We start from the raw sequence: 55,577 nt of genomic DNA on the forward strand, positions 1-55,577 counted from the left end.
ATTTATCCTATTCTACAGGGGAAAAAAGAGAAGATGAGACTGATGAAAAGGAAGGGACAAGTAAAAGTTAAGGTACAGTTCAAATTAATATTAACGTGAAGAAAAGTAAAGGATAAGGGGAAAGGGAGAAGAAAAGAAAATGACCTGGTAGAAGGGAAAGCAGACTGAGAAAGCAGTTAAAAGTGAAACACTGGTTGTGGAGGGATAAGGGTAAAGGAGAGAGAAAAACACAAAGAGAGAGAGGACAGGGCAGAGGGAAATAGAGTTAGTATATTTTAACTGTGCATGTGAATGGGATAAACCCTCCTATACAACATAAGGGAATAGCATAGTGGATTAAAAACCAGAATCCTACAATGTTGTTTACAAAACTTACTTGAAGCAGGTAAAAGATTGGAGCAGAAAATATTACACTTCAGTTGAAGTAAAAAAAAAAAAGGATGACTAGTAATCCTGATCTCAGACAAAGGAAATGCAAAAATAGATTTACTCAAAATGGATAAAAAAGGAAAAAGAAATATAAAGCTAAGACTTGCATGAACTGATGCTGAGTGAAGTTAGCAGACCCAGGAGAGCATTATACACATTATTAACAACATTGTGAGATGATCAACTGCAATGCAAACATCTCTCAACAGTACAGTGATCAAGGACAATCCTGAGAGACTTTTTAGGGAAAATGCCATGCATATACAGAAGAAACTATGGATTCTGAATGCAGAGTAAAACATAGTTTGTTCACATTTTAAAATTTCTTTCATGTTTTTTTTTTCTTTTCTTCTCAGGCTTTTCCCTTCTTAGTTTTAATTCTTTTTTGCAGCATAACTAATAGGGAAATATGTTCAAAGCAACTGTACATGTACAACTTATATCAACATATTTACTTCAATAGGGAAGGGAAGAGAGGTTGGTAGAACTCAAAAGCTTGCAAAAAGATGAATGTTAGAAATGATCATATAATTGGAAAACAAATACAAAAACAAATAATTTTTTTGGTTTAAAGACTTTATTTATTTTGAGTGTTTACAATTTCCCCCCAATTTTACTCCCCTCCCCCATTCCCCACCCCTCCACAGAAGGAATTTGCCAGTCTTTACATTGTTTCCATGTCATACATTGATCCAAATTGAATGTGATGAGAGAGAAATCATATCCTTAAGAAAGAAACATAAAGTATAAGCAATAGCAAGGTCAGACAATAAGATATCAGTTTTTTTCTGAATTAAAGGCAATAGTCCTTGGTCTTTGTTTAAACTCCACAGTTCTTTCTCTGCATAAGTATGGCATTCTCCATTATATACAGCCCCAAATTGTCCCTGATTTTTGCACTGATGGAATGAGTGAGTCCGTCAAGGTTGATAATCACCCCCATTTTGCTGTTAAGATGTATGGTGTTTTTCTGGTGCTGTTCATTTCACTCAGCATCAGTTCATGGAAATTCCTCCAGGCTTCCCTGAATTCCCATCTCTCCTAGTTTCTAACAGAACAATAGTGTTCCATGACATACATATACCAAAGTTTGCTAAGCCATGTCCCAACTGAAGGATATTTAATTGATTTCCAATTCTTTGTCACCACAAACAGGGCTGTTATGAACATTTTTGTACAAGTGATGTTTTTACCCTTTTAATCCTCTCTTCAGGGTATAGACCCAGTAGTGGTATTATTAGATCAAAGGGTATGCTCATTTTTGATGCCCTTTGGGCATTGTTCCAAATTGCTCTCCAGAAAGGTTGGATGAGTTCACAGCTCCATCAACAATGCAATAGTGTCCCAAATTTCCAACAGTCCTTCCAACAATGATCATTATCCTTTCTGGTCATATTGGGCTGTCTGGGAGATGTGAGGTGGTACCTCAGAGAAGTTTTAATTTGCATTTCTCTAATAAGTCATGATTTAGAGCAATTTTCATGTGACTATGGATTGTTTTGATCCCATCATCTGTAAATTGCCTTTGCATATCCTTTGACCATTTGTCAATTGGGAAATGGCAAAATAGGAATAATATTTATAAAATACCTAGCAGAGTATGTGACACATAGTAGATATGATATGTATGGTTTTGTTCCTTTTGCACCTAAGGAGAAATATACATATAAATAAATTGTTCCAGTTGTTTTTGTGTGATTGTTAGAGTTGTATCTGACCCTTCATGACCCATTTAGGGTTTTTCTTTTCAAAGATAGTTTGCAAAGATAGAATGGTTTGTCATTTCCTTCTCCAGCTTATTTCACTATTGAGGAAACCAGGAGGAACGAACAAGGTTAAGTGACTTTCCCTAAGTCACATAGCTATTAAGTCTCTGTTGCCATAGTTGAACTCAGGAAGATGAATTGGCACTGTATTCATTGTGTCATTCAACTGCTGGGCTACTATAGTATTATAAAATACTGAACAAGATTAAACAAAAACATGAAAATTGTGAAGAAATAGTTTCATTTTGTTTTTTTTAAAGTCAATGAACTCTAATGCATTATTAAATGAAAATTGTACATGTACTAAAAAAGAATATTATAAAATTATAATTTTAAAATATTCATATATTGCTGTAAATAAAGAAGAAAATAAAAAGCAGTAGAAAGTGCATGATGAATGTCAAATTAGAAAAAGTGAAGTGCAAACTATTGTAGAAAAATTAGTTTTTCCCTATGCCCATGCAATTGTTAAGTATATTTTGGTAATGCTATCATTATGAAATTTAAGATGACACCTCTTTTGAAAATTGTGTCTTAGTGGAAACTTTAGATGCCCTTCAATATTGAATCAATTATTATAGAAAGATAAAAATTTCACTTTGCAATAAATGAGAAGCCTCATGTTTATAATTTTGTATTACTGGTATTTGTAATATGAGAGTGAACTGAATAATGTGTTGTATGTTCATCAGTTAATAGGTTGTACCAATTAATAAGACATTTTTAATCCAATTAATTCACTCTTGAAGGGAAAATAACTCAAATTTATCTTGTGTAATTTGCAAGGATGTAGCAAAATGACTGTTTGAAGAATGCATGCTCATTTTTCAAAATTGAAAATTTCTAATAATAGAATCTGGTCATTCTCAACTATAAATAAATTTTGGCAACACGGAGAATTCCACAAAAGAACTTTAAAATATCTTTGATGATGTAATCAGAATAATTAAGAAAAAAACAAAGCCCACTTAGTTGTTTACCATTTTATGTCAAGAGTAATGGAGTATCAAGCATGTTATATTTCTAAAACAGAAATTTTATGTGTCTTTCCCATGCCAGAGTTTTTAACTATCAATTAGAATTGTTTGTGCTATTTCACTGAACATTCTTTTCATTTGATTAAGTGTATGAGCAATATGACTTGGTTGCAAAGATTAGCTTACATTGCTTAAATAATTGAGGAACTCAACACATTATTACAATGTACAAAGACATATTCAGTGCTAAGAGATAGTAAAAATATGATCAAGGCAATAAAATTTTGGATCTATGCAACTGAGTAATTTTGTATGTTGTGAATTTTTTTTTTTAGTTTTTGCAAGGCAATGGGGTTAAGTGGCTTGCCCAAGGCCACACAGCTAGGTAATTATTAAGTGTCTGAGTTCGGATTTGAACTCAGGTACTCCTGACTCCAAGGCCAGTGCTCTATCCACTGTGCCACCTAGCAGCCCCTGTGTGAAATTTCTTATAAGAAAACTAACAATTTATAGAGCAGGCCAGTAAGAAATACATCAGTGATCACCTGGAACTTTTTAAATTGACTTTCAATGAAACTTTTCCTGAAATTTCCAGTAAATTAAAATAGGTTTTCACCAGTTGATATACCTTTTATGTCTGACTATTCAATTATTCATTGATGCAAAAGAAAATTTAATTGAAATATCAAATAATTTTGTCTATGAACATCATTCAAAAGTGACATCAATTTTTGGCAAAAAATAAAAAAATTAATATCTCTTAGCAAGAGAAATTGGAAAAAATTCTCCTATTAAATATTTTTATAAGTAAGTATTACACTTTGTTTTGGTTTTAAGTATTCATTTCAGGACCAAAATTTAGACTGTTGCATCCAGTATTGAATCAAATATTAACTTTCTTTCAATAAAAAATCTAATATATAAATTAAGTCTAAATATGATTATTGTTATGTCAAACATCTCCAAGGTGAGACTTATTTTAAAAATATTTATATTCTTTTTTAATTATAAAGATTTAATTTATTTTGAGCTTTACAATTTTTCCTCTAACCTTCCTTCCTTCCCCGCACTCCCCACAGAAAGCAATTTACCAGTCTTTACATTGTTTCCATGGTATGTTTTGATCCAAAATGAATGTGACGAGAGAGGAATCATATCCTTAAGGAGGAAACATAAAGTATAAGAGATAGCAAGATTAGACAATAAGATATCAGTATTTTTTCTAAATTAGAGATAATAGACCTTGGTCTTTGTTCAAACTCCACAGTTCTGTCTCTGGATACAGATGGTATTCCCCATTACAGACAACCCCAAATTGTCCCTGGTTGTTGTGATGATGGAATGAGGGAGTCCATCAAGGTTGATCATCACCTCCATGTTGCTCTTAGGGTGTTGAATATTCATTTTTCGTTCTGCTCATCTCACTCAGCATCAGTTCATGAAAATCCTTTCAGCTTTCCCTAAATTCTCATCCCTCCTGGTTTCTAATAGAACAATAGTGTTCCATGAAATATATATACCAGAGTTTGCTAAGCCATTCCCCTTTTGAAGGACATTTATTTGATTTCCAATTCTTTGTTACCAGAAACAGGGGTGCTATGAATATTTTTTGAACAAGTGATCTTTTTACCCTTTTTCATCATTTCTTCAGGGTATAGACCCAGTAAGGCATGCCCTTTGGGCAGAGTTCCAAATTGCTCTCCAGAAAGGTTTGATGAGGTCACAACTCCACTAACAATGTATTAGTATTCCAGCTTTCCCACAACCCTTCCAAAAATGATCATTGTCCTTTATGGTCATATTGGCTAGTCTGAGAGGTGTGAGGTGATACCTCAAAGAAGCTTTAAATTGCATTTCTCTAATAAGTAATGATTTAGAGCAATTTTTCATATGACTATGGGTCATTTTGATCTCCTTATCTATAAAATGCTTTTGCATATCCTTCCATAGTCTGAGATAATGTCCTGTTTTTCTTGGAGACTTTGGATATAGAAGCTTCAACTTTGTCATCTTCTGAGTGTGTAATTTGATCCTTCATGAGATGAAAGTAATTTTTATGGTCAAGTTTTTCATTTTCTGTGGTTTGCTTATTTCCTCAGGCTATGATTGATTTATTGCACTTTCAAAGCTTTGAGGGGTTTTTGGAACATCTCACAGGAACCTTAATTACTCTGAGGTCTTATGAGAAATTATGACTCCTCTCTTGGCTTGTGCTCTGGTCTGTGGATAACCACAAGCTCTCCTTTGCCCTAGTGCTGTGAGAAGGGTCCCTGTTTCTCTATGGTGATATGGAGGCCCAGACTGAGACCTGGATCTAATTGTGGGCAAACCAGCAGAGTCTTGCCCTGAGGGTAGTTGAGAGGCCTCTACAGTCTCCCCTACCACCTTACTGTTTGTGGGCTCACCTCTCTGGAACTGCTGTGTGGTTCTAGATGATCCTGGCAAAAGGCTGCTCAAAGGCCTGTGCTGACTCAGGTACTAAGCTCACTGTGGTGTGGCAGAGTTCTCTCACCACCCATTGAAGCTGTCTCCAGAGATCCCTGCACCAGGAGTTCTAGAAACCACCCTGGTTGCCACAGACCCAAGCGCCCCCAATGGCCCAGGTATCCCACAATTTTGGCACTGGTTTGCTGTGGTTGGCTTGGCTGTAGCCTGGTTGCACTGCAGGTCTTTCTCCACCCCCCCCCCCAATCTCAGTGTAATGAACCTTTCTGGTGGATCATCTATGCTTTCTTGGGCTGGTAAATTGTGTCACTCAATCTTTCTGTGGGTTCCCTCCCACTAAATTGTGACTGGAGTCATAACTTTATGACTTTTGGAGCTTTGGGGGGGATGTTTCTGGGAATTTCTATCCTTATTCATCCATCTTGACTCTGCCCCTCTGGTATGATGCTTTCTAAATTAGTGAAAATAAATTGTGGAGTAGTGATACTAATTGTTTTTTGAAAGTTTAATAGACTTCTGTGAATTGGGACCAAATATTTTTCAACTTGTTAGTTCCTTTACAGCTATAGTTGTTTTTTTTCCTTTTTCTGAGATTTAAATATTTAAGATCTCTATTTGGTTTTCTGTTAGTTTAGGTATTCTATTTGTGAACATATTTATTCATTTATTCGTGTTATTGAGTGTAGGTTCTGCTAATTCTTCATATATATCTTCTGATTTTTTTGTGATTTCACTTCATTCCTTTGTAAGTTTGCTGATTTGATTTTCTGACACCTTTGTAATCATATTTACTTAAAACTTTTAATTTTTAAACCTGACATAATCTTTTCCCATAATGAGTGTTTCATGCGTCAAATGCTTTGTTCTCTGCCCTCAAATGACACTGAGAGGAACAAAATGGCTTCAGATTGGTGTTGGATCCCTCCCAGCAAATACTGCGCTCTTCCTTTACAGGAAGAGGAGAAAGCCCAATTCATCAAGCTTAGTTTTCTGCCTGAGGGCAACAGAAACAATATCATTTCTCCAGCTCCCAGAATTTTCTCCCTTGCCTGAACTGCCTAAGTCCCTGAAAGAATTCTACCCTTAGACTGATTCTCTATGAATTAGGAAAATCTATCTGATATCATCTTTCAATGTTTAATAAACTTCCTTCCCCTACACTCAAATTCTTCCTTTCACAGTGATTCTGAGTCACAGACTATTCTCATTCAAACCTAATTCTTTGGCCTCCACTCCTTATTTGCTTTTCCTATATATCCATCAATGCTCCCACACAATTCTCTTAAGATACTCATACCTTCCACTTGTGCACATTGGTTTACATGCCATCTAGATGACAAGTTTGCCTTTTTCTTCAAAGTTTTCCTTCAGTACTTCTTATATCTTCTGGCTGTTTAGTTCCCTTCTAATGACAGTTTCGCTTTCCATCACAGCTTGCACTTTCACTCATTCACTCACATTACTGATTGAAAAAAGGAAGTTGGGATGCTTTTGTTCCTTATTATTGTTTCTGGGTTTGTTCCTATTTGGTCCCCTTCAATATAATCCTGTCTAATAAACCAAAGTACAATATTGAGAAGGATAATGTGCCACTACTAAAACTGGGTAGAAAACAGCATATTGTCTTTGTTGGGCATCAATTGCATTCATTCAAATCTGTAAAACAACATCTCAATATTAAGAATATGAAGATATATATTATAGATTTCTAGTATCAAGTTTAGTTATTGGATTGATTTGAATGCTAATATGTTTAGTGTTACTTTCACTTACAACAAATTACAGGGTAGCTAGGTGGCACAATGGATAGAGCACCGGCCCTGGAGTCAGGAGTACCTGAGTTCAAATCTGGCCTCAGAGGCGTAATAATTACCTAGCTGTGTGGCTTTGGGCAAGTCACTCAACCCTTTGCCTTGCAAAAAAACTAAAAAACAACAACAACAACAAAAAAACAAATTACCATTGTCATAGTGCATGTAGTTATGTTCTTTTTGTATTTGTGCATTCATAGAAATCTTCCCCCATTTCTCTGAATTCTTATTATTTCTTACTTTAATCATTGTAATGGTATTATGTACACTAAATTCATTTCCCACAATTTATTCAGGTCAAAAATCAATGGTCAACAACTTTTTGCTCTGAAAAATCAATTTTTTGTTGAGAACTTTTGCTTTTATATCTTTTAATTCCTTCCTGTCTTCTTTACAGCCCCAGAGAACTTCACTTTACATTTCATATAGATCTTTCCATGCTCAAATGTATTCATCACATATTTTATATTTTTATACTGTAGTTATATTGCATTGCATTGATTGAAACATGGTTTGTCTAGCCATTCTCTATTTGATAAGCATCAATTTACAATCCTTGCTGTTATGAATATTTTGCCATAATTAGAATATATATAATATATATATATATATATATATATATATTTGTCAATAACTGCTTAGAGATATATGCTTAGCAGTGGAATCATTTTTTTATTTGTTTGTTTTTTTCAAGGCAGTGAGGTTAGGTGACTTGCCCAAGGTCACACAGATAGGTAATTATTAAGTGTCTGAGGCCGGATTTGAGCTCAGATCTTCCTTACTCCAGGGCCGGTGCTCTATCTACTGTGCCACCTAGATGCCGCCTCGTGGAATCTTTTTTGAAAATTTATGGATGTTTTAGTCATTTTATATATATATTCTTCAAATGATTTCCAAAGTAGTTGTACTAATCCACAGCTCCACCAATAATGACCCAGTGTTCCTATTTTCTCACAAACCCTTCAACATTATCCTTGTTAATTGTTGTCATTTACCTGAATGTGAGAGCTGTATCTTTTCTCTTATTTTCTTTTATTTCTCTTATTATTAGTGATTTGGATTAACCTTTTAGATTGCTGTTTATAGTTGGGAATCATTTTTTCTGAACTGTTTGTTCATATATTTTGACTACTTATATTTTTAAGAATGTCTTTTTGTTGTGCATTTCAATTGGTAGTTTATGTAGCTTAGAAATGAAGCCATCATGAGAAAATTGGTAGAAAGTTTTTTTTTTTCCCATTTGGCTGCTTCCCTTCTCACCTTAGATGTACTAAATTTACTTGCATAGAAGTTTCTCCATTTCATATAATCTAAATTATATATTTCATTTTTTAAATTACTTCTGTCCTCCACTTCATTAAGAATATATCCCCATTTATTAACTCTGAAAGGAATATGAAACTTTTCTCCCAATATTTTTATTGTATGCTTTTTAACACTCAAGTCACATATTCCTTTTAATTTTATTGTGCATTACTGAACATTTTAAAATGATGGTCAAAGCTTAATTTCTACCAGATTACTTTTCAGATTCTACAGCAATTTTTATCAAATAGAAAGTTCTTTTCTAGTTAATATGTATTTAGAGAGTTATTGAGTTCAGTAATTTCTGATTCTCCATTATCTCATACTTTCCATTTCTTAGGTTTTCTATCTTTTAACTAAAACTGAATGATTTTGAGGACTGATAATTTGTAATACAATCTGAGTTCTGAAAGTGTTAATTTCCTTTCATAATTACATTTCAGTATTTCCCTTGATATGTTTTGTTACTGTAAATAAATTTTGTTTTCTTTTCGAATTGTTTTATTATTTGTATTTTACTGTGCTATGACAAATGTTTCTTTTGTGATTCGATTGATTTGGCATTATATCAGTAAGTTAACTTGATAGGATCGTCATTTTTATTATTTTTGGCATGACCCAGTCAAGAACACTGAATATTCTTCCAGCAAATCAAATTGACTTTTTTGGTAAATTTAAAAAAATTTTGTTATTAAAATGCAAAAGTATTACTTTGAATTCAAAGACTAGTTCCAAAATATGTTGACATATTTTGTGGTCATCTAAAAGATGTTTCTTTTTCTATTTTTTTTTTAGCATTTTGCAAGGCAAACAGGGTTAAGTGGCTTGCCCAAGGCCACACAGCTAGGTAATTATTAAGTGTCTGAGACCAGATTTGAACCCAAGTACTCCTGACTCCAGGGCTAGTGCTTTATCTATTATGCCACCTAGCCACCCCTTCTTTTTCTAATATTGTACCTTTCCCTTTTACTAATATAGATATATTCATATTTCATTTTTATTCTGAACCTTTTCTGAAACTATTATTTCTTATTTTTTATGTTTATCTCTGCTTTTTAATCCTCCTTATTCATCTTTATGCCTTCAATTTCTTTCTGTCTTACTGCATTTCAGAACTATATGAAATTATAGAAGGTAAAAGGGAAATTATTTATTTGCTCTTTTGTTCATTAGTAAAGACTAGTGTTTCCTCACTGTATATAGTGCTTGATTTTTATTTTTAAATAGACTTTTTAAAATCATATCTTCGTCAAATATTTATTGAGAATTAAGAAATGTTTAATAAATGAAATCAGTTAAATAAATGCTAGTTGATTAGAAATTCCTGCCTTCCTTCAAGACTCATCTCATACTATAATTTCTTTGAGAACTTTTTCCAAATCCCTCCAAATTCTAGTACCTCTCTCTCTAGTACTCTGTTATTTAACTAGTTCTTATTATTTTGTATTTATTCTTAGTCATTGTAGGATACTATAGTAGGGATATAGCCAGTTTTATCCCATTGGGTAGCATTCTTATGGATAAGTCATGAGTGTCCATTATTTCCGGCTAAGAATATTCTCTTTTATAGAATTACAATTCTTAAGAATTATCAGGATCTTTTTCCCATGCTGGGATATAGCCAGTTTCATCTTATTTGATAGCATTTTTCTTTTACATTATCCCCCCCTTTTTTTACCCTTTCATGTGTTTCTTGAACCTCCTGTTTGATGCCTGAATTTTCTATTTAGCTCTGGTCTTTTCATCAGGAATTGTCAGAAGTCTTCCATTTTGTTAACTGCCCATCTTTTCGCCTGAAAGAGAAGGCTCAGCTTTGCCGCATAGTGGATTCTTGGCTGCATTCTATCTCATTCCAGACCCTTTTATCCTTAATGTTGGTGCAGACAGTTCCTGTGTAATCCCTACTATGGCTCCTTGGTATCTAATTTATTTTTCTTTCTGGCTGCTTGCAGGACTTTCTCTTTTTTGTGATAATTGTGGATTTTGGTCATAACATTCCTTGGTGTTTTCATTTTAGGCTCACTTTCCAGAGGGAAGTGATGCATTCCTTCAAAAACTATTTCTCCTCTTTGTTCCATGATATCAGGGAAGTTTTCCATCAGTAATATTAAGTCCAGGTTTTTTTCTCTTCAATGTTTTCAGGACGTACTATAATTCTCAGTTTTTCCTTCCACAATCTATTCTTGAGGTCAGTGGTTTTACTGATAAGTGTTTTACATTTTCTAGTATTTATTCGATTTTTTGGATTTGTTTAACAGGCTCTTGCTATTTCATGAAGTCATTAATTTCCACAGACTCCATTCTTTTCTTTAGAGAAGAATTTTCTTCATTTACCTTTTGCAACTCCTTTTCCAATTGGTCAATTCTATTTTTGAAAAAGCTTTCATTTGCCCAATTGAGGATCTGCGAGAATTATTCTCATTTTGTATTTATCCAATTATATTTTTCCAATGATTTGTTTTCTTGTTGGAAGGTATTAATCTCTTGGGTTTCTTTTCCCAAATTTTTCAATTGATTTTTAAACTCCTTCCTGATTACTTCAAGGAAGTCTTTCTGTGCTGGAGACCAGTTCATATTCTCCTCAGAGGTTCTAGGTCTCCTTCCAAAATTAATTCCAAGAATTTTTTTGTGGACCCTCCTTTCCACTGGACTTTCTTAATTTTGCTTGAGTTGGGGAGGGGCTGGTTCACAGAGGTTTGGTATTGGTATCTCTAGAGGCATTACTCACTGAATGTAATATCTCCAGCTGGCCAGTAGGGCATGCTAGAAGATTTGCAAAATGAATATAATATCACCAGATGGCCAGTAGGGGATGCTAGAAGTTTTGGTAACTGAGTGTAATATTTCCAGCCAGCCAGTAGAGGGTACCATTTGCTTTCTTTGGAGTGTCTGTGCCTTGATTGAGGCCCTCTCCCTTAACTTGGAGGGAATGACTGAAGCTGTTAAATACTTTTGTCTTTCTTCAGTAATGGGCTATACCCTAGGATGAAGTAATCACTCTCCCTATTGTCATTTGAGTTGGTTCTTCTGCTCACACACCTGTGCCTGGGGCAGAAGTGTCTGTAATTGTGTTTGTTCTAGACAGAGGCTTCAGCTGAAATGGAGGCCTGGATTCTGAGTTCATCCTGACTAGAGGAGCCCAGGGATGATGTATGCAGCTCTTCAGCACTGGAACTCTCCCTCTCACCCTGTGGGAAAGCTCCCAAAGGTCAGTGCCAATATCAATGCCTCTGCTTTCTAGCGGACCAGGCTCTAGCCCTGCTGCTGATCAAAGCAATCTGATTCTCGGGTCCTCAGGCTCCAGTGCTCCAGCCCTGCTTCTAATCAAGGTAATGGATGGCTAATCCAGGATCCCAGGTTCTCCCTGGTCCTGTGCTCCCGACAGTGTCCACCTGGACTCACCCACAATTGCAGAAGACAAATCCTGAGGTAGATGTTCTTTCTCCTGGCCTTTCTTTCTGGGTTTTGTTGATCAGATTTCTGTTAAGAGGTTTTTTTCCCATATCACATATAGGAGAAGATCAGGAGATTTTAGACCTTTGCCTCATTTCTCTCCACCATTTTGGTTGGAACAGCCTTCATTACCTTTTTTAAGAGTTCAAATGAGCTTTGGACTTTATCAGAAACTTTTTGTTCGGGCAGCTAGGTAGCACAGTGGATAGAACACTGACCCTTAGAATCAGGAGTACCTGAGTTCAAATCTGACCTCATAAATTTAATAATTACTTAGCTGTGTGGCATTGTGCAAGCCACTTCACCCCATTGCCTTGCAACACCCTCCCAAAAAAAACCAAACCCTTTTTTGTCTTTTTCAATTAATCATGTAGAATAGGACATTTTTGTCTTTAATACAATTATGCTGATAATCCTTCTTTCCCTAGCCTACACTAAGTTGGTGCTAAAGAATGAATTTTTGGACATATTTCTGTATTCTATTTAACAAGATTTTAGTTAAAATATTTGAATTCATAGTAACAATATTGGTCAACTCTTCCCCATGATATACATTATTACTTTATGAGATTTAAAGTATGTATTTAGTATTAACCTATATTCAAATTTTTGAATAAATACCACAAGTGTTAAATATATATATATATATATATATATATATAAGTGTATATATATATATATATATATATATATATATATATATATATTTACATATTTATGGCTCTATTCAGGAGCTTCCTTAAGTCTTTTAGCTCTAAATTCTTCAAAATTTTGTTCAATTCTATTTTTCTACTTTTCTTTATCTTTCTATTAGGTTTTACAACACTAAGAGAGGAATATTAACATTTCCATCATTATGATTGTGTTGTTATCTATGTATTTTGAAAATTTAGTTAATTTTTCTCTTTATGACATTACCTATGGAATTTGGAGCACATAAATATAATATTGAGATTTGTTGACTGTGATTCCTTTATCTAATATAACTTCTTTGTATCTATATAATTATCTTTTGACTTTTCTGATATAAAGTTTGCAAACTCTTATTTTTATTCTTTGTATAATTTTTTAATATCAGATTTCTTTCTTGTTGGTCATCAATTGTAGAGTTTTGTTTTCTTGTCCATTTTGTCCCTTTCTTTTGATTGATACTTTCCTTAATTTGCATATTTAGAAAGTTAGTATTTTTGTTCCTTTTCCTCTTTTAATTAATAATGTGTTTCCATATTTTGTTTTCCTTAATTTCTTTGCTATAACCCTATTTCCATAGACTATACTTCATATGTCATTTCTCTTACCTCCCTGAGCCTTGGATCTCCTTAGTATACGTATCTAGTACAGGTGTACTTGGGGACAAAATTATGAATAATTTATTTGTTCTATGATAGTTTTGAATTGGAAAAATTGGACAATTTGACATTTCTATTGATTTTGCACAGCTTTACTCTTTTATCATCTTTGCCAGCTTGCTAGATATGAGATGAAACATTAGTCAGAAGCAATAATATTTATTTTTTGCAAATTGGAAAATCTTTATGTGCTTTTAGATCAACTATATTCCTACTCCCCTTTCTAGTGTTTTCCTGGTAGCCCCAGACTTGAACTCTTGTATTGGGCACTGTAAAAAAATAAAAGATCATGATGTTTTAAATAGTGCTCTTTATTTAACTGCACAAAATATAAAAACAACAAACACTTTTATGTCAAAAAGGCTGCATGAATCCCACTATTTGCCTCAGAAAGCTGTATTTGAGGTATATATAGAGATAGATAGTCCTACCTTGTTGCAGAAATAGTCATAAATTAAAAAATCAGAATATGAGAGTATCATAGATTAAGAACTGACAGGAACATCATAGACCATTTAATCCACCTACCTCTATTCCCTTTTGTAGATGGTTAAAGCTCATTTAGAAAGAGACAAAGATTGCTAGAAAGTGAACTCCCTTTTCATAAACCTTATACAGTCTATGTTCACTTCCAATAAATGAAAAAAAGACTTATTAAAAACCTACCATGCAACAAACACTGTGTTGAGAAAATGGAACTTAAAAATTTATAAAATATACAAACAACATAAAATAGGATATTCTCTGATTTGAAGGTCCTTACATTCTAACAAAGGCAACATATATAGGGTAGGGTTGATCAGGGAGGGAGTGTTGTTTTGGTGAGAAAGGCCAAACAAAGGCATGGTAATAGGAACCATAGGGGAATAAGTTGAAACAGCTGTTCAGTGATAATGGCAGTATTCACTTATGTTTCTGGTGCTGTAAAGTGAGAGGTGATATAACCTATAGGATGAACAGAGGCCCTGACTTGAAAACCATTATTTACTGCTTTGTATAAAATTGGACAAGTAATTTAAAAATTCTGGACTTTAGTTTCCTTATCTATAAATAAGAATATTGGACCACATGACCCTTAAGATACTTCTGGTGACTTTCCAGGATGGAGAAATAGTAAATGATTGAAGACATTATTGAACCTTGTTTTTCTTGACTGCAATAACAACTCTTTTTCTATCACTTTCATTTGTCTAAGAGTCTGAGTGAACAGTTAATGGTTTGGGAATGTAGCTGAACTGAGCAGTGGGAACTGGAAGAGAGGTGAGATGCCCGCAAGAAGTATTCTACCAAAAACAGCATATTCTGAAAAAATTGGAAGGAAGACCTATATGTTTGTTTGTATGTGTTTGTATGTGTGTGTATATATGTGCATGTCTTTGCCTGCTTTTTCACATATTTGGATATATTTATGTGTGTTCATATGTGTGTGTATTTGTGAATGTTTCTTCTTATATGAGAAAATGAACTGTGTTAAGATTAAACTCCATAACCCATAGAAAAGATGATAAACATGAATAATTACCCAAAGTTCAGAATCCTGTTGACCTTTTCCCTTTAACATTTGGCATTCTGAGCTTTAGTTTTACCATTTGGCATCTTTTACTGCTTTGTGAGAAGTGCAATCTTTTTTAATGAGTCCTTAAAGGCTTGTATGACTTGTTTGTTCCTTAGTGCATAAATAAAGGGATTCATCACTGGAGCAACAGAAGTCATGAGGACTGACACTGCCTTATTCAAATCCACTTTTTCATTTCCAGAAGATTTGACATACATGAAAATACAGCTGCCATACGAGATGGAGACAACAATCATATGGGAAGAACAAGTGGAAAAGGCCTTCTTCCTTTGTTGGGCAGAGGGGAATCTCATAATCGTTCTGACAATGGAGGCATAAGACAAAACTACTAAAAGTAATGTAATGATGAGTGTTAATATAGCATCAATCAATGCTATCTTCTCTATGAATTGTGTGTCTGTACATGAAATCTCTAGTACAGGAAATGCATCACAGCCAAAATGATCAACAACATTGGAATCACAGAAGTCCAACTTGAGACCAAGACTAAGAGGTGGGAGTATGATCATCAGCCCAGCCAGCCAAGAACTCACTAGAAGCTGGTTACAGACTTTGCTGTTCATAATAGTTGTGTAATGTAGGGGTTTGCAGATGGCTACATAGCGATCATAGGACATGGTGGCCAGAAGAAAGAACTCAGCTGCTCCAAGAAAAATGACAAAAAATATTTGGGCAAAGCAAGCATCATGGGAAATAGTGTTGTCCCCAGTTGATATGCTATAGAGATACCTGGGAACACAGGCAGTAGTTAATGAGATTTCTAAGACTGAGAAATTTCTGAGAAAAAAATACATGGGAGTTTTCAGGTGGACATCTACCAAGGTGAGAGTGATTATAGTCAGGTTCCCAATCAAACTCAACATATAGTTGAGAAAAAAAAAGAGAAAAAGCAACACCTGCAGCTGTGGGTCATCTGTCAATCCCCGTAGGATGAATAATGTAATCCCTGTATGATTTCTCATCCCTCACTTCTGAATTCTGATGAATCTGCACAGAAAATAAAAAAATAGATCTGGGAAAGAAGATGGAGAAAAATAGAGAGAGCATTGGGAGCTAGTAGGAAAAGGGAGGCAGATGAGTTAACTTTTCCTAGGATATGTTACCTATATCAATTACTTCAATTTGTCTTGGGAATTAATATATTTTGATCTCTCAAATATGGTCTCTTGTCAAAATTTTTTTTCATATTTTTAGTTTCCTTAGTCATAGTGTACAAAACTGGTCATGGAATCAGGAGATCTAGTTTCATTTACTGACTCTAACTGGTATGTGATCAGGTGGAAGTCTCAGCTTCTCAGAAAATAGCCTTCCTTTTATGTTGAATGGTGGTTCTAATATTTGTAGCATTTACTGCCTGGGCTGCTGGAAGAAAGCACTTTCTAAATTTTTAATGTGAATTATACCAAATCTAATGATTTCTCTCTGATAATTGGTATTTCTTCCTCTGTTCCCCTAACATGACTCTGCTTTTCTATGTTTCCTCATATGTGGTGACATATGCCCTCAGAAAGTAAACAGGGCTGGCCATAAGCAACATGGTGGAGATGGTGGAAATTATCTGTGAGAACATTCTGCTTCCTTTTCCATGTACTTTCCCCAATTGGTTATACTTCTAACTACTTTAGTTACCCAGGGCATCTGAGATTTTTCCCTTTCTTTCCATGTCCTTAAGAAGATCCTGACTATGGATCCTCTGCATGATTTTTTTTAGGTTTTTGCAAGGCAAATGGGGTTAAGTGGCTTGCCCAAGGCCACAGAGCTATGTAATTATTATGTGTCTGAGGCTGCATTTGAACTCAGGTACTCCTGACTCCAGGGCAGGTGCTCTAGCCACAGCGCCACCTTGCTGCTCCCTCTGCAAACTTTTTGAAGCCTGAGTCTCATTCTGCAGATATCTTCTATCTTAATACTCCCCTTTTCTGAAAAGATATTCATGAGAAACCAGAAGATGTATTTTCCAATCTAGTCTCTGCACCTTAAAAATTTTATTATTCTATTGGTGTCACTTCATTTCTAAGGGTCTCAGTTCCTTTGTCTCATAAATGGATTGCTTATTCTCTAGAAGATCCCTAAGGTTCTTCCTAATTCTAAAATCTTCAAGTTTTTTGTAAATCAATTACTTATAAGGTCTCAATTAATGAAAAATGTTTTCTTCCAATGAAAAATTTTTTGACTGGTGAATGACTTGTTATTTTCATGGGAAGTACGCTTCTTCTAACTCTTTATAGATGTATAATTAACATTTTTATGAAATACTAAAATGCTTCTCAGAGCTTGTGACTCAAGGCTTCCTAAGTCATGTATCTGCTTCTCTCTTTGTGTTTTTTTCTCTATCTCTGACTGTGTTTCTGTCACTTGAGTTTTTTCAAGAAGAAAATTTATAATTTGTCCATCGTTCTATGGAATAGTTTAATTACCTCTCTTTTTGGTTATTTCAAGGCAATGGGATTAAATAACTTGTCTAAGGTCACACAGCTAAGTAAGTATGAAATGTCTGAGGCCAGACTCAGGTCCTCCTGACTCAGGGCATGCTCTCCATCTACTGTGCCACATAACTTCCCCCCCAATTACCTCTTAAAAAAGGATCCTTAACTTTTTTCTTGGCAGCAAATCATAGAACTGCCAGCATTGTGAAGCAAATCTATGAATCTCTTCCTAGAATAATAGTATAATTGCACAGAATAAAATACACAGGGTAACCAAAGAAACAAATTAAATAGAAATATGCCTATCAAACTATTTTTTAAAAATTCATAGCAAAAGCTTAAGAACCACTAGGTTAAATTTTCTTTTAAAATAATGAATTCCTGTCATGGAATCAACTGCAATTATAGAATTTCTGTAAGTGGGCATCATGGTGCTGCTTGTGAGTAATATTTATCCTTGAAGGGACTTTTCCATACCCTGCAGATCACAAAAGGGCACACATAATCCTATCTCATCAAAGTTAGCCCCATAATTATTAAAATGAAAGCATAAAGTAAAAGTGCCTTACTTTTCTAAAAGAAATGACATCTCAGAAATTATTGTTGAATCTCTCCCTGAATAGCCCATGTAATTTCATACATTTTTTCATGTCTGTTCTGCCTACTGTGATTTTGTAAGGGGAAACAGTCAAACAATGCAATCTTTATGGAGACAAGAATGGGAAGATGTGTATTGTAAAAATCTTTTCATACTTACGTTTCTGACAGTGCTTCATAGGTAACATTAATGACCAGAATAACCCCAAAGATCCTTAATATAGTTCAAAGATGGATAGTAGGACAGGCAGGTGGTAGGAGCATAGTGAAGCTATTTCCTACATAATGTTATCTCATGGACTGTTTAGCCTATGAATTGAGTCTTTCAACGCATTTGCTTTGAGCTTTTAGGAAAATTATCTAGACTTGAATTTCAGTTCTTACTTGTGATTTCTGGGATCTTTACCTCCCTAAGTCTGAATTCATTCACCTACAACTAAGACAGTTGGATTAGATGATATATAATACTCATTATTTGCATGTTTAAAGATCCTGATTCTAGAGGTATTTTTCATCACACTCTGTGCCTTAGAACATTATATATTACATTCACAGGCAGCTCTATGACTGATTCTTATATACCAGAACATTTAGTGTTTCTGAGCTATCTTTCTGATTCTTAAATATTCATAAAATAGTTTTATATCAGAGATGTGAGCTCATGTTAAATGTCAGAAATTTTGCCCTCAGCTAAAAGAAATCTTGGACCTTGAAAAGGGAAAGCAATGTTCAGACCTAATTCTGGCTATGTCAGGGTAAAAGGACTGATAAATCTGGGCAAGGATATGTGTTTTCCTCCTAAATTTTATTTGCTAAATCTGCTGAAGGTGCTTGGGGAAATCAAGAGAGAAAAAGAAACAAAAGGCTCCTTGGGGATCATGGCTCAAAATAATTAATGAATCTATCATAGAATGAGCATTAAATTAAAAAAATACATGAAAAAACAGCTATGTTGTCTATATCCACAGAGACAGAAAGGTGTCCTCAGATAAAGGAAGGTGTCATCACAGCAAAAGATATAGTACTCAATCCTCATTGCATACAGATGTCCTTCAGTGGAGTAGCTCCTGGCATATGGCGTAGCTCTTGCCCATATCATCTAAGGCAGGCATGTGAAACATAGTTAGCAGTCCAAACTAGATTATAATGTTATCGAGAAATATTTAACAAAATTAATAAAATACAATAGAATATAAATATATAATAAAACTAATTCAATATCCTGACCCACTTGTATCCTTACTTACAGATTTGAGTCACCCTTTTCTTCTTGACTTTGATACCATTGATGCACAAAATCATTTTTTTATTTCATTTGGGTGATATCTGCAGGGGATTCTCTTGGATGGATCAGTTGTTAGGGTAATACTAATCATTTTGTATTTCAGTGGACACTGATGTGTTCTATTTCTTCCTCCAGTCTTTCTCTTTTAAGTTTAATTTGGTGGTGCTTGAATTTAGATCATATACCTTGGTCATTCCAACTCTCAGTGCAGCCTGGACTTCTCTATGTCTTCTTATCCAAGGAATTCTTTCCTATTAATTCCCTTAGTAAGTCCATGGATGAATGTGTTTACATAAACATATTCAACTTTAACGTGCCTTGCCAAACACCAACCTCTTCTCTTTCTTGTTGAACTGGTTTTCTATCAGGTCAGACTCTTCATGATTCCATTGGGACTTTCTCAGCAAAGATACTATAGTAGCTTGTCATTTTCTACTTCAGCTCATTTTACAGATGAGGAAATTGAATCAAATAAAGTAAAGTAACTTATTAGCATAGCTAATAAGTATCTAAGAGCAGATTTGAACTCAGAAGATGAGTCTTCCTGACTCTAGACCTCGTTATTGATTAATCCACCTAGTTTGCTTTTAGCAAACTTTTTAACTAGTCTTGAGGACTATGGTTCTATTTCTGGAAAGCTCTGTTTATTAAAGTGATGAAAAGTTAATTTTCTCACTATGGATTTATGATATGTCATTTTGTGTATAAAGGTCTATGTAATAGAATTGACCTAGAAAGTCTAAGACAGTTTGAGAAAAGGATATTATCATGAGATGTTAAACCAGGTTCTTAAACATTTTTATTCATATCATTTTTCCCTTTGACAATTTGGTGATACCTTTGAACCCCTTCCCAAAGTTCTGTTTTCAAATACATAAAATAGAGTATGTAGGTATACAAGGGAACCAATTATATTAAACAAAGTTATTCATTTATCTATTATCTATCTATCTATCTATCTATCTATCTATCTATCTATCTATCTATCTAGTTGGCTAGTTAGCTACCATTTGCAAACAAGTTCCCAGATACCTGATTGTGCATCTAACTATGAAAATGAAGTCACACTAAGTAGTTTCCTTTTGAGATGCTATTTGAGGTTTCCTTGAGAATAGATAAGTGCTTTGGGAAGAACAATGATTGACTAAGTCTCTTCAGTCCCCTTAAAAAATTGTCTAGGTAGCATTAGATGAAATAGAGGAAGTATCTTCTGATAAGTAAAAATTGAACAAAGTTGGATAAGAGGAGGCTGAAGAGAGATGAGAAATTGAAGTTAGACAAAGGTGACTATCGCAAAAAAAAAAGGAATATTGGATGTTAGCAGAGTTGGGCCAGACTGGTTCTGTATCTTCCTTCTAGAGATCCCATCAAAGAATCATATCTCTTTCCTTCAGCTTGGCTCTTTTATGGAAACATGAACCCTTTCAGTCTGTCCTTATAACTCATTAATTTCTGGCCTTTGACAATAGGGATGTTCTGTTGGAAATGCTGTGGCTAAATAGAAGGCTATTGAGGAAAGACAATTCTTGGTAAAGGAAAGACAGTTCCTACTGTAGGCCATTGCGGTTGGGAGTTGTTAACCCAAATTGAGGTTTGGGTCCAGAGAAAGTGGCACTTTCATAATCCCTAATTCTGTTCCTCTCCTGGACCCTTAAATGATTATTTCTTACTAAGTTGACTGATATTATTGCCTCTTTTATTTTTTTATTCATTATAAATAAATGCTTTATCAAATGCAAAATTCCTTGTTTGGCATTCGAAACCTTTCATAACCTTGACCCCTCCTACCTTTGCAGCCTTTTTACAGTTCATTCTTCAGGTTTTGATTCAGTGATATTAGTGTCCTCACTATTTCTTGAACAACTCACTCCATTTCTCACTTCCAGGCATTTTCTCTTCTTTTCTTTCTGCAATGCTATCTTTCTAGCTACTGATCACCCTAGTTTTCTTTCAGTCTCAAATAAAATCTCTTCATTTAATGGAAGACTTCCTCAAGCCCTATTAATTTTAGTACCTTTTTCCTGATGATTATTTCTAAATTATTTGATGGCATGTTGTCTTTCCACTAATGTATAAGGATCTCAAGGACAGGGGCAGTCATTTTTCTCTTTCTGTATTTCCAGGCTTGGAATACTTGTTATTTCTCTCCTGTCTATTGCTGGCATACATAAAACTATATCAAAAAGTAGTGGGGCTAATGAGTATCCTTATTTCATTGCTATGTTTCATGATTAACTTTGTAGTATATACCAGTTTCAAATGATGTTTATTTTTGTTTTTACATATTATGTTTTCTGATGTTAAAAAGGTCCATTTATGCCTATGCTTTGTAGGGTTTTTTTTTTAGCTTTTGCAAGTCAATGGGGATAAGTGGCTTGCCCAAGGCCACACAACTAGCTAATTATTAAGTGTCTAAGGTCAGATTTGAACTCAAGTCCTCCAGTCTCCAGGGCTGGTGCTCTATCCACTGTGTGACCTAGCTGTCCATTTTATTTTTAATATTATTAATTTTTTAACATTGCACAATTCTCGAATCTCAGTCAGATATTTATCTTGGTTATGATAAATGATTTTCTGGATAAAATGAGTGTTTGAATTTTTAAGAAAATTTTTGAATGTTTTAATTGATCATGTTGGTCAATAGTTTTCCATTGCTTAATACTTAATGGGTTTATGTATTAAGATTATATTTGTCCAACAAAAGGAATCTATTAGAGACCTTTCCTTCTCAATTTTAAGAGCAATTTTTTGTACTAGTTTATTACAAAATAAAATTCCCTTGTAAATCCATCAGGTCCAACACTTTAATTTTTTTTTATTATGCATTCAATTTCCTTACTTGAGTTTGGATTTTTTGATACAGACATTTATGTTTTATTAGTTTGGAAATTTTGCATGTTTGAATATATTCTAATTCTGTAATGTTCTCAGATTGATTTGATTTCTTCTGAGATTGTTTTGAAATCTCACTTGCTTATCAATTATTTTGTTGACATGATTTTCTTCCTTCTTTGTAATCAGATCACCTAAAGGTCTTCTAACCTAGTTTTTTGTTTGGCTTTTCATTTTGAAAGTTTTTCTACTTGATCTATTTTCTCCTTTTAAACTTATTTGTTAATTTTATAAAAATACACATTCACAACAGAACTCTATTCTTATATTTTGTGGAATATATTTGTTGAAATATTTTCCCCCTTTAGACTTGTTTTAGCTACACCCAGATATTTGGGTATGCTATTTCATCATTATTGTTTTTTTCTCATACTTATTAAAATTTTCTGTGGCTTACTGTTTTAACCATTAATTATTTAGGATTTCATTGTTTAGTCTTCATTTTGTTTCCTGAATTGTAGACTATTTTTATTCTAGAGTTCTGAGAAGATCAGCTTTTTACTACCTCTAACTGACAGAAGTGATCTTATGATTTCATTTTTTTGCCTGTATATCAGGAAGTCCCAATGTACCCAGAAATTTTGGGAGCTTTCCCAGCTACCTATCAATAAATTTCTCTTTAGATTCCCCAGGTAAGTCTAAGAAAATAATCAGGTCAACTTGAAAAAAGAATAGTTTTATTTCCTCTTTTTCTGTTTTTATACCTTTAATTTCTTTCTTTTCCCCTATATTTCTGGCATTATATGAAATCATAATGTAAACAGTGATTTACTTATTTATTCCTCTATTAATTAGAAAAGCTTATGGTTTATCCATATTGTAAAGACCTTGTTGCTTTTAGGCACATTTTTCATTTTACCATATTAAAAAGATGATTCTATACATGTACTTTACACAGTGAAGGGCATAGAAAGACATAGAAGAACCAACTGGGCACTAATTGAGTTGCAATCAATTGAAGTGAAATAAAAAGTAAGGAGAATACCGACTGCAAATGACCCAATGAAGCTTGCATACTATTTTCTCAACTGTTTGTAATCCTTTATCATTCTTTCTTTACAAAGCATTGCAAATTTATATGAAGGAATAAAAATGCCTGTGTCATGCTTTATTCATGCCTGTACTTTGGTAGTATTTTTTTTTTGTTTTTGTAGGGCAATGTGGTTAATTGACTTGCTTAATGTCACACAGCTAGGTAATTTTTAAATATATGAGGTCAAATTTGAATGCAGGTCTCCAGAGTCAGTGCTCTATCCATTTTGGAGAGATAGTACCAGGTTGCTGTCCCTGTACTATTTTTTTAATTACTTGCGGATTTCCAGTCAAAATTGCAGAGAGAAGACAGGCACTGAGTTAAGATCTCCTTGTTTTCCCTCAGAAATAATATGAAAGAAACCTCTTAACAGAAATCCTATTGACAAAACACAGAAAGAGAAGCTAGGAGAACATCTACCAACAAAGCCTATCTCAGAGGACCATGGGTGAACTGGGAGCAGAGAGCAGAGAGCTGGTGGGCACAGGGTGAGAATTGGAATAACCTAAGATCAAGTGCTTTGACTGTGGGAGCAGAGGTCTGGATGGGGGGTAGAGGGCAAGTTCCAGCATAGCGAGTTGCAGAGTTTGGCTGGACATCGAACCAAGGGGCTCAAGGCAGCAAGCTCCATACTTTCAGAGCCCTCTTCCCCCAAAATACAATCACAGTGCACCCCCTCACCTCCCCAGGCTCAGGTGAGAGCAGCAGAGCTCCCTCAGCTGAATAGAAAGATTAACATTCTCACCCCAGTGCAGAGCCTAAATTGTTCAAGTATAATTCAGACCTTGATGTTCCTCACCCACTCCAGGCCTATGGAGAGGGTCTCAAATTAAGGTCACAGACACTCCAGAGGAAGCAACCAGCACTTCCTACTGGCCAGCCCACTTGGAGTTACTAAACCCAGAGAGCAAAGCCTCTAGCATTTTCAAAACCAAACTGCTATGAGCCAGTCCCTCGCCCAACACAAGATACTAGGAAAATGATGAAAGGCCACTGGAAAGGGGAACCATAGAGTAAAGACCCTGACTCAGAGAGAACTAGAAGTTCTGAGGAGAATATGAATTGGTCTCGAGCCCAGATAATCTTCCTAGAAGAAAACAGGAAGTAGTTTAAAAAATCAATTGGAAAAATTGGAAAAGAGAAAATCAAGAGAAAATTAACACTTTGCCAGAGAAACTTAACATCTTACAACAAGAAAACAAATCCTTGTAAAATACAATTAGACAAAAATAAAAGAAAATAATTCTCTCAAATCCTCAATTGGGCAAAAGCCAAAAGAAAATAATTCTCTCAAAACAGCAATTGGACAAATGGAAAACTTCAAAAATAGAATTGATCAATTGGAAAAGGAAGTGCAAAAGGCAAATGAAGAAAATTCTTTTCTTAAAAAATGGTATCTGTGGAAACAAATGACTTCATGAGACAACAATAATCTGTTAAACAACCAAAAAAATTGAAAAAGTAGAAAAAATGTGAAATATCTCATTGAAAACACCATTGACCTTAAGAATAGAACCAGGAGATTCAACCTAAGAATCACTGGCCTTCCTGAAAACATGGAAGAGAGAAAAAAAAAAGCCTGGACTTAATATTACAGGATTTAGTGATGAAAAACTGCCCATATATAATGGAAATAGAGGTCAAAATAGTTATTGAAAGAACACATCAATCCACTCTGTAAAAGGATCCTAAAATGAAAATACTGAGGAATATTGTCAAATTCCAGAACTATCAGATAAAAAAAGAAAATCCTTCAAGCAGCCAAGAAGAAATAATTTAGATTTCAAGGCTCCACAGTAAGGATTACACAGGACCTGGATGCATCAACATTTAGGGATCAAAGGGCCTGGGATGAGATATTCTGAAGAGCAAGGGAGCATGGAATGCAGCCAAGAATCCACTGTCTGGCAAAACTGAGACTTCTCTTCCAGGGGAAAAGATGGACATTTAACAAAATAGGAGACTTCCTTCTCATCCTGAAGAAAAGACCAGACCTAAATAGAAAATTTGGGAATCAAACAGGAGACTCAATCAACACATGAAAAGGTTACAAAAAAAGGCAAAGAAAAAAAATGCTATCAAATAAGATGAAACTGGCTATATGCCCAATTTGGAGAAAGACTCTCATTACTCTTGAGAATTGTAACACTATTAGAGGAATATACATAGCCTGAAGTGATGGATACTCATGATTTTTCCATGACTCTGATAGGATGATTTAAAAAAATGTCTTCTTGAAAAGGGTGCAGTAAAGAGATGGGAGGATGGAGGGGATTGAATGAGGTGAATTATTTTACATAAAGAGCTATTGCAATAGGGGAAAGAAAAAAGGAAGTTAAAACTGCCTGAATCTTACTCTCATCAGATTAGTCCTAAAGTTAACATACACACACTCAGTTAAGTTGAGAAATTTATCTTACTTTTCAATTAGGGGAAAGGAGGTGGGGGGGGGGGGAATATGAGCTAACAGAAGGAATAATTTGCAAAGGGAAAGGGAAAAGAAAGGGGAGGGGGGTTGGATAAAAGGGGACAAATATACTGAAGGTGGTGATCTTCAGAAACAAAATAATGGGGAATATGGATAATAATCTTTTTGGGGACTCTCAGAACTTCTTTTCTTTCCTTCTGTTTTTCTCACCAAAATTTATACCTATGGTGCCACCTAAAATAGATTTTAATCCCATTTGTGTGACATTTCTTCCATCCATGCAGCCTGTAATTCATTTATGTCTTATTATACTGTGTTATTTTTGTCAATGTGCTATCAAAGTTCTCTATAGAACATCTGACTAATGAACTGGAAGTCTTTATCCATGTCTTTCAACATTGCATGTTTTCCAGTGCAGTCCTCAAGTTCCCTTTTCTCCTTTCATGACATTCTCACCTCATTTTTGGATAATTTCCTATATACTATATTTTACACTATTACTTGCCTAAAAGTTATTCTTGAAAATCTTCATTAGTCTACTTTAATGCATTCTTTGCTTATACATTGTCCTTTTACTTGCCCGGATATTTGATATGACATGGAGTTTCTGTAGCAATAAAATTGGGAACAAAATATATAATATGAAAGAAATTAGGAAGGGAAAAACAGAAAGAAAAAGCACAAAGAGAACAGGATGTGAAAAATTATACAATTAATGTATAGTGAATATGTGAATATGAATGGACTAAATTCTCTCATAAAATAAAAAAATTAAAAGAGGATAGAAAAATGTACTAGGAAATAGAAGCCAACAATATATTTTTAAAATAGGAAACACACTTGAGACATAAAGATAAAGATCTACAGTTAAAATAAGGGAATGGAGAAGAATCTCTTATGCTTCAGTTGAAGGAGAAAGGTCTAGCATAATCATCTCAAGCAAAGTAATAGTAAAAATAAATGTAATTAAGAGAGAGAAACAGAAATTTCATTTTATTGAAATATAATATAGTTGATAAATTAATGTCAACCCTAAATTTGTATGTACTAATTGGTCTAGTGAAAAAGTTAGATGAGTTTCAGGGGGTAATAAATTTTTAATAGTGGTTGACCTCAAATTTTTTCTTTCAGGCCAAGATCAATCTAACAAAAACACAAGAAATTAAGGCTGTTGGTAAAACTTTGGAAAAATTAGATATGATATATTTCTAGTTAGTAATGAAGTATAATGAGTATATACTATATATATTTCACCTCTTTAGGTTACTTATTACAAAACCTGAAGAATTGTTAACTTCAAGAATAAATACTAGAAACTATTGAAAATTTCAGTAAATATGTTAATAAACAATATATGCAAATTAGCAAACTCCACTTCAGATTAAGTGCAATATAATTTTACTGATTCTTAATCTGTTTTCAAATTATTTCCAAATTACTTCAAGGATTCAAGATTTAGTGTAAATTAATTACCAAAATGTGATCAAACAGGGAGGCTAGGTGGCACAGTGGATAGAGCACTGGCCCAGGAGTCAGGAGTACCTGAGTTCAAATCGCGTCTCAGACACTTAATAATTACCTAGCTGTGTGGCCTTGGGCAAGGCACTTAACCCCATTTGCCTTGCAAAATCACCCAAATTATTGTCATATTACTAAATAAATCAGCAATATATTAATAAACCAATTAAAATAATAATTATTGTTTTTTAGATGTAAGCATGCCAAAAAATTCTATTACATTATTATTATTTAAAACCTTTACATTGATCTGCTTAAAGAGAGAAGTGTCCAAACTAATGGGTCCTGAAATTCTCTCTTCCTCCATAACTTGCCCCTCTTCCTCCCCCTTCTTCTTACTGAATAGATATAAATTCAAATCTTCACTCAGAAACTTACTAAATATGTGACCCTCATGTGGAAACATAAACCCTTATTCTCTGCCCTCCTTCTCCAAGAATCTTGAAATATTAATAATTCATTAGTATACTAATTTGGAAACTTTGAAAAATTCTAAAAAAGAAACTCTTTTAGACATTAGCTATTAATATGCCCTGGCTATTAATTCTAAATGAAATCCTATTTCTCTTTCTGTCATCAGTCCTTAAAAGCCTCCCTTTATGAAGTAAATAAGATAGTTGGATAAAGGGAATGGATAGGACCTTTTATTATATCAACCTTGTCCAGATAAAGGTGATGATTCATAGAGGGATTATAGGGAAATGATTTTCTAACATTAAGTGACCAATATTCTGAGTAGGATAAAATGTTAACTTTAGTCTTCCCCTTTATTGTGTAATTGGGTTTAATTATATAGTTAAATTTCCTTTTTTAAAGAATGAAATAAATATTAATTTAAAATGTTTTTCATTAGGGAGAGATGTTTTGGGGCATGAGGAGATTCTTTCTGTTTGGACACTTCTTTTTCCTAAGAAGCCCAATGTATAAATACACTTTGAACAATGCTAAATTATTACAATTTCTTTTTAGCACGCTTTTTGGTTAAGGTGGGGGTAATTATTATTATTTTTCTTTCAGTTTGTGAAAGTCACAACTTTTCAGAATAAAACAAAATGTTCACTTTTTCTTTCATTACCTTTAATTTTGAGGTTGTTTTATTATATCTTGCAGCTACTTTTTTTTTTCAAGAATATAACATATATTATTTCAAATATCTTCCACTAGAGAGAGATTTCAGGACCCATTAGTTTGGACACTTCTCTCTTTAAGCAGATCAATATAATGGTTTTAAATAATAATTTAATACAATTTTTGGCATGCTTGTATCTAAAAATATAATTATTATTATTTTAATTGGTATATTAATATAATGCTGATTTATTTGGTAATATGACAATAACTTTTTTGAGTTTGGGAAAGTCAATTAATCTCTATCATTATCAGTTTACTGGTTAGTTAAATTATGATTTTAGTGATACCTATTTCACAGGGTGTTTGTGTGGATCAAGTGAAATGGTTTTTGTATTTTTAACACAAATTACTATTTAAAAGTTTTATTATTATTATTATTATTATTATTATTATTATTATTATTATTATTATTATTATTTTGAATAGAATTTGCATTTGTTTTTGCTAAGAGTTATTTCTTGAACTCTACTCTGTCATTTCCTGGATCTTCTCACAGCCTTAATATTCTATGATCTCATCCACTTCTGACACTTTTCCAGAAAAAAAAAACAATGTTTTCTCTCATTAGTGTGTTCAATTCAACATTTTTTATTGAATGACTAGTGTGTACAAAACATTGAATAGCATGCTCAAGGAGATCATGATGATAGATAATAAATAAGCCTAACTCCCAAGAAATTCAAATCTAATATAGAAGGAAACACACACACGTAATTGTAGTTTTATTAATACATAACATATGTAGGAGAATAATGAAGGTTTTATAGGAGATCTGAGAAGACAAAGATCTTTTCATTTTGTTGATACATGGAAGAGATTATAAAAATCAGAAAAATCACCAGGAAAAAAAATGGATGAGAAGACTGATTATTCAGTCAGCAACAATAAGGGAATGGAAATGGAGTTTAAAAATGAGTCAGATGTGGTGGAACAGAAATTTAAGAATCAGAGAGAGGGTCTGGACAAGAAATATTGCTGCTAAATATGGGAATTAGCAACAGAAAAGGAATTTAATATGATGCAAACTTATTGGGCTCCATGACTTCTAAAGAACTTTTTAATTGGGAAGATTTTTGGATAATATGATTTCTGTCAGCTGATACTTCTCTATGGCTATGCTATGCTATGGGAAGAATTAGTCTAAGAAAATGAATATGCTTGAACCTACAATAAGACTGAGAAGTTGCCCTGGGGATAGAAGTCAGTGAAGTGACAGAAGCTGGGCAGATACTGACAACAGGAAAGGAAAGGAAAATTGTCTGTGTGTGTGTGTGTGTGTGTGTGTGTGTGTGTGTGTGTGTGTGCGCGTCCTTGTGTATATTACCTGTATGTTCATCTTTTGGGGAATGGGAAAATGGAGGGGTGGAAATTAAATTGAATAACATACCTAAAGAATTATTGACAAGGAAAATAATGAAAAGTTGCAAAATTTTGTAAAGATTTTCCTCTTGGCATATTGAATTCAGTGGTTTTCCCTTGAATAATTGCCTTGTTGTGACAGAGGGCCTTGTATCGTTCAATGAAACAATGAACTGTGCTCTGTGGGGTTGCCCAAGACAGACAGGTCATAGTGGAGAGTTCAGGCAAAAAGTGATCCACTAGAGAAAAAAAAAGTAAAACCAGTCTAATAACTTTGTCAAGAAAACCCTATAATCAATATTGAAAGAAAAAAGATAAGACATCAGAAAAATAAAACCCTCAAGTCATAAGTTTTGCAATCTGTTACTGGGGTGTAGTGGAGTAGATCTAGAAAGAATGAAGTGGATGTGTTGTAGTCAAAAGAAATCTTAGCTGTGAATATGTCTGGTGATGAAAGGAAAGTCAGATTCTTTAAAGATTATTATTACATAGGAATTGGGAATGAAAAATCCATGAATCAACATAAGCTAGATGTGGTCAAACAGGTGATGAATGGAAAGAGTAAATCCTGACATCTTGGTGCATTTAAATGGATAGGAATGGGTGAATTTAATTCAGATGATCATTACATATACTACTATGGACAAGAATTTCTTATAAAAATGAAGTAGCCCTTATAGTTAAAAAAAGATGAGAAAAGCAATACTGAGATACAATCTCAAAAACAATCGAATTATATAATCTGTTGGAATCCAAGGCAAACTGTTCAAAATTCCAGTAATACAAGTCTGTGCTCTAACCATTGATACTGAAGACTTCTATGAAGTTCTATGAAGACTTATATCTTCTAGAAATAGCCCCCAAATTAAATGTCACACAGTATTGGTGAAAAGAATGCTAAAGTAGGAAATCAAAAGACAATTGAACTAACAGTAAGTTTGACCTTGGAATATAAAATAAAGTAATGCAGAGACTAGGGAAGTTTTATCAACAGCAAAAACTCTTTTTCAACAATCCAAAAGGTGACTCTATACATGGACATTATCAAATGGTTGATATTGAAATCAGATTGATTATATAATCTGCTTTATATAGTTCCATAGACATGGAACCTTCTCTGCTGGAGCTCAGTTCAAGAATTTTTTACTGCAGAATTCAGACTTAAATTGATCAAAATAAAGAAAAACACCAGATCATATAGTAATAATCTTTTTTTGGCTTATGCAAGGTAGTGGGGTTAAGTGACCTGTTCAGGTCACACAGATAGGTCTGAGGTGGGATTTGAGCTCAAATCCTCCTGACTCCAGAGTCAGTGATCTATCCACTCTTGTACCTAGCTAACCCATGTAGTTATCATCTAGATAACACCCCTCGTGTCAATATAAATATTAAATAGAAGTGATGAATAATCTGATAAGTGTTTCTGAGCAAATATGGACAGAGTTTCATAATATTTTAGAGAAGACTGCAAGAAAAGACATTCCAGAGCATAAAAAAGAGCAAGAATGCAAAAATGACAATTTGAGGAGGCATTACAAAATAACTGCAGAAAAAAGGATAGCAAAAGTAAAGAAGAAAGGGAAGGATGTATTCAACTGAACACAGAATTCCTGAAAATAGCAAGGAGAAATAAGAAAGTTTCTTTTTTATTGAGAAATGAAAAGAAATAGGAGAAAGCAAAGAATGGGAAAGATAAAAGACCTCTTCAAGAAAAATTAGAGATATCAAGAGAATGGAATGACCTGACAAAAGACACAAATGGGAGAGACCTAACAGAAGCAGAAGTTAAGAATAAGTTCAAGAATATACAAAACAAGATACAAGATAGATCTTAACATCACCAATAATGGTGATGGTGGGATTACTGATCTAGACCCACATATTTAGACAAATGAAGTTTAAGTGAGCCTTAGGAAGCATTCCTAAAAGGTGATGGAATTCCAGCTTAACCTCTTTAAATGTTAAAAGATAATTCTTATAAGACTTTTCACTCAATAAGCCATAAAATTTGGAAATATAAGCAGTGGCCAATGGATTGAAAAAAAAATAGTTCCAATCCCAATTCTAAAGAAGGGGCATAAGCATTCCAATGAATGTTTAGATTACTGAACAATTGTTTCCCTTTTACATACCAGCAGTGTTATGCTGGAAATTCTGTAAGCTAGTTTTCTGCAATATGTGAATCAAAAATTACCAGAAGAGCAGGCTTGTTTTTTAAGAAACAGAGGAAGTAGAGATCAAATTGCTAACATTCACTGGATTATGAAAAAAAATAAACAAATTCGGTGTGCGGAATAATCTACTGCTATATTGATTACACTAAAGTCTTTGAAATAGTAGAGCATAATAAAATGTGGCAAGTTCTCAAAGAAATTAAAGTACTAGATCATTTTATTTTCTCTTGAAGAAATTGAATTGAAGAAATTGAAATTGTTAAGAAGCAAAAGTTAGAACTGGACATGGGACAATTGATTAACTTCAGATTAAAAAAAAGAAAGCAAATTTTATCTTTTTGTGTGTTTTTTTTCTTTTGTAGCATTTTTGTTTATTTTACTAAAGTTTTCCAAATTTTTTTAATATGGTACTGGTCCACACTGGGGCAGACAATTTCACATTTCTGGAATAGGACTAAGTCAAGACAAAATTGCAAAGAAGACATGGTGAGAGCTGTCCTCCCATTTGTCGTTTGTGGGCATTTTATGACTTGAAGAGAAGCAAAATAAACTTTCTCTATATTCTTATCCCCTTACTCTCTTCTTTTTTTAAAAGAACAGTTCTATTTATTATTTATTTGTTTATTTATTTTCTTTTGTCTTGATTAAGGGTAACATAATCCACCCCTCACCCACAAAAATATAAAACCTAACAAGAAATAAAGTAAAAGAAAGAGATAAAAATGTCTTTCAGTTTGCGTTCCAATACCATCAGCTCTGTCTCAGGTAGATTCCATCCTTTCTAAGTCTATCATAGAAGTTACTTCCATATTTTTCCACAACTGCTTTTGCTGATTGTAATTCCCTCCATCCATTCCTCTCCACTACCATCTTTTATATTTTTTCTCTCTCTTTTCACTCTGTCCCTCTTCAAAAATGTGCTTTGAGGTAGCTGAGTTGCACAGTGGACAGAGCACTGGCCTTTGGGCCAGGAGGTCCTGAGCCCACATCCCACCCAAGAGACCCAGCAACCACCCAGTCCTGTGGTCCCAGACAGGCCACCCAATCCCAGCACTTTGTAAAAAGTAAAAAAGAAAATGCGTTGTATCTGACTATTCTCTCCTATGAACTACTCTCTTCTCTATCACCCACATACCCCCCCTTCTCCCTGTCCCCCTTCTTTCCTTTTTCCTGTAGATGACTATACCCTACTGATTGTGTATGCTGTTTCCTCTCTCACTCATTTCTGATGAGAATGGAGGTTCCCTCATTGCCCCTCACATTCCCCCCTTCCATACCATTGCAAAAGCTACATGAAATATCTTAGCCTATTCTACCTCTCCTTTCTCTAACTCCCAGTACATTACCCTTTCACCCATTGACTCCATTTTTACAATATATTTTATCTTCAAATTTAGCTCTCTCCTGTGGGCTTCATCTATAAAAGCTCTTTCTACATGCTCTATTAAATAAGAAGGTTCAGACGAGTATTAACAGTATCATCTTTCCATGTAGGAATACACACAGTTCATCATATAAAGTCCCTCATAATTACCCTGCTCCTCCACTCTCTATGCTTCACCTGAGGCCTGTACTTAAAGGTTTGTTCAGCTCTGGTCATTTCAACAGAAACATTTGAAATCCCCCTGTTTCATTGAAAGTCCATCTTTTCCCCTGAAAGAAGATATTCAGTTTTGCTGGGTAGTTGATTCCAGAATATCATATTCCAAACCCTATGAGCACTTAATGTAGATGCTGCTGAGTCCTAAGCTAAGTGCAGCTCCACAATATTTGAATTATGCCTTTCTGGCTGCCTGTAATATTTTCTCTTTGACTTGGAAGTTATGGAACTTGGCTGTAATATTCCTGCAGTTTTTTTTTCCTATCTCTTTCTGGGGAGATCAATGGATTCTCTAAATTTCTATTTCACCCTCTGCTTCTAGGCTATCAGGGCAATTTTCCTGTAGGAATTCTTTAAAAATGAGATCAAGGCTCTTTACTTGATCATGACTTTCAGGTATCTCAATAATTTTTAAATCATCTTTCCTGAATCTGCTTTCCAGATCAGTTGTTTTTTCAATGAGATATTTCACATTTTCTTCTAATTTTTCCTTCTTTTGGTGTTCAACTGTTGTTTCTTGATTTCTTACAAAGTCATCAGCTTCCTTTAGCTTCATTCTACATCTGAAGGATTGGTTTTTCCTCAGAGAGCTTTCTTATCTTTTTCTATCTGGCCAATTTTGCTTTTCAGAGTATTCTTCTCCTCAATGACTTTTTGAACTGTTTTATCCATTTGGTAGAAGCTGGTTTGTAACATGTTATTTTTCTTCAGCATTGTTTTGAATCTCCTTGACTAAGTTGCTGACTTCTTTTTCATGTTTTTCCTGCATCTCTCTCATTTCTTTTCCAAAATTTTCTTCTATCTCCCTTACTTTATTTTCAAAATCTTTTTTTGAGCTCTGTCATAGCCTGAGTCCAATCTCTAGATTTCTTGGAGTCTAGAGTCAGAAGCTTGGACTTTCTCATCTTCAGATTGAGTACTTTGGTCCTCCATAGGACCAAAGTAATTGTCTATGGTCAAGTTCTTTTTTTTTCTGTTTACCCATTTCTCCTACCTGGTTTTGGGGTGCTTCCTGAGCTTTTGAGTATTATTGGGACATCCCCACAAGGACTTCAGTGTGTGAGGCTCTGATTGCTCTTCTGGTCTGTGAATGAGCACAAGCTCACCCCTCTGCCATGGGGCTGTGGGGAGACAGGGGGTCCCTGCTCTATTGGGGGGGGCTAGACTGCTACCAGGCTCTGAATGTGATCAGAGCCCCAGAGTCCTGTTACAGGGACAGAGGACAGAACTTGGCAGTTTCCCTCTACTCCCTTACATTTGGTGGGCTAAGTGCTCAGGTAGCAGCTGCCTGGAGGCTCCTGCTGACTGGCTCCATGGATCTGTTTCCATTTCCTGGTTTGGCTTTGCATTGAGTGCCACAGCCACCCTGAGGGTCTAGGCTTCACACCTACTCTGGAAGAGGTCTCCCTGCTTGTCTTCCAAGTTGTGCTTGGTGCTCCCTGGGGTCCAGGTCAGGAAACTGCTTCTGCTGTTGGAAGCCAATGCTCCCAGGAACCCTGGGGCTGTTCCCAGCAGACTGAAGTTCTTTTGCCCTGGCACATCAGTCCCTCCAATCCTGTGGGACACAGTTTTTTTTCACTATTTTCCAGGTTACGTTGGGTTGGAAAATTGCCTCACTGGATTTTCTGTGGGTTCTGTCTCTCAAAATTTTAGTTAAGAGTCATAATTTTAAAGTTTTTAAAATATTTTGTAGATAGCACCTAAGAGAGGCTCTTCTGCCACCATCTTGGTTCGCCCCCAAATTTTATCTTTAATTGATAGTCAAAGGATGTGAACAGAAAGTTTCCCAATGAGGAAATTAAAACTTTTTTATAGTGAAACAAAAAATTGTTCTAAATCATTATTGATTAGATAAATGCAAATGAAAATAATTTTGAAATATGTTATACCTATTAGATTGTTTTAAATTAGATAGGGGAAAACAATAAATATTGGAGGGAATAAACCTGGGACATTTATTATTGGTGGAATTGTGCACTAATGCCATCATTTTGAAGAACAATATGGAATTATGCCCAAAGATTCGACCACCTAAACTGAACAATATCAATACTAGATTTATTTCCAAAGATAATCAAGGAAAAAGGAAGAAAACCAATATGTTCTAAAGTATTTGTAGTAGCTCTCTTTGTGGTGACAAAGAAATGGAAAAATGTGGGAATGTATATTATTTAGGGAATGACTGTAAAAAATAAATTTTTATAATAACACTATTATATATTCAAAAACAAAATAACAAATATACATAAGAGATTTGTTGTTTCATATGCCATTTTTAAAATTATGAAATGATATTATGAAAATACTTCTTTTATTCCATATATTAAAGATAAAATAAATAATTCTTAAAGCATTGGAAAAAGTCTGTGATAAGGTTTTCTTTTTTTACCTTATTCATTGAACTTATACACAAAGTATGTCATACAAAATCCCTGACTGAATCAAAAGGCAGAATTAAGGTTGTTTTGTGAAATAACAACCATATAAAATGGCAATGATATCATTCTGATGGCAGAAAGTGAAGAAAAATTAAGAAGCTACTTGATGAGAATGAAAGAGAAGACTGTTAAAGTTGCCCGGAAGGTTAACATTACCATATTCTAAGCTCTTGGTACCTGGTCTCATCATTTGAGAAAAAAGGAATGGAAACAATGTCAAATTTTATATTTTGGCTCTTAAAGATCACTGTTGATGGGCTTAAAGATCACTGTTGATGGTGACTCCAGCCATAGAAGGGGCTATCTCCATGAAAGAAATCCTACAATAAATCTGTACAGCATAAAAAAAAAAAAAACAGAGATATCACTTTGTCACAAAAAAAAGTTTTATGTAGATAATTCTAGGGGTTTTCCATGGGCAATATATGACTGGTAGGAGCTGGACTATAAGGAAATATGGGGGCTGAAGAATTGATGCTTTTGAATTCTGGTGCTTGGGAAAGACTTTTGATAATCCCTTGGACAGCAAAGAGATCAAATCAATCAATGCTTATGCTTATTCAAACTAGTTATTGGAAAGATAGATACTGAAACTGAAATTTTAATACTCTGGTCAAATAATGAGAATATGGGGTTCACTGGAAAAGACCATACTACTGGAAAGGATTGAGGGCAAAAGAAAGGGACAACAGAGGATGAGATGGATAGATATTGTAATCGAAAGTAACAAACATGAGCTTGGAATGATGTTGGGAGATAGTGGAGGATAGAAGGGCAAGGTGTGCTTTGTTCTGCAGAAACATGAAAAGCCAGACAAGACTGAACAATGGAACAGTAATAAGCCTTTTACTACTTAGAGAAAAATTTAATTTTTTAAACTAGATCTTTAAAGGCTTGTATAACTTGCTTGTTCCTCAGACCATAAATAAAGGGGTTTATCACAGGGGTAACAGATGTTGTGAGTACTGACACAACCTTTATCAAAGTCACTTCTTCCTTTGCAGAAGGCTCCATATACATGAAGATACAGCTGCCATAAGTGATGGAAACATCAATCATATGGGAAGAGCAGGAGAACAAGCCTTTTTCCTTTGTTGGGCAGAGGGGAATCTGAGGACTGTTGTGATAATGTAGGCATAGGACAAAACAACCAAGAGTAAGGTGATGATGAATGTCCACACAACAAAAATTAAAACCATCCTTTCTATGAATTCTATGTATAAGCACGCAATTTTAGGCAGGGGAAATAAATCACAGATGAAATGATCAATGATGTTGGAGTCACAGAAATTCAAGTGGAGTCCAAGGCTAAGTAGTGGGAGGATGATCATTAGCCCAGAGAGTCCAGAACTCAAAAGGAGCTGGTTACAGACTTTGCTGTTCATGATAGTTGTGTAATGCAGGGGTTTACATATGGCTACATAACAATCATAGGACATGGTGGTTAGAAGAAAGAATGCTACTACTCCAAGGAAGATGACAAAAAATAGTTGTGTGGTACAGGCATTATAAGAAATTGTATTGTCTCTATTTGATATACTATAAAGGTATCTGGGAATACAGGAAGTTGTAAGGGATAGTTCTAAGAAAGAGAAATTTCATAGAAAAAAAAAATACATGGCAGTTTTCAGGTGTATATCCACAAATGTCCAAGTGATGATGGTCAGGTTTCCAGTTATACTCAATATGTAGTTGAAAAATAGAAAAATAAAAAGCAACACCTGCAGTTGTGGGTCACCTGTCAGTCCCTGCAGGATGAATAATGTAATCCCTGTATGATTTCTCATCCCTGACTTCTGAATTCTGATGGACCTGCTCAGAAAATAGAGAAGAGGAACTTGGATCTGGGAAAGAGGATGGAGAGAAAATAAAAACAATAGGAGTTAGTGGGGAAAGGGAGGCAAGTAACTTTCACTTTTCCAAAATGTCTCTTGGGAATTAATATATTTTGGTCTCCCAAATAGGGACCCTTACCATATTACTCTTTTTATCCTTTTTCACAGTCTTTCTTCCCTCTCTTTTCCATAGCCACAGTCTATATAGCACTGGAAACAGAGTCAGGAGACTTAGTTTCATGTCCTGACTCTTATTGTTACAGATAGCATCTCAGATTATCAGAACCCAACCCTCCTTTTATCTTAAATGGGGGTTCTAATACTTGCAACATTTCCTGCCTAATCTGCAGCAAACAAAGCACTTTCTGAATTTTAAATCTCTGCTCCCCACACCATAACTTCACTTTTCTATGTATGTTCCCTCACATGTGATATTTTTTCTCTATGTTTTTCCAGGAGACCTTCCTCGGGGCAGAGTTAGGAACATCTGCCCTCAGAGGGTAACCTGGGATAGCCATAAGCAATATAGTAAAGAAAATGTAGATTAACTTTTCTCTCCTTTCTGTGAACTTTCCCCTACTCTTTAGGATTTCCTACTCCTTTAGTTATCCTGAATATACTTTCAGTTCAAAATCTCAAGAAGATCCTGGCAGTGGTTCTCTGCCTAGTTTCTTCTAACAAAAATTTTGGAACCTGAATCTCATTCTGCAGAGACCTGCTCTCTGGGTGCTATCATGTCTGAAAATATTTCCTTGAGAAACCAGAAGATCTGATTTCCAATCTAACCTCTGCTCCTTAAAAGTTATGTTATGTTATGTTAATGGGAGTCATTTCATCTTGAAAGACCCTAGTTCCTTTTTTAACTGGTGAATGATTTTTATAGGGATGTATAGCACTTTTATGAAATACTCAAATCCTTCTCAGAGAGTATCCTGTTCTTGTGACGTGTCACTTGTTAGTTGTTTCTCTGTCTCTTTTTCTGTGTTACTGTGTATCTGTCTATCTTTGGCTCTCTTTGTCACTTGAGTTTATTTTTCCTCAGACAAAATAAATTTGTAATCTGCCCATACTTCTGTGGAACTGACCAATGACTTTTTAAAGATTGGATCCTTAATTGTTTTTGCTTGGTAGTTAACAGCAGCTATGATGTTATTGTGAAACAAACCCATGAATTCCTTCTCAGAGAAATATTTTAGGTGTTTAAAGTAAAGTACAAAGTGTTACAAAAGAAACCAATTACATTAAAATAAGAATATCAAAATATTTTTCAAAAACATTCATAGACAATAGCTTAAGGATCACTATGTTAAAGCATTAACCCTCCCAGGGATGCAATTAACTTCAATGGTAGAATTTCTATAGGTGGGCACCATAGTTAGTGAAAGGTATCTATCCTTTGAGGGACTTTTCCACACCTTGCAGATCACAAAAGGGCACATATAATCCAGTATCTCCAAAGCTCGGACTATAATTATGTATTAAAATCAGAGTATAAAATTCAAATTTCTTCTTATTCTAAAAAAAATGGCATCTAAAAAATGATTGCTGATTCTCTCCCTGAAAAAGCCAACTACATTTCATAAGCTTTTGATGTCTGAAGTGGATAAATCTACCCTTGTGGGAAATGGTCATGAAAAGGTAATTTCCATGGAAACAAAAATGGGAAGATGTGTGAAATAATGTTTTTTTACATACATTTCTGACAGAGCTTAATAGATTGCATTAATGTCTAGAATAACTGCAAAAATCCCTGGTTTGAATCAAAGATGGACAGTAAAACAGGTAAGTGTCAGGAGCATAGTGAAGCTATCATCTAGGTCATGATATTCTATGGAATGCTTAGCCTATGAATTGAGTCTATCAGCACTTTTGCATTAAGCTCCTAGGCGGCACTTCTAGACTTGAATTCCAGTTGTTACTTGTGATTTCTGGAACCTTGAGTTCCATAAAACTTAATTTACTCACCTGGAAATAAGGAAGATGAATTGGATGATATTTAATGTTTATTGTAGGGTTAATTCAAAGATCCTACCTAATCCTATGAATATTTTGATCACACTCCAAACTTACATTCACAGGCAGTTCTGTGGCTGATACTCATGTCCCAGAATATTTATTGTTTCTGGGCCATCCTTCTCTCTCCTAAATAATTCTAAAATGATTTTATATCAGAGATCTGGTCTCATGTTTAATGTTAGAAATCTTGCTCTGTAGCTAAAAGCACATGGAAAGAGAAAGCCATGGTTCAGATTTAATTCTGGTTACTTCAGAGGAAAACTACTGACGCATTTGGGCAAGGACATTGTTTTCCATCCTAAATTTTACTTGCTCAATCTGTTGATAGTGTTTGGGGAAATTTAATGATAGAACAAATAAAAGCTTCCTTAGGGATTTAGGTTCAAATTTACTAATGAATCTACCATATAATCAGCATTAAGTTAAAAAAAACTTGACAAAAGGAGCTATGAGGCATATCACCACAGAGACAGGTTGGGGCCCTTTAACTCCTAATCAACAGGAATCCTATTCAATTTCTGGAAAGCTCTGTTTATTAAATGGAAATTAATTCTTCCATTATGAATTTCTATACCTAAATATTTAGTACATAAAGTTTTAATATACTTGAATTGGAGTTGACCCTTGAAAATAAAAGATTGTTCCAGAAATGGGTATTATCATGAGGTAGTAAACTAGGTTCTTAAATATTTTTGTTTATATAATGGTCCCCTTTGATCATTTGGTGATACCTTTGAATATCTTCTCAGTGTCATATTTTCAAATACATAAAATAAAAAGTACCATAAGGGAATAGTTATATTCAATATAGTTTTCCATCCATCTTTCTTTCTTCCTTTCATTCTTCATTCCTCTCTCTCTCTCTCTCTCTCTCTCTCTCTCTCTCTCTCTCTCTCTCTCTCTCTCTCTCTCTCTCTCATTTGCAAACAAGTCCAAAGGTGCCAGATCAAAAACCATTGTCTTGAACTAAGTGTAAAAATGAAGCCACATCAAGTATGTCCTTTATGAAGTATTATGTGAGGTTTCCTGGAGAAATAGAAAAATGTTGTAGGAAGAACAAGGCCTCAGGAGTCCCCTTAATAAATTTGTCTAAAAAATTAGATGAAATAGAGGAACCAACACCTCATGAGATAAGGAGAAAATTAACAGAGCTGTGGAAGATAAGAGTGTAGGAAGCTAAGAGGATTGAAAATATACAAAGGTAATCACAAAGATAAGGAATAATGGATGGTAGCAGGGTTGGGCCAGACTATTTCAGCATCCAGCATGAGAGACACCATCCAGGATTCTTATATCATCTCCCTTCACTTGGCCTCTTTAACAGAAACCTGAAATCTTTCACTCCATCTTTATAACTCAGAATAATTTCTAGCATTTGCAAATAGGGGTATAATTTTGGAAATGCTGTTGCTAAAAGGCTATAGAAGAAAGAAGATTCTCAGAAAAGGAAAGGCAATTCTAATTGTAGCCCCTTGTAGTAAGGATATACTCTCCCACCCATAATGGAAGTTTAGGTCCCCAGAAAGTGATGGTTTCCCAACCCCCTGCTCCTGGTCTCCTTCTGCTCATCTAAATGATTCTCTCTCACTGGTTTGATTGTTATTAATGCCTCTTTTATTTTGTTATTATGATAAAAAAATGCTGAATCAAATACAAAATGCTCTGTTTGACATTTAAAACATTTTATAACCTAGATCCCCTCCAATTTTTCCAGTCATTTTCCAGTTTTTCTCCACCATGTACCCTCTGATCCAATGATAGTAACCTTCTCACTGTAACATAAACATCTCACTCCATCTCTCAGTTCTAGGCATTTTCCCTGACTGTCTTCTATCCTCAAATTATGTTTCTCAAGCTACTGTACTCCCTACTTTCAAGTCCCAACTAAAATCTCTTCATTTACTGGAAGACTTCCTCAAGTCCTATTAATTCTAGTTCCTTTTCCCCCCCTCTAATTTTCCATTTATTTTATATATAGTAGGCTTTTTAATATATTTGAATGTTGTCTTCCCACTCGAGTGTAAATTCCATGAGAGCAGGGATAGTCTTTTGCCTCTTTTTTTTCTCCTGTCTTAATAAAGTACCTGACATATCAATGTTATTGTGTAATTGTTGAATCTTAAAGGTATATTTTATAGTTTGAATTTTTTGAATGATAATAATTGTCTCAATCAGTATCTTTGCTGTTTCTCAAGGATGTTATAAGTATAGTTTCTTGTGATAATATATCATTAATATTATCTCTTCTTGACCTATTTTTATTCTTTTAATTTCTTTCTCTTTTCACATTCCTATTGCTAACATTTATAGAACTGTCAAAAAGTAGTGGGGAGAATAAGTACCTTTGGTTCATTATTGTATTTACTGATAAAGTTTCTAATATATCTCAATTGCATATGATTTTGATTTTTGCTTTTAGATGTTATGTATTCTGTTATTATATGTGGGGTTTTTTAATATAAATGAGTATCATATTTGACAAAGAATTTTTGTACATTTGATATAAATACTTATTTTAGTTTTAGTATGATTGATTTTGTTACTTGTTGTTTCTAATTACATCAGTTTTGACTCTGTGGTAGACATCCATCTTGATTATGATAAATTGTTTCTTGGATAAATTATTATGGACTTGTGGACAGAATTTTATTAAAAAAATTTAATCAATTTTATTGATCATGTTTATCAGTGGTATTCTATTGCTTTATACTTAATGGGTTTAGTTTTTAGGGTTATATTTGTCCCATTAAAGGAACTTACTGGGTCTTTTCTTTCTCAAATTTTAAGAACAATTTTGTAGTGTGGGTACTGATTTGTTTTTAAAAATTTGATAAAATTCTCTTCTGAATCCATCAGGATCAACTTTTTTTCTCTTCCCCTCCATTATTATGCATTCTATTTCCCTTGTTGAGTTTGGATTATTTAATGCTGCCATTTGGGTTTCTGTTAGTTTGGAAATGCTGTATATTTGAAGCTTTTCCTCTACTTCTTTGATGTGCATTTCTATAAGTATATGGTTATGTAGAATAGGTTGTGATAATTCTTTTTTGTTCTTCTGGGGTTTTTATGATTTCACCTAGATTATATTCTATTTTGTTGACTTGATTTACTTCTTTCTTTGTAATCAGATTAACAAAAGTTCTTTTTTATTTCATTTCTTTCTAAATAACTAGTCTTTAGTCTTAATTTTTATTTTGGTAGTTTTTTCTAGTTATTCTTTTTATGCTTATTTTTACGTTTTACGATAAAATCTGCATTTATTTTATCAGTACTCTTTTTCTATTTTGTTGAATATATTTGTATAAATAAAATTTTCCCCTTTAGAACTGCTTTAGCTACAAGCAAGAAATTTGAGCATATATTTCATAGCTGTCATTTTTTCTCATAATCATTAACTATCTCTGTAGTTTGTTTTTTTTGATTCACTAATTATTTAGTATTTCATTGCTTTGTCCTCATTTTGGTATTTGTCATTTGTGTTCCGTGAACTGTTCACCCATTATTTTAGAGTTTTGTGAAAGTTTGTTATTAAACAGAAGTGATTTTATGATTTCATTTATTGCCTATATATCACTAAGTTCCAATATAATCAGAAATCTTGGGAGCTTGGTCAGCTGCCTGTCAAATAATTTCTTTACAGATTCCCTATGGTTCTCTAAGAAAATAGTAATCTTAACTGGGAAAAGGACTAATTTTCTTTCCTTTATATCTTTAATTTCTTTCTTGTTCCTTATATTTCTGAAACTATATATCATGTCATACTGTAAAAAAGAATTAATTACTGATTTGTTCCTCAATTAATTAGAAAAGTTTATAGCTTATCCATATTGAATAAATGGATTCCTCATGGAAGCAACAGAGATTGTGAGAACTGAAACTACCTTCTTCAAAAAACCACTTTTTTCTTTTGCAAGAAGTTTTGATGTACATGAAGCTGTTACTGCCATGTGAAATGGAGATAACAATCATATGGGAGGAATAAGTAAAAATATCTTTTTCCTTTTCTGTGCAGAAGAAAATCTCAAAGTTATACCTGACTATGCAGGCTTAAGATGACCCAAATAAGAATAATGTGGCTTGCTTCCTTGGGGCCCACAGCGGCAACCTCCCCTCCAGGAGGGGAGCTGAGAATAAAGAGCCAAGCCACTACTGCCTTATGCCTCCAGCTCAATTTTATTACTGCTTAGCTATTACATATATACTGTTAGTTCTTCCTGGGTAGAACAAAGAATAATGAAGGAATGGGGGTGTAAGCATTGTGTATGTGCAGCGTCTTGCATTACAGGATGGGGGGTGCATTAGGAAAGAGATGATAAGGCACAGCTGTGTCTAGTGCCCTTAGTCAGTGGGGCAGAATGTCCAGCTCCCAAGGACTCTGGCTCACCTTATCTCTCAGGGCAGCATGCCAGCTCCTGAGACTGTCCAGGTGGCGGTTTATTTGGAGATGATTTGTGTCATGGCTGTTAGAATAGCCACAGAATGAGGTGATGATGAGTATCAATATTGCATCGATTAAAACTATTCCCTCTATGAACTGTGTTTGCTTATGAAAGTATAGAAAATGTATCACAGTAAAAATGTTCAACAGCATTTAGTCACAGATACCAATTGAAGACCTAGGCTAATTGGTGGTCCATTCTAAACCAATAGATTTTTAAAACTAGAATCGACTCCTTAAAAAAAATATTATCTTTTGCAAGTTACTTCTCTTTCATCAGTTTCTTCATCATTTAAACTGGGTGGGTGGTTGTTCTGTACAAGATCTAATAGGCTCTTTCTAATTTCAAATTCTTAATTCTCTGAGAAGCAACTCCCTATAAGTTTTGAATTGTTGATAATTTTTTCCCAAAGAAGTATTTTCATTTTAAATGGTGACTGAGTTGGTGTTTTTTATGGAAATTGCTCATTTGTTTTTGTCTAGATGGAAGATTGTGGGAAACTATTTGATTGTTGTCTGAAAAGTTTTCTATAGGCTTTCCTTTTCTTGTAACTTAAGCCATTTGTCATATCAATTATTTTTTTTCTCTCCCCCCTTTCTCCTGGTTCCATGATTTGGTTTTATTTAGACAGGTTTTTAATGGATGCACCTGAATAAATACCTCTCTAATAGGTAACCTTAAAATTTTTTATGTTACTGACCTCTTTGACATTAAATGAAAATGATGAGACTTCATCAGAAAAAATGTTTTTATTTTATAAAATACAATACACAGGATTTCCAAGCCCAATTTTATTTGAATGAAGTTATCAAAATATTGAAAAAATTTTGTGAGTACTCCCTTAACATCTTTTGTCCTAAAGTATTAACTTTATCAAAGGAGAATACTTTTGACATAAGGAACATAACTTGCTGGATGGAATTACCATCCATTGCAGAATTTCTGAATCGTGGCACCATTGGTGTTTTTGTCCTAAGGGGCTAAGGGTTTAGAACCTTCTATAGATCAAGGAAGGTTACACATAATTCTCCATAAATCTTATCCTTTGACTCTCCATTATATTGAAAATATATTCAAATGTCTTTATTCTCAAAAAAATGCAGCATTTTATACAAGATTACAAATTCTTTCTTAAATGATCAGCAATTTCCTAAGTTTTTGCTGTTTGAAAGGGATACATCTGTCCCTTTTGCTTCTGAGGTACATTCTAGTTATAAAAAGATGAAATGTGTAATGTGAAAACTATTTTCAAACTCATGTTTCTATGAGTGCTTCATAGATAGCACCATCAATCAGAATTTTCTTGAAGATCCCTGGTGTCACTGAAAGATGAACAACAATGCAGGTATGTGGTAGGAACATAGTGTAAGGAGAAGTTCACCTAGATTTGAATTCTTGCTCTTACATATGATCTCTTGGATCTTCATCTCCATGAGTCCTAATTTACTCACCTGTAAATAAATAAGTTATTTTAGATGATCTCTAATGTTCTACTGAGTTTCAATTTAGGAAGGAGTTTATTTAGTAATTTTTCAAATACCTCCCTTCTTTTCCACACAACATCCAAGGAATCATATTTTCTCCTTATATATAATAGTGAGGGCTAATTAGAAAGGAAATAACCAGCAGAAATATGATTTTATATGACATGTTTTCCTGGAAGGACTACAGTCTATACTTGCAACTAACCCCAGGTACTTTAACTTCCCCAGTCAGGTGCCTCAATACTAGAATTTTTTTTTAATGTTCACCTACTGACCTCAAGCACTATGGGTGAACTGCTACATAATGACTATACTGGTTCTATTAAGTAAAAGTTATTATGTCTTTGCTTTCTATTGAAAAAAAAATTATCATGACTATCATTTTTGATTCATTGTTTAACATATATTTTATGTGTGGGTTAATGGTACTAAAAGAGATAACAATATTCACTGTTTTGCTTGTTCCCTTTATACTGTACCTAGTTTTGAATATTGGTTCCTTTGAGCTACTTACCTGCTCTGCTTCAATTCATATAGTTATTTCCATATTTTACTGATCTCATTCATAATTTCCAATAGAAAAGAATATTCTATTACATTGATGTACAATTATTCTAGCTATTCCACTATCAATAAGCACTTACTTTCCAAATCTTTGCTAACAATAAAACGTCTTAACTAGAAATAGTTATTTTTTTAAATCAATTCCCTCATTGGAGTAAAAGCCTAGTCAGGGAATGTTTGGGTTAAAGGATGTAACCTTTAAAATTTTTCTCTATTTTATTTTTTCAATTATATATGATTTTTTAAAAATAAGTAATCATTTTTAAAACTTTTGAGTTACAATTTCATCTGTCTTTTCTTCATCTCCCATTCCTTGAGAAGGTAAACCAGTTTGATATAGTTTACACATATACAGTTATGTAGAACACTTCCATATTATCTTTTTGTAAAAGAAAAGATAGACCTCCCCCCAAAACTGAACAAAAATAAAAATAAATATAAATAAATAAAAATAAAAATAAATACTACATAATATAATATAGCATAATATAATATGATATGATATAATATGATATAACATATGTTATGTTATGTTATGTTATGTTATATTATATTATATTATATTATATTATATATAGCCACAATGAGGTCCACAGTTGTTGAATACAGTAATTGGCCACAAATATTAAAATATTATTTCAAAAACTATTAATAATTAATGTACTGTTAGTTAATAACCTTTGAATATTTATCTCTTTTTGAATGGTTATCAATTATAAACATATATATTAATTTTCTTGACTATCAAATTCATATCAGTGAAATTTAATACCAATATGTTTTCTTATTTTACTTTTTTCCCCTTCTTAGGAGCATTAATTTTGGTTATGCAGAAGCATTTCAGTCTCATATAATCTAAGTTTTTATTTTATTTTTTGGTAATTTTCTTTAACTCCTTTTTTTCTTAAGGAAACATATTTACAGTGATGTGAGGTAGATATTTTGCTTCTAATTTTTTTTAAAAAGTGTTATCTTTGGACATTTAGGTGGAACAGTTGAGCACTGACCTTGGAATCCAGAACAACAAATTTCAAATCTGGCTTCAGATATTAAATAATTATCTAGCTGTGTGACCTTGGACAAGTCATTTAACCCCATTGCCTGGCCAGAAGAGAAACCCCAAACCAAAAAGAAGTGTTTTCTTTAATATTGAGGTCATATATCTATTTGGAATATATTGTGGACTATGCTGGAAGTTTTTAGTCCAACCATACTTTCTGCCCAGCTTCTTCATAGTTTTCCAAGTAGTTTTTTTTAATCTAATGTAATTTATGTTTTCTGACTTTTTTGAGTCAAACGTCTGACTGATTTTCTCTTATGTAGTCTGTTTGAGTGATCTGTTGTACATCATTTTTTAAAACAAATATCAATTGGTTCTGATCACTATTGCTTTATTTTGATTTCCGGAAGGGCTCTCATGCTTTTATCCTTATATATTTTCATAATTTTACTGACATTCTACATCTTAGTTTCTAAAAGAATTTTGTTTTTATTTTGTTGAGTTTTGTCAAGTTTCCCCTTTGATAATTTGATTGGGATAATATTAATAATAGGAATTAATTTGTAGCATTATTGTCTAGTTATGAATATTGGTTATTCCTCTAGCTATTAAAGTTATTCCTCATTTTTAAGAATCATTTTGTGATAAGTAATTTGTAAGTATTTTGTCTGCTTAGGTAAATGGAACCTCCATAGAAAATGCATTTTGTAGTTATTTTAAATGGAATTTCTTTATTTTACATCTTTTGTTATTATTGTAAAGAAATTTTTAATCAGAGCAGACTTCAAGCCAAAATGGTGGAGAGAAGCCAGGCATTTTCCAGGCACTTTCCCTCAGAACTAATATGAATCAAATTTTCTTAATAGAATTTGGATCCACAAAATCAAGAAAAAAACCCATCTAGAATATGTACCAACAAGTTTTGTCTCAGGAGAGCCTTGGGATGAGGGGTAGATAGGTGAGAGCCAATGCACATGAGGTGGGGTGAGATGTGGGAATAACCTGAGAATAGCTATGGAAACTTTGACTGTGTCAGTGGAGTGTTCTAGAGTGCAGCTAGGCATTGATCTGGTCAGTTCGGCTGGTATGGAAGGCTGGGACCATGAGCACCATATTTTCAGTGGAATCCTGGGTTTCTAGTTGAGTCCCCTCTCCCCACCCCCATTCCTGTGAGAGAGAGTGACTCTTCCCAGAACAAACACAGCAATGCCCTCCATCCCCCATTCCCCCATGCTCAGGTTTGGGCAACAGAATTCCCTCATTGCTGAGTGAGGATTATGGAGATTGCCTATATAGCCTGAGGGCCCAAGACACATTATGGAAAGATAACCCAAATACTACTGTGCCTCCCAGTCCTCCAGGTGTAGGGAGTGGGCCACTAATCAAGGTTAAAGAAACTCCAGAGAAATTACCTAGCATTCCCTACTGGCTGACCCACTTGGAGTTACTAAATTCAGTGAACAAAGCCTCTAGGGATTTCAACAGGAAAGGTCTGTGAACCAGCCCCTCCCCCAACACAAGACCTTGGGAAAATGAAGAAAAGCCAGCAGAAAAAAGGGTCCATTGAAAGTTACTTTGAAGGAAAAGATCCTAATGCAGAGAGATCTAGAACATCTGAGAATTTGAATTGGTCTCCATTCCAGAAAGACATCTTAGAATATATATCAGGAAGGAGTTTAAAAATCAGTTGGAGGGCAGCTAGGTGGTCCAGTGGATAGAACACTGGTCCTGGAGTCAGGAGGACCAGAGTTCAAATCCTGCCTCAGACAATTAATAATTGTTTAACTGTGTGACCTTGGGCAAGTCACTTAAGCCCATTGCTTTAAATTAGTAAATGAATGATTAGAAATTGGAAAAAATGTCTATTAAAAACAATAAAAATTGTTACAATTCTAAAAAATATAGGAATAAATGGAGTAATCTGAAATAATAAGAGCTATCCATCTAAAATCAACAACAAGTATTACAAGGAATAGGGATTAACTATTAACATTTCCAATAAGAGTAGTGATGAATCAAGGATATATTCAATATAGTATGAAAAATATTACCTTTAGCTAAAAGAGTAGAAAAAGAAATTGGAGGAATTTGTGCTGACAATGAGGAAACAAATCTTTCACTTTTTGCCGATGATAAGATGGTTTATTTAGAGAACACTAGGAAATAAACTAAAAGGGGTCAGCTAGATGGCACACTGAAGAGATACTGACTCTAGAGTCATGGGTACCTGAGTTCAAATCCCAGCTAAGACACTTAATAATTGCCTAGCTGTATGACCTTGGGCAAGTCACTAAACCCTTTTGCCTTAAATAAAGATAAAGTTAAAAAAAGAAAACCAACTCAAAAACTACTTGAAAAAATTTATAACATTAGCAAAATAACAGAACATAAAACAAACTCACACAAATCATCAGGATGATGATATAGGAACAATAAAGCCCAAAGGCAAAAGGTAGAATGAGAAATTTCATTTAAAGTAACTATAGACAACATAAAATACTTGGGAATCTTCTTCCCACGATAACCCAGAAAGTATATAAACACAATTTCACAATATTTTTTACGCAAATAAAAGCAGATTTTAAAAATTGAAAAATATCAATTGTTTATGGTTAGACTGAGCTAATATAATAAAAATAACAATTCTACCCAAATTAAATTATTTATTGAATGCCATACAATCAAACTACCAAAATATTATTATACAGAGCTAGAAAAAATAGCAACAAAATTCATCTGGACCAACAAAAGATCAAGAATATCTAGGGAATTGATGGAAAAAAACGACAAGCCTTCTAAAATATTGTTAAGCAGCAGTCAACAAAACTGCCTGGAACTGGTTAAGAGATAAAAAGACCAATTGTTTGGATTAGGTACAAAAGAAATAGCAGTACATGACTATATTAATCTATTCTATGACAAACCTAAAGACATTAGTATCTGAGATAAGAACTCACTATTCTACAAAAACTGCTGGAACAACTCAAAAATTTTATGGTAAAAACTAGGCATAGTCCTACATCTCACACCCTCTACCAAAATAAAGTCAAAATGGTTACAGAATTTAGACATTAAAGGTGATACCATAGATCAATTAAGACAATTAGAAATATTCTGTTAGCTCTATGGAGGGGGAGAAATTTATGATCAAACAAGAAATAGACATGATTATAAACTGCAAAATGTATTATTTTGACTAAATTAAATTGAAATATTGTTGCATTAATAAAACCAATGCAGCCAAAATACATATTGCTCCAACCTTTTACCTTTACTCTATATGTATCTCTCTGTTTCAAATGAGTTTCTTGTAAGCAGCATATTGTAGGATTCTGTCTTTAATCCAGTATGCTTTTTGCTTATATTTTAAGGGAGAGTTCATCCCATTCACATTCAAAGTTATAATTACTAACTCTTTATTGCTCTCCATCTTATCTTCCCTGTGCTTGTATTTCCCCCTTACCCCCCTTATCTGTATTTCCCAGTATTTTGTTTCTGAATACCGCCACCTTCAGTGTGTTTGCCCTCTTATATCCACATCCTCCCCCTTCTTTCCCTTTTCCCTTTTCCTCTTTTCCCTATACTTTCTTCTGTTAGTTCCCTTTTTCCCCTACCTCCCCCCCTCCCCTTTTCCCCTTTTAATACTTGAAATGCAAGAATTTTTTTAAGTTTACTAAGTCTGTGTGTAAGTTAATGTTAAGCCAATTCTAATGGCAGGAAGATTCAGGTACTTCTCATCTCCTCCTTTCTTCCCCTCTATTACCATAGGTTTTTTGTGCCTCTTAATGTATTGAAATTTACCCCTTTCAATCCCCTCCCTCCTCCCATCTCCTACCTGTCCCCCTTTTTAAGGAGGAAGTGTATTTAAATCATTCTATCTAAGTCATAGAATATCCTGATTATCCATCACTTCTGGCTAAGTATATTCTCTCCAATAGATTTACAATTCTTGAAAGTTATTAGAGACTTTCTCCCAAATAGGAATATAGCCAGTTTCATTCCATTGTTTAGGAGTCTCATGGTTAGGTCCTGAGTGTCCATCGTGTCTGGCTAAGTATATTCTCTCTGATAGAATTACAATTATCAAGAGTTATGAGAATATTTTCCCATGCTGGGATATAGCCAGTTTTATTTTATTGTTTAGCAGGGTTTTTTTTCTCCCCCCCCCCCATTTTTTCCCCTTTTTTATGTCTCTTGATCCACCTGTTTAATGTCCAAGTTTTCTATTTAACTGTGTTTTTTTTTTTCATCAGGAATTTTTGGAAGTCTTCCATTTTTGTTAAAAGCCCTTCTTTTCCCCTGAAAGAGAAGGCTCATCTTTTCTGGATAGTGGTTTCTTGGCTGCATTCCAAGCTCTCTTGCTCTTTGAAATATCTCATTCCTGGCCCTTTGATACCTTAATGTTGATCCAGCTAGGTCCTGCATAATCCTTACTGTGGTTCCTTGGTATTTAAATTGTTTCTTTCTGGCTGCTTGCAGGATTTTCTCTTTTATCTGATAGTTCTTCTATTTGACCACAACATTCCTTGGTGTTTTCATTTTAGGATCTCTTTCCATGGGGATCGATGCATTCTTTCAGTAACTATTTTGCCCTCTGGTTCCATGATATCAGGGCAATTTTCCATCACTAAATCCTTTAATATTAATTCCAGGTTTTTTTCCTTCTATGTTTTCAGGAAGGCCTATAATTCTCAGGTTGTCCCTCCTTATTCTATTCTTGAGATCAGTGGTTCTGCTGATAAGGTATTTTACATTTTCTACAATTTTTTTGATTTTGTTTAACAGACTCTTGCTGTCTCATCAAGTCATTAGTTTCCACAGACTCCATTCTTTTTTTAAGAGAAGAATTTTCTTCATTTACCTTTTCAACTCCTTTTCCAGTTGGTCAATTCTATTTTTGTATGAGTTTTCCATTTGACCAATTGAGGTTTTGAGATAATTGTTTTCTTGTTGCAAGGTGTTAATTTTTTCTTCCAAATTTCAAATTGATTTTCCAATTTCCAATTGATTCCTTGTTTCTTCAAGGAAGTCTTTATATGCTAGAGAGAAGGTCATATTCTTCTCAGATGTTCTAGGTCTCTCTGAGTTAGTGTCTTTTCCATCCAAGAATTTTTCTGTAGAACCCACTTTGCGCTGGCCTTTCTTCATTATTCTAAATTGTTTTGTTGAGGAGGGGCTGGTGCACAGGAGTTTGGTGTTGGGATCCCTAGGGGCTTTACTCCCTGAGTGTAATATCTCCAGCTGGCCAGTAGGGGGTGCTGGTTGCTTTCCTTGGAGTGTCTGTGACCTTGATTGAGGCCCTCTCCCTTGTCCTAGAGAGAGTGATTGAAGCTGTTAAATACTCTTGTCTTTGATCAATAGTGGGTTATAGCCTGGGGTGAGGTGATCACTCTCCCTATTATTAGCTGAGGTAATTCTGCTGCTTGGTCTTTACCCCAGGCAGAGGTAGTCTTTAATTTTGTTTGTTCTGGGAAGAGGCTTCAGCTAAAATGGAGGTGTGGACTCTGAATTCCTCCTGAACAGAGGGGCTCAGGGATCCTCTCTGCAACTCTCCTGCAGAGTAACTCTCCCTCCAGCCCTGTTGGCAAACTCCAGAGGATTAACACCAACACCTATGCCTCTGGTCCCTAGTTGACCCAAACCCCCATGGTGAAACAGGCTCTAGCCCTACTGCTGATCTAGGTGGTCTGGTTCTCAAGCCCTCAGGCTCCAGAGCTCCAGCCCCACCCCTAATCAGGCTAATCCATGGCTGATCCAAGATCCCAAGCTCTCACCTGTCCCATGTTCCCAGAAGAATCCATCCTCTGTGCCAGGACTCACCCATGATCTTGGAAGACAGATCCTAAGGTGGATGTTCTTCTCCTGTTTTTTTTTCTGGGTTTTGTTGATCAGATTTCTGTTAAGAGGTTTGTTTCATATTATTTATAAAGGAAGATAAGGAGATTTTAGAACTGTGCCTGTCTTCTTTCCATCATATTGACTGGAAGTCCAAACTATACTTACTTTAAAAAAAAATTTCTTGTGTTTTTTCCTTCCTTTCCTCATGTTATTTTTTCTTTCCCCTTAGTTCCAGTTCCTCTTTCACAAAATGATTAGTATGTAAATATGGTAAGCACAAAACTACATGTACAATTTTTACCAGACTATTAGCTATCATGGAAGGGGGGAGGGAAGGAAAGTTAGTAGAAAAATATGGAACTCATAAATTTCCAAATGGAGGAATGTTGAGAAAATACTATTTTATGTAATTTGAAAGCAGAGAAGAAATTCCCCACTCCCCATTTCTAGAAATTATAAGGGGATCAATGTGATTAAATTGTCAGTCCAGGGTCATTCACTTAGAAAGTGTTAGGAGTAGGGATTGGAATCCTAGACTATTTTGATTCCACATCCAGTCCTAATACCACAATTTGATGCTATCTCTTCTCATTTTTGGTGTCAAGAACTGACAAGGGGGAATAGCTACAAGTAAGTTGTAAGTGGATTAATTTTCCTGCAGCTTAAATTCTTCTAAGCTACTAGATACCACACAAGCCCTACTTTTTTCTCTGAAATTCTTTGAATAGTCAATTCAGGAGAGTCAAAATGGCAAGTAACCCAAAGCCCTATAGAAATGTCATATTGGAGCTTACTGATAAAAAGAGATAACACATGTAACTTTACAAATATTAAAGCACTATATGGGAATGGGAAGAAGTGAACAATTAGTTATCAAAGACACAAGTACTTTTCACATATGATCTTATGATTCTCACAACCCTAGGAAATAGGTGCTATTATTATTAGTCCTATTTTTTCATCTAAGAAAATTGAGCCAGATAGAGGCAAAGTGAGTTGACCAGATTCACACTAGTAGGTAACTGAGGCAAGATTTCAATTCATCTTTCTGACTTTAGGCCAATTACCCTCTCCATATTGCCACCTGGTTTAGCTGCTTAAGCCATTTGGGGTTTTCTTAATCAAGATACTGGAGTAGTTCAACATTTTATCTCTCTCTGTCTGTCTATCTGTTTCTGTTTTGTTTTAGGATTTATAGATACTTTTGCAATCACTCTCTGAATTCCCCATTATAAGGTAACAGTCTTTTTTATTTGCTGATTTTTAATTAGTCATTTTTTAGTTGCATATGACTTTTCACAACTCCATGTGATGCTTTTTTTGGCAAAGATACTGGAGTGATTTGGAATTTCCTTCTCCAGCTCATTTTATAGATGAGGAAACTGAGGCAAAAAGTATTAAATGACTTGCCCAGGATCACACACCTAGTAGATTCTGAGGCCATATTTGAACTCAGGTTTTCCTGACTCCAGACCTAGCTTCTATCCACTGGCACCTAGCTACCCCCAAAATAATCATTCATACACTTTTCCAGGTGGCCTTACAAGGTCAAGTGCACCTCTCTCTGCACTTTGGCTTTCTCTTATGCTTACATATCTACTATAAAGGTTTATTAAAAAGCATGGAATGAACATGATATAGCACTGTGACAGGTCTTCAATGGTTTAAGAAATGTAGATAATAGAAAAAATCATATATTATCCATCGAAGTAAAAATCAAATTTTAAAGTCCATTTTCCATGATGTAGGAATGAGTTTTTGAATCATATTCCAGTGAACTAGACTGTTGTCTGTGCCTTCCAGATTATTGTCACTCTTCTTATGATTTTGTGTAAATATATTAAACAGGCTTCAAATAGGATCTTGTGGTTCATATCCTGTTCTTTTTCTTCTGTGGTTTAGGAACTGAATTTCATCAAAAACTCTGCTTTGGTTTTGGTATCTGACAAATGATCATGAATTGATTGAACTTTCTTGGTAATAATTGACTGACGTTTGACCTGCACTCAGATCAGATTGCCATTTCATGATCTTGTCCACAAGAAAAGTCAAGATAGCCTGGTCACTCCAAAAAACATTTATTAGCCATTGCCTTGATCTATGAATCTAAACATGTAAAAAAAGAAATAAAATTCATAGGATGACACATTTAGAATTTTAAGGACTCTCAGAGACCATCTTGTCCAGGCCTTTCATTTCAAGGATGGAGAAAGGGAACAGGAAGCTGCTCAGGTTAAGTGAATTGCTGAAACCATGTAAGTTTTAAAATTGTTAAGTTGTTTGTTATTTCTGACTCTTTGAGTCAGAAATGGATTTTGTGGATTTCTAAACAAAGATACTGGAATGATTTGTCATTTCCTATTCTAGGTCATTTTATAAATGAGGAACTGAGGCAAATAGGGTTAAGCG

At 34.3% G+C, this 55,577-nt stretch overlaps 1 protein-coding gene and 1 pseudogene across 1 annotated transcript; both read right to left on the bottom strand.

Moving 5' to 3' along the window:
• Positions 1–15,134: 15,134 nt before the first annotated feature.
• On the bottom strand, positions 15,135–16,106 carry LOC141511558 (olfactory receptor 6C2-like). Its single transcript, XM_074220695.1, has one exon. The coding sequence runs from the start codon at positions 16,071–16,073 to the stop codon at positions 15,135–15,137; it is 939 nt and encodes a 312-aa protein (XP_074076796.1). The 5' UTR covers positions 16,074–16,106.
• A 20,759-nt stretch (positions 16,107–36,865) lies between these two features.
• LOC141511560 (olfactory receptor 6C2-like) lies at positions 36,866–37,779 on the bottom strand (annotated as a pseudogene).
• Between the last annotated feature and the right edge of the window lie 17,798 nt (positions 37,780–55,577).

The sequence above is a fragment of the Macrotis lagotis genome, chromosome 2 (assembly GCF_037893015.1).
Source record: "Macrotis lagotis isolate mMagLag1 chromosome 2, bilby.v1.9.chrom.fasta, whole genome shotgun sequence".
In the NCBI taxonomy this organism is placed as follows: Eukaryota; Metazoa; Chordata; class Mammalia; order Peramelemorphia; family Peramelidae; genus Macrotis; species Macrotis lagotis.

Bases quoted from the DNA above. Each gene is read 5' to 3' on its own strand.
- LOC141511558 (XM_074220695.1), bottom strand. From the start codon at position 16,073: ATGAGAAATCATACAGGGATTACATTATTCATCCTACGGGGATTGACA.